The 69,926-nt window shown below is 32.0% G+C and overlaps 9 protein-coding genes across 12 annotated transcripts; 4 read left to right on the forward strand and 5 right to left on the reverse strand.

Annotated features, from left to right (window-relative positions):
• Positions 1-689: 689 nt before the first annotated feature.
• Positions 690-15,300, forward strand: LOC18097336 (lysine-specific demethylase JMJ26). Of its 3 annotated transcripts, none has more exons than XR_002981152.2 (13): positions 690-929; positions 1,503-2,630; positions 2,771-2,883; positions 2,988-3,087; positions 3,282-3,414; positions 3,514-3,568; positions 3,667-4,363; positions 4,575-4,904; positions 5,588-6,010; positions 6,094-6,166; positions 6,266-6,351; positions 8,858-8,923; positions 14,733-14,856. XR_002981152.2 is itself a non-coding variant. In XM_024598471.2 (13 exons), the coding sequence occupies exons 2-13, from the start codon at positions 1,512-1,514 to the stop codon at positions 15,027-15,029; spliced, it is 3,324 nt and encodes a 1,107-aa protein (XP_024454239.2). In that variant the 5' UTR covers positions 691-929; positions 1,425-1,511; the 3' UTR covers positions 15,030-15,300. The 3 variants fall into 3 exon arrangements, 2 of the variants coding, with proteins under 2 accessions (XP_024454239.2, XP_024454238.2); XM_024598471.2 differs by lacking the exon at positions 8,858-8,923 and adding an exon at positions 14,955-15,300 and having other exon boundaries at positions 691-929; positions 1,425-2,630; positions 14,733-14,852; XM_024598470.2 differs by lacking the exon at positions 8,858-8,923 and adding an exon at positions 14,955-15,300 and having other exon boundaries at positions 693-929; positions 14,733-14,852.
• On the reverse strand, positions 12,321-22,840 carry LOC18097340 (uncharacterized). Its single transcript, XM_024598482.2, has 4 exons — positions 22,393-22,840; positions 21,662-21,685; positions 17,261-20,913; positions 12,321-14,766 (listed from the first exon to the last, which is right to left on the reverse strand). The coding sequence occupies exons 1-3, from the start codon at positions 22,619-22,621 to the stop codon at positions 20,579-20,581; spliced, it is 588 nt and encodes a 195-aa protein (XP_024454250.1). The 5' UTR covers positions 22,622-22,840; the 3' UTR covers positions 12,321-14,766; positions 17,261-20,578.
• On the reverse strand, positions 18,832-19,685 carry LOC18097339 (peroxidase 29). Its single transcript, XM_052452259.1, has 3 exons — positions 19,473-19,685; positions 19,189-19,255; positions 18,832-19,118 (listed from the first exon to the last, which is right to left on the reverse strand). Exons 1-3 carry the CDS (start codon positions 19,683-19,685, stop codon positions 18,832-18,834), a joined length of 567 nt encoding a protein of 188 aa, XP_052308219.1.
• Positions 22,841-24,749: 1,909 nt separating the features above from the next.
• Positions 24,750-27,369, reverse strand: LOC18097341 (uncharacterized). The gene is made up of 7 exons (XM_006383814.3): positions 27,000-27,369; positions 26,818-26,884; positions 26,680-26,726; positions 26,454-26,541; positions 25,416-25,549; positions 25,207-25,305; positions 24,750-25,076 (listed from the first exon to the last, which is right to left on the reverse strand). The coding sequence occupies exons 1-7, from the start codon at positions 27,306-27,308 to the stop codon at positions 25,002-25,004; spliced, it is 819 nt and encodes a 272-aa protein (XP_006383876.1). The 5' UTR covers positions 27,309-27,369; the 3' UTR covers positions 24,750-25,001.
• Positions 27,370-29,591: 2,222 nt separating this feature from the next.
• Positions 29,592-30,791, reverse strand: LOC18097342 (cytochrome b561 and DOMON domain-containing protein At5g35735). The gene is made up of 3 exons (XM_006383815.3): positions 30,349-30,791; positions 29,965-30,219; positions 29,592-29,881 (listed from the first exon to the last, which is right to left on the reverse strand). The coding sequence occupies exons 1-3, from the start codon at positions 30,592-30,594 to the stop codon at positions 29,639-29,641; spliced, it is 744 nt and encodes a 247-aa protein (XP_006383877.1). The 5' UTR covers positions 30,595-30,791; the 3' UTR covers positions 29,592-29,638.
• Positions 30,792-36,793: 6,002 nt separating this feature from the next.
• LOC18097343 (stigma-specific STIG1-like protein 1) lies at positions 36,794-37,448 on the forward strand. Its single transcript, XM_006383816.3, has one exon. The coding sequence runs from the start codon at positions 36,824-36,826 to the stop codon at positions 37,259-37,261; it is 438 nt and encodes a 145-aa protein (XP_006383878.2). The 5' UTR covers positions 36,794-36,823; the 3' UTR covers positions 37,262-37,448.
• Positions 37,449-46,687: 9,239 nt separating this feature from the next.
• LOC18097346 (stigma-specific STIG1-like protein 1) lies at positions 46,688-54,203 on the forward strand. Of its 2 annotated transcripts, XM_052451991.1 has the most exons (3): positions 46,688-47,187; positions 50,386-50,458; positions 54,034-54,203. In XM_052451991.1, exons 1-3 carry the CDS (start codon positions 46,833-46,835, stop codon positions 54,062-54,064), a joined length of 459 nt encoding a protein of 152 aa, XP_052307951.1. In that variant the 5' UTR covers positions 46,688-46,832; the 3' UTR covers positions 54,065-54,203. The 2 variants fall into 2 exon arrangements, with proteins under 2 accessions (XP_052307951.1, XP_006383881.3); XM_006383819.3 differs by lacking the exon at positions 46,688-47,187 and having other exon boundaries at positions 49,938-50,458.
• Positions 54,204-55,183: 980 nt separating this feature from the next.
• On the forward strand, positions 55,184-56,889 carry LOC18097348 (probable pectate lyase 16). The gene is made up of 4 exons (XM_006383821.3): positions 55,184-55,902; positions 55,982-56,085; positions 56,171-56,309; positions 56,522-56,889. The coding sequence occupies exons 1-4, from the start codon at positions 55,186-55,188 to the stop codon at positions 56,738-56,740; spliced, it is 1,179 nt and encodes a 392-aa protein (XP_006383883.1). The 5' UTR covers positions 55,184-55,185; the 3' UTR covers positions 56,741-56,889.
• A 1,336-nt stretch (positions 56,890-58,225) lies between these two features.
• Positions 58,226-59,735, reverse strand: LOC18097349 (uncharacterized). The gene is made up of 3 exons (XM_006383822.3): positions 58,763-59,735; positions 58,637-58,681; positions 58,226-58,527 (listed from the first exon to the last, which is right to left on the reverse strand). Exons 1-3 carry the CDS (start codon positions 59,589-59,591, stop codon positions 58,400-58,402), a joined length of 1,002 nt encoding a protein of 333 aa, XP_006383884.1. The 5' UTR covers positions 59,592-59,735; the 3' UTR covers positions 58,226-58,399.
• Between the last annotated feature and the right edge of the window lie 10,191 nt (positions 59,736-69,926).

A 69,926-nucleotide genomic window follows, 5' to 3' on the forward strand; every position in this document is an offset into this window, starting at 1 on the left:
ATTTATTTTTGATATCAACATACGAAAACAATTCAAAAACATAAAAAATATTAATTTAAAATAAAAAAATACGGTGCCACCATAAAAAAATACTAAATATTTTTAAAACTATGATAAAATAAAAACACAATTTCAATAACATTACACCACACGAACCCTTAACCAAAAATTTGAATTACAAACAAAACATTTAACTGAAAAGAAAAATAAATAAATAATAGGTATATAGATTCAAATTTTAATTAAAAAAATAAGAAGAGTAGAAATACTTGAGTAGAAAATTTGTATAAATACAATCCCTCAAATTTTCATTACCTCCCCTTTGCATTAGTAGACTTACCTTATATAATAATAATAATTCAATTCAGAAAAGGAAAATCTGATGCACAATTACCCAAAACTATGAAAAGCCTCAAAAAGTCCATCTCCCCTTTTGATCTTTATTACCAAAATCGTATCCAACATGAACATAGAACACAAACAATTATAAGAATATTATATTTTTGTAGTTGATTTTGAAATATTTTGATATCATTACATTGAAAACATTAAAGAAACATATAAAAATGCTTCAATTTAATCAAATAATTCTTATTATTTATTTATTAGGTATTAGATGTCCTAAAAAGTGAAGTCAAGTCAAGAAAGAAAAAAAAATATGAAAAGGAAATAGACAAAAACAGTGTGCGTTTACAGAATTGAGAAAGAATCAATGGGTTTTTTTTTGTCGTTTTCTTTAAATAGTTAGAGAGAGAAGAGAGCAGCAGAGATTTGCTTCTCTTCTTGTCTTCATCTTTATCACCCCTATATATATATAAAAAATTAATCACATTGTTTTCCTCTCCCTCCTTCCAAACACTCTCGTTCTCTAACACATTCACCTAACAATATTAAAGTCATCATCTTTTTTATTTTTTACTTGTGATCAGGTTAGTTTCAAAATTCTATGTGTTTCTATGTTTTGTATGGCTGGTTTTCTGCTGATCAGAGGATTATGGATATGTAATTTTTTTATTGCATTAGATTAGAATTATGGGTTTTGATTGAATTTATGTTTGCTTATGCAATTGTGTGTTTCTATGATTTCAGTTTTACTAATATTTAATTTTTTTAATGTTTTTGTTTATGGGGTTTTGTTTTTTTATGATGTTTTAGCTGACTTGACTCCAAGTCAAGTCAATGCAACTGTTTTTTATTTCTGTCTGTTACTGTGAATTTGGCCCAGTTCTTTCTTTTTCTTTTTGTTCATAGTTAATTTTGTGTGTGTGATAAAAAACGATAGAAAAGTTTTAATTTTTGCAATATGGGGATTGTTTTCTTTTGATGGGGTTTTTGTTTAATGTGAAAAGAAGTGAGATTTTTAGATTTTGGCACTGGTGCTTGGTTAAAGGTTGATGGCTTTGTGTGTTTGATATTGTTAGCAGTGACAGACAATGGCTGCTGTGATTGCCAAGAGGTGCTAGGTTAAAGGTTGATGGTTTTTTGTGTTTGATGTTGTGCAGTGACAGACAATGGCTGCTATGATTGCTAAGTCTCGGATTAATAGGGGTGGTGGTAATAAAATTAGGAGATTTCAAGGAGCTGGTTTGAAGTTTTCATGCCGTGAAACAAGGGAAAGAGTTGAGAAAACCCTGGAAAATAGATTCAATGAGGTGGTAGCATCGAAGGCGAGAAGGAAGACTTCATGTAAGAAAGTGGAGGTAATTCAATTGTCATCAGACAGTGATGATGATGATGATGACTGGTCGCCCCGAAGGAGAAAGAAGGCTTTGAATAGGAAACTGATATTAGCCCCAGAAAGTGATCTTTCAGAGAGTGATCACCAGTGCTCGCCTTCGGAAAGAAGGAAAACTTTGTCTGAGCAGATTAAGGCACCCCCAGAAATTGAATTGTCAAAAACTGATGATGAGCAGTTTCTGGGAGCAAGAAGGAAAGCTTCATATGAGAAAATTAAGGCAGCCTCTGAAATTGAATCGTTGAAAAATGATGATCAGTGGTGTTCAGGAACAAGAAGGAAAGCTTCATCTAAGAAAATTAAGGCACCCTCAGAAACTGAATTGTTGAAAAGTGATGATCAACAGTGCATGGGAACAAGAAGGAAAGCTTCATCCAAGAAAATTATGTTAGCTCCAGATGTTGGATTTTCGGAGAGTGATGGTAAGTTGCCTCCAATGAGATTTGAAACCTCATCTAAGAAAATTAAGTCAGTTTCAGAAATTGAGTTGTTGAAGAGTGATGATGAGTGGTCACCGCGAGTGAGGAGAAAATCTTCATCTAAAAAAGTGAAGCCAGTTACGGTATCTGAGTTTTTGCAGAGTAATGTGGTCCCGAAGGGGCAGCAGAGCGGTTTAAACAAGCGTAGTAGAAGTAGTTCTGTAGGTGTAGATTTTGAGGGTGATTCAGAAGAGGATCTGTTAGAAGCAATTTGTGTTGTAAAAATGAGAGAGCGAAAACGAACTAGGAATTCAGGGAGGGATATAAATGAGAGAAGTCTGAAGGAGGCCAGAGAAAAAAATATAGGTTCTGTGAATTCTTCCTCATCTTCTTCTTCAGCATCAGCTTCTTCTAGCTCATCAGTTTCAAAACGTGATGGTTATTGCAATGGTGTGTCTGCAGTGAGAAATGTGAAGGTCTCGCATCGCATCCCTTTCAATTTGTTTTGGTGCTGCATTGAGTATACTCTGTAGCCATCTGTTGGAGAGAGTGGCCCCTGTTATACTGCATTTCATTTTTGTAGCTGAATGATGCTGATTTTTCTTGCTTCAAACAGGTCAAAGGACAAGATATCAAAAGATGTCACCAGTGCATGAAAAAAGAAAGAATAGTTGTTGTCCTTTGTAAGAAATGTAATAGAGTGTACTGCATACAGTGCATCAAGCAATGGTAAAGTTTCTAATGAGAAATCATATTTTCCAACGTGATTTGTTTTGTCTAGATGAACTTGGATATCCTTTTGTTTCTTATATTATCTCATTTGGTGTATATAGGTATCCTGAGATGACAGAAGGGCACTTTGCAAAACGATGCCCATTTTGTCGTAAAAAATGCAATTGTAATGTGTGTTTGCACTCAAGCGGGTTGATTAAGGTTGGTCCTGTGCTCATGTCCCTCTTTGCTTGTGATCTGTGAGGATATTTAAAGTTAAAAAGAAAAAAAAGAAGCGAAAGCTGCATAATGTTAAACACTTGACATATCAGCAGTTGGAGGATTTTTATTGCTGAAATTTACGTTGGATGTTTTTCACTCTTTCCTAAGTAGTTCATCATGTTTCTTGTCTCCAGACATCAAAAAGGGATATCACCAACAGTGAAAAGGTTCAGCATCTGCATTATTTGATCAAGTTGCTGCTTCCTTTTCTGGAACAAATCTGTGATGAACAAACTGAAGAAATGCAGATTGAGGCTGGCATTCGAGGTATCCTCTGTTTCTATGACAGAATTTGATGTGATCAAATGAGTTCTTCTGTTAAACTTCTTTTTGCTGATACCTTTTTGATGTGCTTGTGGCAACCAGGTTCCCCTTTTGATATAGCTGAGAACTTTTGCTACAGTGATGAGCGTGTATATTGGTATGCACCTTCTCTCCACTGAACAAGTAATTACCTTTTGATTTTAGTCACTCAATTAAAGTTCATTCACTGCTTTTCATTTGGGGATTGTGGAGCAGCAATCACTGCACCACTTCTATCATCGACTTTCATCGCAGCTGTCCAAATTGTTCTTATGAACTGTGCCTTAGTTGTTGTCGAGAAATTCGTAAGGGAAGCCTTTCAAGACGTGCTGAAAAGAAGTTTTGGTATGTGGATAGAGGCTCTGGTTATATGCATGGTGGAGATCCATTACCTTGTCATTCCCAAAATCCTTATGACCACATTGAGCCTCTAGTTCTATCATGGAATGCCAATGAAGATGGTAGCATTTCTTGCCCTCCAAATGAAATGGGTGGTTGTGGTGATTGTGCATTGGAGCTAAAGCATATCCTTCCGCCAAGACAGGTTGCGGAGTTGAAAAGGAAGGCAGCAGAATTATTGGAAATTTGTGGCACTGAACAGGCAAGTTTGATGTGCAAGTGCAATGAAACAGGGAAAGGACTGTTAAGAAGAGCAGCGTTTAGGGAAGGATCTGAGGACAATTACTTGTATTGTCCTGCCTCAAAGGATATTCTTGAGGATGAAAAACTTTTTCACTTCCAAAAGCACTGGGCTAAAGGTGAGCCAGTTATAGTTCGTGATGTTCTTGAGGAGACAACTCATTTGAGCTGGGAGCCGATGGTCATGTGGCGTGCACTATGTGAAAATGTGGATTCAGATATTAGTTCAAAGATGTCTGAAGTGAAGGCTATTGATTGTTTGGCATGTTGCGAGGTTTAGCTCCACTATCCTTCCCTGCACTTATTTTTCAACCAGGAACACTTGTCAAAGCCATTTGGATGACATAATGAGCAAAATCATCTGTTTTGCTTTATGAGTGATGGAAAAGAAATATGTTCCGCACATAGACTTTCTGAATTTCTTACTCTAAACTTGTTATATTTTACTTTTACTCACAGAATGCTGACTTTGTAAGAATATTCAGGTGGAGATTAATACCCGACAGTTTTTTAAAGGCTATATGGAAGGGAGAACATATCATAACTTTTGGCCTGAGATGCTTAAGCTGAAGGACTGGCCTCCATCAGATAAATTTGAAAACATTTTGCCACGCCATTGTGATGAGTTTATCAGAGCACTGCCATTTCAAGAATACAGTGGTCCAAATGCTGGAATCCTGAATGTTGCTGCGAAGTTTCCTGAAGAAAAGCTGAAACCAGACTTGGGTCCAAAAACTTATATTGCATATGGTACAAGAGAAGAGCTTGGAAGAGGGGACTCGGTGACCAAGCTTCACTGTGATATGTCAGATGCGGTACATTTTATTTTGTGTACAATTTATTTTGTGTAGTAAAAGATGGTTATTTGAATGATGAGCAATTCCGTGTGCCAAAAACTGTTATTTATCTAATCTCAAATTTCTGTTAAGTATATGCATCCTGATGTCCAAGAATAAATTTAAGTGGGCTCCTACAGTTCCAAGCAAATTTGTCCTCTTATCACATAAATCACAGGAATCGATAGGTTTGCCAGTTTAAATTATATTATATTCCTTTCAGTTTAAGATGAGATAGCAGAATTTGCCTTTTGGTTGTAGAATGTGCTGTTTACTTGGGAGCATCAGGTTCTTTATTAGGCAAAGAAAGCTGATGGTCCAAGTATTTGACTTTTGTGTGCATCAGCTAAAGTCATTCGTATCTTTATTGCAATATTGTGCTTTGAATTGCATTTCTGTGCTGATGTCTCAAATGTCTATTATCGAACAAAAATATTCCCTTTCAATTTTCATACCAACTTTCTATGAATTTGTGTTCCAAATTTGCATAATGGGCAGCAATTTAGAGTTTTACTGGAGCAAGCTTTGAGCTCTGAAGGTGCTTGGCATTCAATAGGCCAGAACTTGGAATGCAGTGATTGTTCATAATACATCATTTATACTTGTTGATTTCTTGTCATACTTTTTTTTTTAATTAAGGGAAAAATTGTTCTCTGATGCAGGTGAATATTTTGACACAAACTGCTGATGTACTATTAAGTGAAGCACAACGCTCTGCCATTGAGCAGTTGAAAATGAAGCACAGGGAACAGGATGAGAAGGAACATTTAGAAAAAGACAAGGTAGACAATCCTCACATTGAACTTGATCAGGGAAATGATAGTTTGAAAGAAGAGAATGATGTCTCAGAAATTAGAGGGCCACAGCCGCACCCCTCTGAAATTAATGAAAAACTAAAGAACTCTGAAGATGTGTTAAGAGGAGCTGCACTTTCTGGTTTACCCTCAGAAGGGGAGACAGCGGACACAGCAGGTGGTGGCGCTTTGTGGGACATTTTCAGGAGGGAGGATGTTCCCAAGTTAGAGGAATATCTTAGAAAGCACTTCAAAGAATTCAGGCACACTTTCTGTGCCCCCGTAGAACAGGTATATTCTATGGTTCTGTGTCTTTTTTTTTCTTCAGCCCTGTTCGTTGCCATTGGTACCGAAAATTAACTGGTTACAAGTAGGTCGATCATCCAATTCATGACCAATGTTTCTATTTAAATTTGGAGCATAAAAGGAAATTGAAGGAGGAATTCGGTGAGTAATTGTAAAACACTGGTTTTATTTGCTTTTGACGTTTTAGGTCCAATATATTCTGTATAGTTTGTTAATCACTTTGATTCGTTTACACGCCAGGAGTTGAAGCCTGGACATTTGAACAAAGAGTTGGAGAGGCTGTATTTATACCCGCTGGATGCCCACACCAAGTTAGGAATCTTCAGGTGCGTCCTTAGACTCCTTTTTCCTTCTTCTAATATGTAAAGGTTTTGTTATTAACTATAAACTAAAAAAGAAATGGTTTTGCTATAACTCTTCTTTAGAAGTACTATTCATTTGAGTGGTGTTTTGTTTTTTGTTTTTTTTTTTAATTTTTTTTTTAATTTTATATTTTAATATTAGATTTGTTTTTTTTATTGAGTTATTATACTCTTATAATATGGATCGTATAATATGGATCGTAGGTTTAACAAGTTAATTTGATTGACTCAAGTTTTTTTTTTAGTTTTTTTTTCAATTTCATTATTTAATATTAGGTTGATGGAGAATTTATTTTGTTTTGTTTATTTTCTATTATGTTATTTCAGCTTGATGACCTAAGAATAGTATTTAATGAGTTAATTTGAGTTGATACAGGTTGTTTTTTCTGTTTTCTTTAGTTGATTTCTTTTCAAATTCATTATTCAACATCGGGTCGGTTGAGAATTAAGCTTTTATAATCTATTTTGATTTGCTTTCTATGAAGATATTTTGTTCTTATGATCAAAGTCGTGGGTTTTGGTATATTTAACCCTAGTTAAATCAAGTCATTTTTTTATTCTCTTTCTAAAAGATTATCTCAGTCTCATAATCCAGGTTGAGTCTTTCAACATTTGATTTTATTTTTATTGGGGTATTCTTGTTTCATGACCCGGGTCACAAGTTTTGTTGGTTAATCTAATTGGCTCAGTTTTTTTTAAAATTGATTTTTTTTTCAGTTTCATCATTTAATATTGTGTTTGATTGAGAATTAAACTTCATGATTTGTTTTGGTTTACTTTTTATTAGGTTATTCCGGTCTCATGGCCTGGGTATAATGTTTAACGGATTAACTCGATTTGACTTGACTTATTTTTTATGTCATTTTTTAATTAAAATTGATATAAATTTCATGATTCAACATTGACTCCAACATAAGTAATTAAGAATTAAGTTCTACAATTTGTTTTGATTTATTTTTTATAAGGTGATCTAAGTCTCATGATCAAAGTTGTGGATTTGACAGGTTAAGCTTAGTTAAATTAGATCATTTTTTTTATTTTCATTCTATTAAGTTATTTCAATCTGATGACCCAAGTAATGAGTTTAACGAATTGACTTAGGTTATTTTTTATGTTTTTTTTCCAATCTCATCTTTTAATATTGGGCTAATTAGATATTGAAATTTGTAATTTATTTTGATTTGCTTTCCAAGAGGTTATCTCGGTTTTATGACCCGAGTCGCGGGTTTGACATGTTAACTCAAGGTTTTTAGGTCATTTTTAAGGGTTTTTTTTCTTCAAAATCATCTTTCAACATTAGGTTGATTGAGAATTAAAATTTATAATTTGTTTTAATTTGTTTTCTATGAAGTTATTATAGTCTCATAATTTAGGTCGCGGATTTGACATCTTAACCTGAGTTGACTAAAGTCAATTCAATATGTTGTTATCTTAATATTAAAAAAATGTGTCATTTTGAATTATTTTTTTTTTGTTAAACTATGTTTTTACGGGTTGTATGAGTTGTTTTTGGACTTGTCAAGTCAACCGGTTTATATTGGGTTAACCTTCACACGATTTAAATTTTTTTTCTGCTAGAAAAAAATATTAGCGACATCTAAATATGTTTTTTTGTTCAAGAAAAATTTGACATGACCGACATTGTAGTGCGGGTCAATGATCTAATTATAAACTAAAAAGAAGGGGGTTTTATTGTACCCCTCCTCACAAAAAGCTATTTATTTTTATAATGTTTTGGTTTCTTTTGTTTTTTCTTTGCTTTGATTTTATTTTTTATGTTTTAATATTAGATTTGTTTTTTATTGAGTTATCACACTTTCATGACATGGATTATGGGTTTAGCGGGTTAACTCGGTTGACTCAGGTTTTTTTTCTTTTTAATTAACTTTTCTTTTCCAATTCCATCGTTGATTAAGAATTAGACTTTATGATTTGTTTTGTTACTTTCTATTATGTTATTTCGACGTCATGCTATTTTTTAATTTTTTTTCTATGAGATTATCCCGATCTAATAACTCAAGTCATAGGTTTAACGGATTAACTCGGATCATTTTTATGTTATTTTTTTAATTGATTTTTTAATCTCATCATTTAATATTGAGCTGATTAAGGATTGAAATTTATAATTTGTTTCAATTTGTTTTTCATGGGGTTATCTCGATCTTATAACCCAGATTGTAGGTTTGACATGTTTTAGATTTTTTTGAATTGATTTTTGTTTTTTAATTTTATCCTTCAATATTAAGTTGATTGAGAATTAGGTAATATAATTTGTTTTAATTTTTTTTTTGAGTTATTATATGTTCTTATATTAATATTAAAAAATATATTATCTCATTTTTTTTTAAACTCATACAATAAATCAAAAGTTACATTAAATCAATTTTCACTTTTTTTTTCCTGGAGCGCCTGTAGCACGGAATAATCTTATATCATGCTAAACTAATTTGCCCTTTCTTTTTGTACAAAGTAAAAGTGTTTTCTCACATGAACCGCTGCTGGAGTGATGAGACAAAGTAATCATCGCCATTGAATTGTGAGCCCCTCTATTTTATGCCATGTTGTAATGTTTTTTTTTTAAAAAAAAAATTATATTAACATATTAAAACAATCAGTGAGCATTTATAAAAAATATTAATTTAATATTTTTTTAAATATATTTTTAAAACATATTCAAATATTATTTCAAACATGAAAATAAACTATGCCTTACCCTGTCTATTTTTCCTTCTCAACATGCTTTTTTTTTTTAAAAAAAAAAATCAGGTTGAGAAGAAAAAACTAACGGGGCTACGTAGCAAACACCATACTGCATTGCAAGAATCATCTACAACTATAGCCTGCCTTTCACAACTTCCCACCATAATAGTTACATAGCCTAATTTAGACACAAATTTATCTTCTAATTGTTTTGTAAAAAAGAAAGAAAAATCCTTCGCCAAAAGTTGAAAAAAGCTCACAAACAGTCTTTGACTTTTGTTAGATTTTTTAAAATGTCTTCATTCTTATTTTCTCTCTTTGAAGCCTAACCTCAACGTGTTTATTTAGTTTAGGAAAATGTTTTTCATAATGATGTTTTTATTTTCTTTCTATTTAGTTTAGAAAATAAATATTGAAATTGGTAATCTAATTTTCCTTTCCTAGTTTAAGAACTCCTAAAATAATCCAGTAATTATGGATTGAGATTTTTTTCCTATTTAAGGTGAACCTAATTATTTCCTATTTAGTTTTGGAAAATAATTTCCTTTATGACTTATTTTTTATCTATTTTGTTTAGGAAATCAAATATTGAAATTGATAATTTTCTTTTTCTTTTTTTAGTCTGGGAATCCTTAAAATAACTTGATAATTGTTGATTGAGATTCTTTTTCTTTTTAAGGTAGACTTAGAACTAGTATAAATAAGATTATTTAGCTTGTATTTCAGCAAAATATCACATTTTTATTTTTCAAATAAAATAATGAATTAGGGTTCTATGTGACAATCCTATTCGACTTCAATTCTCTCTTTCTAGCTTGTTGTCTTCTTGTTTGTGTTTCTGTCTACATTAGTTGATGTCAAAGTCTAATGATTCTTGGTGGTTTTGGTTGGAAGTCATAGAGGACGTTTATAAGAGCTCAATAATTCCTGGTGATTAATTGTTATATGTTGTTGAATAACCATGGCTGGAAGAGGTCGCAAAATAGGACTTGCTTGTTTATAAAGGGATGAGAGGTTTCCCTCGAGAAATAGACATCCAAGAGCTGGTGATAGAAGACTTATAGAGACGAATTGCAGAATTGAAAAGAGATGTCAAGGAACTGGTTATAAAAGATATGTATAGATAGATTGCAAAATTAACCTGTAAGTTTGCAAAGGTGAGAAGCTCGGGAGGTTGTGAGAAGAGTAATCGCATATTTATGGTTAATTTTGAGAACTCGTTTTAAAAGCATGAGCAGAGGAAATGAATATGATGTTCAAACTAAAAGGTTTTAATGATTCTAGTTCTTTTTTTAAAATCAACCATCAAATTTTGACGAGGATGACGTTGAAGTAGAAGAACTAGATGCAATTTTCTTGGTTTGTGATGACTATAGGAAGGAACCAAATTAGATGTGGTTCTAGAAGTGATTTTTTATGAATCACATTGTGAAGGTTATGGTTCCCATGTGCTTGAGGAGGATTTTGGAATTGATAAGGTTAAAGTTGATGTTCTTGTACTTCAGATAAAAATTGTGAAGAGGATTTTCAAATCTTCTCTTAACTCCAAGATTGGTTTTATTGTTATGGAGGTTGAGCATGTTGTTAATAAATATGATGTTTCTAATGGAAAGGCTGAGCCTGTAACTTGTTGGAAACTTTTGATTGGATATTCATGAGATTGATGCAAAGGTATTAGGAACACACAATGAAATGGATCACACATAAAAGAATGTTCATGGTGGATTATAGTTTCTGACTGGGGTATGAACTTAGGACGAGTTCCAACTCGAGGAGACTGATGATGAGCTTTTTTGGAAAAATAAATATTTTCCTTAATTTTATGGTTTTTTATTTTTTGTTATGTATTATTATGCTTTTTTTTTCTATTTGAAGGGAATAGTTTTTCTATTTTTTTCAATTCAGTTTTACTGGGATTTCTTAGTTGTTTCTATATAAAGGATTGTAATAGTCTTTTAGCAAGTGAAAACTTTTATAAATAAAAATGAAGTATTTTAGGAGTCTCCCCATGTTTATTGTGTTTTTTTAAAAGGTTTTGACTTGTAACAAACCTATTATTTTTTATTCCAACTCGTGTCAAAAAAGCTCTTGGTAGTTGGTATATGATTTTTTTCTCCACCACTCCAAACTCCACATTGTAATGATCCAATACTTATCTTTTTACACCAGTAAAAACATTTGCTTGTGTCAATCATACAAAAACAATAATTGTTCATGATAAAACAAGAGAAGCCAAAATCAATCAAATACAATGGAATTGACTGCGTTGAAAGAGTCTTGTTCAACCAAGAGGATTAAAGAAACAATTGACTAGCTGACTAAGCAACCGAGAGTTACGAGTGACCATGGAAAAGAGATCGATTACAAGAGTTTGAACGCGCATAAAGAACTAGAAAACTTAATTCTATTCGAAGTGAAAGTCTTTAATGGAATAACTAATTAGAAGTCACATATTAGCCTAAGATTCACTTGAATATCAATTAAAGAGGAGTTTAGTTTATATTAGGATTCAATAAAGCTTTCTTATTTGATATCAATATCTAATTTATCAATATCTGTATAAAATTAGAGTTATATTTTTTTAGATATGTTTCAAACTTTGTACAAGCTTTCCATTTATTCTCTTACACTTGTTTTCTACCGTATACTTGTTGGTGGACAACACAAATAACATTTGTAAGGTTCGAGGTTCGGTATCCTTACATTTTGTATGATTTTGCGGGCTTACTACGTGCTTTCCTCCAAGATTAAGTTTTTAATTATAGCTTCTCCTAGGTGAAATGAAGAAACATAATTCAAATAGCATAATTGATCCAAAAGTATTTGGACCTTGACTCGAGTGGGCCATACTCTCAACTTAACAAAGTTTGTATGGAAAAAATTATTATGAAGACTTGTTCTCCCAAATCATTGTCACACTTAGACAACTTGGCAAAATTTGTTGGAACCTATATATCTACGTGCGGGTCCACTAAAATTTTGTGTTTACTAACATTATCATTCCATGTTTATAAAATTAGTCTTAAGCATTTCACACAACCAATAGGTAAACCAAACCAAAAAAAAAAAATTAATTGTGGGGAACTTGGTTTTGTGTTGTTTAGTTCTTCAAGAAATGGAAGAAATAAATAACTAAGTTGTCAAGAAAACCATCAATTAGTAAAAATGAGAAATTTTAAACATATCAATTGGCAAATTCATAGATTTAATTCCTATTAGATGTGTCAGGGACCTTCCAATAAATCTATTGAGATTGGTTCTATTAATAAAATCTCATCATCCATACACTACAAATTGATGTGGTATATTCAAATCATAACATATCAACAATGATGTTATATGTATCATGGGAAAAAAAATTCATTAAATTCAAGGAAATATTAACTAAGAAAAAAAATGGTTGAAAACCAACATACTACAAAATACTGAGCTCAGCTATCTATGAACCGCTACACCTCTTTTTGGTGGTGATCACTTCGCACATGCATTTCAACAAAAAGCTTCATTGGACTTGACTCATTCAAGATACAAATGTTGTCAATTAAATATATTTATAAAAAACAACTAATAAAAAATGGATGTAATAAAAAAAATCTTATCATCCGCTTCGCATGCGAAATGAACAGAACAGAGTCGCTGGTGTGCGTGGTAATGAAATTGTGAACACGTCGATTTTGATTTTCCGCATTGGAATGTGATCGTCACGTGAAACACGTGGACATCACATGCTAAATATATTTGCTGGAGCTCAAAACATCATTCAACTCCTTAGCATCAATATCAATAAAACATTCTTGGTGATGCGAAAATTTAAATTTTCTTCTAAGCCATTAGACGAAACAACTCGATATAGATTAACTAACTCACCAAGTTGAAAGACATCATTTCCCACAGTTAATTTACTATGACAATTAATTATGTTATAACCAGCCTCACTTAACTCATGATATGACTTGATGGTGAACATTTGTGCAACAACCGATAATTTAGTGTGATTTGTGCAACTATCTCATAATAATTCGTCAAAATTTTTCAAAAGGTCAAAAAACCTGGTTGTATTTGCATTAAGTTCTTCATTTACTATTGAACATTAACCATTATGACCCTGATTCACTCTCATCGCATCTATAGCTATATTCCTATAAGGATTACTATTGTTATCTACAACTCTATACACATTGTTAGAACTAGAAGTTGACCCAACCATCATTTCTATCATTTCTATCATAGTATCATAAGGAACATATGATTCTCTGTGTGCATACCAACACGGGTATTTCTGCATGATTTTTTTTTATAGGAGATGCATCGTTACAACATCTGGATCAAGAAAATTTTTATTTTTATACCTTTTGTATGATCATCTAATACTCATTCCCCTAATATTTCTCGAATTAGATAGTGTGTAATCAATAAAACCTTGAACCCATTACAATAATAGATCATTCGCAACCCTTGGATGAATCTCTATACATTCATAAATGATCATCCATTATTTATATCAAATCTATATAAAATAATGATGACATATATTAATTAAATACATTAATTAAATAAATTTGCAAAAATATTGATTTAACTTAAACTTATTCAATCTATTTTAATACTACTTTTAATTCATTATCAATTATCTATATAAATTTAAATTTTTACACATTTACCAAAAATTTCAACTCGACAATAAAATTGACAAGATATAAAACGAACTTGTTAAATAAGCTATTATTTATTTTATCACAAAACATCTAAGTAAAAAATTCAACATAAGTTTTATCAATTTACAAAGAAATATAATTTTACAAAATTTAAAACAAACCCTAGCATATACAAATTACAAATCCATACAACAAATTTATACGAGAAAAAACTATAAAACAAGTAAATATTCAAACAAAATATATATATACTATAAAAATATGCAAAAAATAAAAATAAAATTGAGTTCAAATAAAAAAAGATAAATTTGCTTACTTAAAGTATAAAATCCTTAATAAAATTTGAATTAAAACACGAATGCTGACAAACTAAGTGTTGTGATAGCTAAATTTGTTGTGGAAGATTAAATTGTATTGAGATTAGAGGTGGTTTTTTTTGCAGAAATAAATACATAAAAAACAAGAAATAAAAGAGAAGGGTCAATCGCTAGGTCATAAATAAAATATTACCGACAAAATTATTTCATCAGTAACTCCATCAGTCATTCCGGCGGTAAAAATATCACATCACCATATAATTTGTCTTTTTTAAATCCTATTGTAATACCCTTTGTAATTTTCTCGGTATATATCAAGGAAATTTTTTCATTGGTATATTTACAAATGTACTTTACCTTCAGGTTAATTCTATTTGTAATGCCATATATAAAAATTACTTGTCATTGTACTGTTTGACTTTTTTTTTTCATTATTTATTCTCTCACTGCAATTCTGTACATACTAAGGGAATTTTTCTGTCGATGTTTACCGATAAATACAAAAATGAGAAATTATATCACTAAAGGTCATCGTAATATACCAATTAAAAAATTTCACTGGTATTTCTATTTATATTTATTAATTTTCTGGTAGTGGACCACAAGAAATTGCTGAATATCTTTTATTGTATTGTTGAACAATGTCTGAATTGCTTATGTTTTATCCATGCAGTCTTGTACTAAAGTTGCTGTAGATTTCGTCTCTCCTGAAAATATAAAGGAATGCCTCCGGTTAACTGAAGAGTTCCGACAACTTCCGATGAACCACAGAGCTAGAGAAGATAAACTTGAGGTAACTTCTTTCCTGTAACATATTTTGCATGGATTACATTTTCATAACTTAGCTTCCATGAGTAACGTGGTTTTCTTCTTCCCTTTTATCAATGTGTAACAGATAAAGAAAATGATAATTTATGCAATTGATAAAGCCATTATTGACTTGCAAGAGCTAATAGAATCCCGGCGATGAGCTTTTCTACCTGTTTCGAACAGGCAGGTTTACGACACAGATACAGCAGCCATCTCCAACAGGCAAGCAAACAACACATACATTCGCGTCTTGGCAACACTTTTTTTTAATTTTTCTTTTCAGATTTCCATAGAAACATTGCCAAGATTCTGCTGGCATGGCTGCAACTTTAGGTTATATCATATATACTCAAGGCAGCATTTTGCTCAGAGTTGCCATTTAACTTGAAGGTTTAATTAGTGATCCATAATTTGAACATATTTGAAAATAATGAGATATGATGTTGTTCATCTCTGAAATGAAAAAGGTGGAGAAAAGAAATAATAATGCAATGGAAAAGAACTATTATTTCCTCTTTTTATCTTCATCAAAAGTTTAATTAGGGCAAAGATTTCAGAAATAGATTTTTTTTTGTGTTTCTTGAATTAAATATGTTTATATTTTTTTATATGAATTTTTTTTTTATTTCAACATTTCAAATTTATTTGTGAGGTGCTAGCTAAACAATATTTTCAAGTGTTGAAAGTAGTGTTATTAAACCCGGACCGGCCCGACAGGTCGACCCGGGACCCGGGGGCTGGACCGGTTCGGGTTTGTCAAAAGACCGGTCAGTGCAACGACCCGGTCAACCCGTGACCTGGGTGAGACCCGGCCAAGACCCGGTGGTTTTTTTTTTCAAATGTGGGATTTGAAACCTATTAGTATATATACTCTATATTCCGAAGAAAAAAATTATGTTTTTTCAATGTGGGATAAAAAACTTTTTGATTTAAATACTTCAACTTAAAAGGATAATATAGTATCTTTTTAATGTGGGATTTGAAACCTATTAATATATATACTCAATATTCACAAGAAAAAAACTATGTCTTTTTAATGTGGGATTTGAAACCTATTAATATATATACTCAATATTCACAAGAAAAAAACTATGTTTTTTCAATATGAGATTTGAAACTCATTAGTATATATACTCTATGTTTCCAAGAAAAAAATTATTTTTTTTCAATGTGGGATTGAAAACTCATTAGTATATATAATTTATGTTCACAGTAACCAAACAACCATTTTATAATACAATCAACTAGTTCAAAATTCAAATTTAAAAAACAAAAAAACCCACTTTCAACACTAAACTTGAGGTTCAAATATTAGGAAGATAATTTCAGGCATGTTTGGAATTGTGGTTGTGGCGACGATTTAAAGTGTTATTTTGCTTAGAAATGCATTAAAATAAAATTTTTTATTTTTTAAAAATTATTTTTGACATCAACACATCAAAACATAAAAAAATTTTATTTTAAGCAAAAAATAAAACAATTTTAAAATTTTTAGAAACGCAAAATATACCTTCATCCAAACTTGATGAATATCATTCTAAATAGATAGAAATTATTTTAACCCGATCAAGTTCGAGTAAAACTAAAAGGCAAAAGATTTAGCATTGAGTAAGGTACAAATATTGTTATACACAACCTGAAATAAATAAATAATCTTAAAGTTTGAAAAAATTATCTTTTATATATATATATATCAAGTTAATTATCTACTAGATAATTGTAAATTATAATATTCGTAATGGATATCCAATAAATATCAGGTTTAAATTCATACATAGATTGTAATACATGAATATTCATTATTATCCAAGACCCGTTAACTATAACGCTCCAAGGTAGCAAGATTCATTGTAAAGTTCGTCTAACCAGCTCAAAACCTAACGATATGGGTATGAGAGAGAGAGAGAGGAGAGGGGATCGGTGAAATAAACTTGTCTATGAAAATGCTGACCATCTATACTTGAACATAAAGACCCTACAAAGCTTAAGAATCTCATTTTCATGCTATGGACGGATCTATCTAGCAATCCTTGTGACTTAATCATAGAGTGTAAATCCTCGTCTTTAATTTTGAGATGTTTGGATGGTGCTTGGGGTTTGATGGTTAGAGGGTATAATTCTTTTATTGCTAGAGATTTGAATTTTATCTTGGTTGGTGTGCTTGGATTCGATCATGATTTTTCACCTAACCAAAGCTAGAATATTTTTAAAAAAAATAAAATAATTTTAGTCAAAATTACATCCAAAAGATTTCTTTTTCAAATGGAAACCCAAAACCTAAATTATTAAGAATACATCAATGCTTACAAAATAAGAGAACAAATTCAACTATGAAGGATAATAATTTAATATTTAAGAAATTTGATTTTCTCATTCAAACAATGAACTCACCTTATATTAGCAATCCCAATCTTTGTCAACATTTGCAAACTCAATGAAACTAATTCTTCAACATTGAGAAAGAGCTTCACCAACAATCTCCAGCTTCCTCCATCTTTGAGAGTAGTTGTGGTTGAGAAGTCTTTATTTATACTCCAATAATGGATCCACTAGGGTTTCCTTATCTTTTCTAAATGGCAAAACTACCCTTATCAAAACCTCATTACTTTCTTTTTCCCTCTTTCTTAGATGGACATAAAGGTAATCTAATATAAACTCAGCCGTAATGCAAGCTAACCGACTCATGGGAGGATTTTGCGGAAAAACACTTATTACAATCAAAAATTTTGATATCAGTATAATTATAAAAAAATTAAAATAATTAATTTAAAATTAAAATAAAATTTAAATTTTTTTAAAAGTATGGTAGGATGATAATGTCAAGTAAAACCTTCATCTTTCCCATCCTTTTTCATCTTAGTATCTCACTAGACTTATAATGTTTAAGTGTTGAAATGAGATTTAAAAAAAAAACAACATAAAAAAACCGATTATGACAAACTTGTAACTGTGATAATTAGGATCGAGTCAACTCGAAATATCTCATCAAAATAGAGGTCTAGATCAAGAGATTTAAATAACCCGATAAGAAAATAAAAAAAATTATAAAGCTTTTCATTTAAAACAAATCATGACCTGAGTCATTAGAGACGAAGCATCCTATTTATAAAAACTATGAAGTCTAATTCTTAATCAATCAAATGTTAAATGATAAAATTAAGAAAAAGAATTTTAATTATACAAAAGAATTTAAAAAATATAGCAATTAAAAGAATAAATAAAAAATTAAAATACAAAATAAATTTTATATTTAATTAAAAAGTGAAATTGAAAAAAAAATTCAAATAAGGATATTTTGATTGAATTTTTTCTTTTTGTTTACATTATGAGGAAGGAGATGCAGGATGATAGAATTTCAATGGGAATTATGGATATGATAGATGATGGGAATGGAAGTGTGGAGGATGGAAAAATAAAAGATAGGTTGTGTTCAACTCTTTAGAGACAGATAACACCATTGGAGAGAGGAATAACAAGGTTTAAACTCACAAATCTCAATGATACAGTCACACCATAAAGAGATTAGAGTTTAGGATAAGTTCACCAATCAATGGAATCCACCAAAGAGATTGGCGGACGGATCACCCATTCACCCTCAGTTCACTTTGTTGCAGTATCTCCTGGCCTGTCCTTTCCCTTCTGTAAGAACATTAGTTGCAAAGTACTTTCTTCATGCCACCATGCCCTAAATGGCCAGTATTTCTTGTCGTCTATTTTTTATGGTGTTCTGCTGTTTTTGGTAGTTACTTCCATGCTATCTGTAGCTGCATTAATGACAGTAGCAACCTTAAGGTTGCAATAAGTTCCTTGTACTGGCATGCTTAATTAAGGGTTAAGTGATTTTTAATCTCAGAAATGCAAGATGCATTAATTATGAACTGGCATTGATAATCTTTAATGTCATAAAGGTCTGAAGTTGTTTCTCAATATAAACAGCAGTACTGGATTGTGTTAATAACTCATTAACCCAAGATGGCCACTGATACCTCCAAATCCATCCCTTTAGACATGAAAATATGAAGCAATTCATCAACTGTTACTGCTGGTGAAGGAAGAAGATCATCAGACTGTTTGTTGTTACTAGTGGTAGAGTCTTTCCTTCCTAAAGGGATCTGAATTCGGGGTCCTCCGGAGAAGTCTACTGATTCCTTAGCTGCTAATACGATAATATCTGCACAAGATACCTGTCCTGGACACTCAGCTTCCAGTACAGATTTTATATACCCTATTGCTTCTTGCTTTCTGATACCTACGTTTTTTGAAGAAAACAATTCAGAATTGCCTGAATCCAGCAAGATCGACGCGTCACATATGCATACAGAAAGTGAGAGGATTCTCATGCAAGAACAATAAACCTAACTTAATAACACTACTGTCTACTGGTGCCTTGTACAAGCAATATCAACCAATCATTTTCAGCTTATAAGCGAATCCATATAATACATAGGTTCAGAAGAAGAAAGAAGATACAGTAGCAAGGATTATACGAGCCATGACTTGAGTTCAAAATGCAGGACACCATAGAAAGAAACCATATGTTACAATGACATTACCATATTTTTTCTAAGCAGAGAACAAACAAGGAAATATAATTTTTTTTAACCTGAACTTGGCAGTCATGGAACATGAGCCTAAGAAAAGCAGCTGGTGCTGTAACATCCACCAAGAAAATGCCTAGCATTTCTTGCCTAACTATAGTTTCCACATTTAGACACGAAGATCTGTAGTAATCATATGTAAGCTGGGATTGGCCAACACCAACTCTGATCGCTAACACTACCACCACTAACATAAAAATCAGAGAAACATTTCCCATCTTCTCAACTCTGTTTCCCTCCCCAATAATCTAATGAAGTAGTGGTGTGAGATGTGAACTTATATAGTTGCAGGGAAGACTAAATAGTAGTGGTATCTAGCCAAATTGGCCTTGTTTTGACAAGTGAAATATGAACTAGGCAAGCCAGCCATGCCATTGCTTAATTTGGGCCCTTGCCTAGCTTCAGACAAACTTATCTTTCCGTTCATAAATAACCGTGTTGCACCATACGATCTTTCTTCCTTTCTTGTTTGCAGTCCTATCTGCAACTTTTCTCATCATTGACTTTTTTCAGCTAATTAGTTAGCTGGTTGTGTCCTTGTTAATGCACACTAGAAAGAGCAAGAGGACCTGATACTGGCCAGACTGATAAATGGCCTAATTAAAACCATCTCTCCTTTTTTTGGGTACTGGGGAGAGGCTCGAACGTGAGACTTTTTACAAGAATGGAGATATGAGTAAAAGTTGAGCTACAATTTCTTGAAAAATGCTTCCATTGTGAAGTCCTAGTCAATTGAATCAAAAGTCCTGACATCCACTTATTTGCCTGCTCACTTAATGAAGGTCTACAAATTAGTTGTCTGGTGGAAGATCAATGGAGAATGCAGGTGTCTTATATCCACGAATTGCTGTCACATTTATACTAGCATCTGCCATAACCGAAGTCAACAAAATTGCTTTAAATGCTAGAGTACGATGCAGCTGGTAGTTGTTATATTGCCACACAGGAGAGCCAAAGGTAACCTAAGCACAAGACGTTTAACAGATTGCAGAGGAAAGAATTGGATAGCATAATTGAGTAAGTTAAAAAATGAATTAACTAGGATCAAAACTCAGATTCGAAATGGTTGTGCTTCAACGTGCTACATTGGATTTCCTCAGAATTACCTAATCTATTCGAAGTTTTGATTAACCTGAGACCTCATGAGGCCTTCTCTCCATCCTCTCTCGCGAGCCCTAAACTCCCATGTTGCACTAAGTTTCCTTTGTTCTTGTAATACTTCTTCAGCTCTTTCTCTTGCCGCTTCGCAGGTATCCATTCCAAAATTGCATTTCTCTGCTTCTTTCTGGTACTGAGATGTCATTCTCTTAGCCTCCAACAGCGCCACGTCTGCACGCTGCTGTTTTTTCTGAGCTTCTTCTTCATTTAACCTCAGTTCCTCTGACAACATATCTGTAAAACTTTTCTCTATCTCATGGCTCACTTCAGGATCATGCTTCATACAATCTAAAAGATTAGAAACACAATAACAGTAAATGTCAAAGGTCAAGAAATGGTATAACCCACTATAGATAATAGCATCCATAGAAATAGTGAAAAAAGCAGAATCACATCAATTTTCTTTCCTTGCATCCCGAAAACGTTAGTACTAGCATTTTTCAGAATTACCAAGTATTATCGTGTACACTAGACATGTCGACATTGACATCCTAACAGGTCTTAGATGTCTGAAGCTGACGAAACACCATTCTTCTGTAGAAAAGCAAGGCTCTTCCTTTTTCTTCCTTGCAAGATTTAATGTTGTTCTATTCTATAGGGACTAGGGAGCAGGCAGCCATGAGAGTAGATAACCAATGTTATGACTTGAAAGCATCCTGGATAAAGCTATTCATGTGTACAAGTACCAAATATCAGCCAATGAGCTATAACTCTTGGCTGGAATTAGTGTCCCCCCCCCCCCCCCCCCCCCACGAGATCTCGAGTTTGAACCTCTCCTTTGTAACGAAAGAAGAAAAAAAGGTACCATTTATCAGTTTTAGTTTGTTCCTTAACAGCCTTTTCATTTTCTTCTGATACTTTACAGGTAATAACCTTAAATCTAGACTGCTAAAGCATCCCTAAATACACATCATTCGTCAAAATACAAACAGAATTTAAATTTCAGCAATACCGTGAAAATTGATTTTCATAAAATTCTGGCTCATTATATCTTAGAAATCCCTTTCCACATGGCCTATGGGGAAGATAAACTAACCTGTAAAGGAGCTGTTGCTCAATCCTGAAACGAAAAAGACAAGAAAATCATCATGAAAAGCAACAGTAGAGTTGGTAGTTAGCCAGTACTGGCATCACTTAATACAACAATATGCACAACATCAAGAACAAATCCTCCAGGATCATCAGAGCAAACTAGAAAAAATACGTCAAACAAGCAGGTCATGGTCATCATCTAAAAGAAAATTAAACTTTTTCCTTGACAAGGAACTGGGATTTTAACAGGGATATGTAAGAAATTCCAAACATACTCCAGATTCATGTTTTGAAATTGTTTCAGCATTTTCACAGCTATAACAACTGAGCAACCTCCAAGTAATTGAATTGTACCATCAGATCAGACAAACTTAATCCACTAAAGCCATCTACAACCCCTAGTAATCAACATTTCAACATATAGTAGAAAACTAAAACCTTATTCTTCTCCCAATTGAAAAAAAAAAACTACAAAAATCAGTGATCCACAATAAACACACATAAATTAGCAAATTTTATGCCTAGAATCACACAATCAATCAACTTTTAGTAGTAAATTCAATGCTCCATCAATGCATTTTGGACACTTTTATCACCCCTTGAAAATCCAACCACAAAAACATAAGAAAATCTTGCACACTTACAAGGTTCATCAATTAAAAACCAAAACAAACTCAAACCAAAAAGGCAATACAATCAAACAACATACACATCCATGCATGTATATTTACATACCTTCAGGGAGGGTAAGGAGGGGTTGAGAAGAGCAATCACAGGAGCAAGGATGGCAACGAAGGGTAGAAGAACGAATCTTGGCCGTTAAAAATTCAGAAAGATGCCAATACAAAGGTCGGCCAACAATGTAGCCAACGAGGAAAAATCCTATGATAACCATCACCACCTTTATGGCTGCCTTTAGCTTAGGGCCTCTGCGCCTGTTGTTGTAGTAGTATTCATTCATCATTCGTTCTTTCTTACTCGGGCCAAAAAAAAAGTGTAATAGATTTGGATTTGAGGCAGTGAAAAGATATGCTAAGCTATGTAATGTTTATCATCTGGTAACTGCTTTCTGTTCTATGATGATGATGATCAAGTGTTTATTTTTATTTTTTCTTAATTATCTGAATTTTGGAATATATTTCCTTTAATTTCTCTCACTGAAATGGTAAAATTCTCCTGGAAATACGGTATTGGCGCCAAGCAAGGAACTTTAGACGTGGTGTCCTTTCTGATCGGTGGTGTTTATCACTTTTGTAGTTTTTGAGGGATTTAAAAAATGAGAAGTTAACAAGCTGTTTGGTAGAATGGTGAGTTGCAAATGAAAGTTAAACTTCTTTCCGTCCACTGTTTTCAAATCCGAACCATCCAACCGGGGGCTGGCATAAAACTCGATCCGGTCATCGACCCGGTCCAATAATCAAGTTACGAGTTAGATAAATTAACCCGAGTCAACAAAAAAAAATAATTTATAATATAAGTATCATGCCCCCTTTCACTTTTTGGACCAAAGCGTAACATTACATTACCACTTTAATAATAATAATAGTAGTAATAGTAATAGTAATTAATTCATTAAAAATCAGGCGCAAACATCTCTAGCATCTTAAAGACGATGAAATTTGTTCCATCAACCATTACGCAGAATCATGAATAACACTGTAATGGGTAATCGAAGATAGCAATTCATAAGTGATTCTTCCTTCGTGCTCGACAACAACCCCAACTGGAAGAACAAAATAATTAACCATGTATAGACGCAATGAACGAGCTGTACAGTAGAATATCGTCAGTCGCGGATCAAAGGATACCACCGCTTCGTTTCTCAATCAATGGGTCCGTGAAGGACAACCCATCAGCAAATTTCGGTTCCGTGAACTCATCACGGGGCTCCGGTCTCACAAACAATATGCTCTTGCTCTTGAGTTGTATGTGTATATTTGTGTGTGTACTGAAATGAGTTTTTGAGAAACAACAATGATCAAGACGTCTTCAGCTCCTCAGCGATTGAAATTGGTCTTTTGTTAATTAGGTTTTGCTCTATGAGTCTGTGTCCTCAATTTTGCACCGTTGTTCTTCATCGTTTTGGCCTTTTAAGAGGTCAAAACGATGTCGTTTAACATCTATTAATATATATAAAAAATGAGGTTGGGTCTCAGCCGGGTTTGACCGGGTGGCTCGGGTCGACCGGGTTTCACCAGACCATCTCTCAATCGAGTTTTTATCTACACCCAGACCGGTCCTAGACCCGGGTTTTAAAACTATGATTTAAAGTCAGATTAATTTTCAATAAAAATAGGACAAGGATTAATATGGTATAACTACATCTCGGGTACTCATGACCTAGATAGCTAAGAAAAATCCAAATTAAAACCCTTTAATTTTTTATTTTTTAAAATTATTTTAAAAATAATACCATCTTTATTTTTTATAAAATTTAAGAAAATTATATTAACCGATTAATCACTTTATCCATGACTCAAGATTTGCTTTGGACAGACCCCAAGTTGGGATTAAAAATCATAATTTTATCCCTATCATAATTTTAAAAATATTTGATTAACCAAAAAACACCTACAAGTCCACTAAAAACTTTATCAAAAATTTGATTACGAAAAAAACAATAATTTATATCTCTTTCTTAAATATACATTTTCGAACACTGCGAAGGTTACAAGTAGAGTTTTTGTTAAAAGTGAAAAACCTAGAGTTATTGTTCATGCCAGTTATGGTTCTACCAAGAAGTTCTGGTTAGTTATACACATGCTGGGAGAAAACTGGTTAGAATAATTTCATGAAGCTGGCTGGTTTTGAAGGCTCTCCAACCCAGCTTAAAGTTTTCATCAACTACTTTCTTTTAGCATAATTTTCAACAGGTAAACTTCCCTTCAGAATAGTGGTGATCATCAATAGGCACAACATTTATTCAATGAAGCACAACTTTGTGTTAACAAGGTTTCTGGCATTTTGTCATCAGCTATAGAATATCTTCAGCAATGATACTACTGAGTTCTAAAATTCATTCGGTAATGAACAAACTCAACCTGGTAAATCCATTCCACAAACAAAATGCATGTAAAGAATAATGGTCGAACTTTGAACTTTGAACTTTGCGAGTACTGTTTGTATAGCCATTTTGCAAGTTGATCAACATACTGAACAAGCAACTGATGAGTATCATTCAGCTGTTCAATCTACATAAAGCAGCGTGATTCACACTTATAGGACATTAAAACAGATTTGTCTAAGCTTTCTTGTAATCAATGCATCAAAGGTCAACGATAGATGCCATTAATTTGCCGCGTGAATATGATTGAACAAACAAGGAAGCAAATGGCACCCTGTGTTCATTTCTTTTTCGGATACTCCCTAGGCCCAAATATGGTAGAACCAATTCTCACATTCGTACTCCCCATTTCAATCTGCAAAACAAGTTTTAGCTATTAGTTGGATAATCTTTAGACAGGATGTGTTATAATGAATCAAGGGGTGCAATTTCCACATCATTGATGATAAAAACAAAAATTATTGCTACAAGCCAGTATCACTCACAGCTTGCTCAAAGTCATTAGACATTCCCATTGAGAGCTCGCATTGCTCTTCTGGTATACCAAGGGCCTTGCAAACCTCGCTTCTGCAGTTTGCCAATGCCTGATAATACAACAAGGTTTGATATCAGAAAATCTAAAGCACACACAATGCTGTGAAAAAGTAAGTGGAAAAAAGTAGGGAACCTAAAAGTGAACAAAATATGCTACCACCTTGAAGTTTTCTGGGGTTGAGGTATAGTCAAGCATTCCTATTGTCATTAGGCCACAAAACTGAAGGTTTGTGCAACTCTGAATAACATGTTTTGCAAGTTCCACACAACCTGAGGGCTCAACACCAGATTTTGCTGCAACAATACAACATATATAAAACAACAGCCAAAAATAGTAGATCATTATCAACTGCTCTTACGAGATCCTTAAACTAGTAGAATTCTACAACAAAACAGGAAATGGCAGTTGAAAGAAATTCAAGCCAAATAAGAGCAAATTGTTGTAAATCATACAATCAAAAATTGCCCCAAGAACAAACTGGCTCCCAACCATGACTGGAACGACAAGGAGACTGTTCAGCAGGTAACAGTTTTTTAGCAGAACCAGATTCCAGAGGAGGTATCCGGCTGCATGCTAAAAAAGCTACAGAGGATATTTAAGGTGAAAAATTTTCATATACTAGACAACCTGTTTTAAAAGAGACTCCTAAATAATAATAGATGCATAGCTCAGAGGCAGTAGCATGAGAAGCAGCATCAGAACCTGAAAGCCACTCAAAAGTAGAACAGAAAGCAGCATCAGAACCTAAATGCCACTCAACCTACAATGTTAAGGTTTAAACACCAAGTGCAAATAACTCCTGGCTACTTTCTCGACATCGGAACAAAGTTATGAACTTTTCTTTTAAATGCAAAATCCTAGGTCATTTCATATAGAAGCCATGCTCTAAACCAAACAAAATGAAACTACGACTTTTTTCACGAGTCCACAATGAAGACAAAATTAAGGTAAAATTATGCACTTATAGAAGCTAAAGAAAAGCCATTGAATTATGAACACATTACTCAAACCTCCAAGAGGAGCAAGCATACGTTAGTCAATATCATGTTATCTAAACACAAAATATAGAACAGAACTAATTAAGACATGTAATGGTGCTGCCTTGGAACTAATGTCAAATAAAATTACTTAGTTATCCCAAGTCAGCAATATTAATTAAGGCCATCAGCAATAAACCTACATATTTAATTCACTCACATTCTTCACCACTGGTATTCACTTGGACTAAGACCTTCAGGGGCTTCCTTCCCAAGTTCCCAACTGCTCGATCAAGATGATTGGCAATCTGCAAATTACATAAATTAAGCTTTCATAAATTCATAACCGAACATATAAACTAACAAGCTTGAATAGTTAGAAAGGCCCTCAAGCAGAGCTTCATAAATCAATAAATGCAAGTGTTCATAAAAAAAAAAGTCATTACCTTTTCATCATCCACACTCTCTACCATATCAAGGTTTGGTACACTAGCTGCACAACACACAACCACCCATAAGAAAACACAAGAAAACACCACAAACCCAGAATTTCAAAACCAACAAAGACAACAAATGAACCATACCCAGTAAAGGTTTCACTTTATTACTCTGCAAATTCCCAATGAAATGCCACTCTATATCCTCTGGCAACTGCATTATTTAATCACCAGATTCAACCAAGAAAATTTCACATCTTTAATCAATCATCATTACCATAATCATTATTTAACAAAAATTAATACAAAAAGATTCAAACTTTAAGAACCTGGGGTGCCTTTTCTATGAATTCTTGAGCATAGTTTTCACCAAAACAACGGTGACCCACATCGTATACTTGTTTGATTAGAGAGACTGGTTTGGTCTTACTAACAGCCACCACTCTGATCTGCTGGGATCCACGACCTGCCTTCTCTGCTGCTTGAGAGACACGCTGAAGCACTGATCGGAGCGCCGCCGCTGCGACTTTGTCCATAGCGACAGGTATTGCTGACATATCAGAGACTTGCTCTTGTTCTTGTATTGTGGTACAGTTCTTATCTGTGGTGCTGGGTTCTTCTTCTTCTTGTCTGTTCATTTTTTTTGTGGTCTCTCTCTCTCTAAAATCCTTTGATTTTTGGTTGGTTATTGCTAGCTAGATTGTTGGTATGAAACGTTGCGTTTTAGAATATTCCTTACAATATTTTATTCATTTCCCTTGTTACAACTTGTAAATTAACACGTTACTGAAATTTCTTTAGTTTAAACCAATGATATTGTAGAAAATGCCCTTTGTAATATTTTTTTTTTTACAAACAATTTTCATCTAAAATTTTCTTCAATGAACTAAGATTTTAGTTCAAATGATTATATATATATAAAACCCGTGACATTTTAATAATTATTTTTCGAGTCCATTTAAAAAAATATAAGAAAAATATTTGGTTGGCATAAGTTTTTTTGATATTTATTTTTTTAAAAATAAATATAAAAAACAACTATTAAAAATTAACTAGTTACTCTATAAAGATAAAGATGATAAATTTTTTCAAAAGAAAAAACTTGACTTCCGAACTTCAAGGTTAATATGAATAGTGAATGTCTTTTTCTTTTAATTTTAGGAACAATCCAGGCCATTCCCGGCAAAAAGAAAAATAATTGTTGAGTTTCACTTTTTATATAAACATTTGCCCCTTTTTTATAAATTCACCTCCCATTTGTTTTCATTTCTTTTTTTTTTCAATTTTTTTTTTAATTTCATAATTAAAATTTTTTTAATAATAATCCGGGTTGCTTTTGAACTAGTTAAATTAATTGTGTCACGTTAAAACAAATCTCATATAATTTTATTTTAAATTCTAATTATGAAAGAAGTCACATCAAGAGGTTTTTTCAATTAATTTTATCATTGAAATTTTTATACTGGTCGATCGAGTTGCCTTCGGATCAACCAATCAATTAAGTCACATGAGGATAACTCTCATGTAGTTTAGTTTTAATTTGAATCGTTACAAGTTTGAATATCATGTTTTTCAATCACGGCATATACAAACTATGTTAACAACATGTACAAACTGTTATTTTATCAAAACTTTTTTAAAACGTGTTATTTTTATAAACAATGCTAATTCTAAAAAAAAATCTTTAATTTTGATATTCAAGTTCAGGGATGGCTTATGACCATTCATGAATGATCTGAAATGTTTATTTAAGGCCCCGTTTGTTTGCTGGAAAGTAGTTTTCTTTTGGAAAGTGAATTCCGGGAAAATATTTTTCGATGTTTGGTAGTGTAATGGAAAATAAGTTAGAAAACACTTTCCAATGTTTGGTTATGTCATGAAAAATGAGCTGAAATATAACTTATTAATGTTTTATTTTTCTCAAGTTTATTAAAATAATGAGGAACAAATCTTACAAATTAAAAAGTTGAATGAGAATGAAATTGAAAAATATATAATTTCATAAATTATCTCAAATAAAATAAATAATAATCAAAATAATAGAGATCAAATCTAAAAAATTAAAAAAAAAATGAAAGATGAAAAAATTAAAATAATAATAATTAACATTTCATAAATTATTTCAAATAAAATAAGTAACAATCAAAAGAATGAGGACCAAATTTGATAGATAAAAAATTTCAATAAAAAAATAATAAGAAAAAAGCAAATAACAATTATAAAAATAAGGACCAAAATTAATATAAAAATTAAATTTTAAGAGATGAAATTGAAAAATAAATATTCAAAACAAATTATATATAGTAATCAAAAGTTTGAGGATCAAATTTGATATAATCAGCAAATAATGACATTTCTAAATTTTTCATAATTTCTGGAAAGTGTTTTCCGCCTAAATTTTCCAGGAAAACACTTTCCTGAAAATCAAGCCAAATTTTCCTTTGACTGGAAAGTGTTTTCCGTTGACCAACTTTTCTAATGGCAAACAAACACATGAAAGTTTGAAAAGTGGTTTCCCGGAAACCACTTTCCGGAAAACAAACACAGCCAAAAGGGAAAACACTTTTCTAGAAACCAAACCAAACCAAATTTTTCTTTGACCGGAAAGTGTTTTCTGTTGACCGGAAAGTGTTTCCGTTGACCAACTTTTCTAATGGCAAACAAACACATGAAAGTTTGAAAAGTGATTTTTAAAAACTACTTTTCGAGAAACAAACATGGTCCTAGTAGAAGACATGTTAAATGTAAATTATAGAAGATACTCCAAACAGGTAAATGAGAGATAATTAACAGGGTGAAATGATATATATTCCTGGGTCCTGGCTAGACCGGTTATATATATATATATATATATATATATATATATATATATATATATATATGAGATTGTTCTAGTTGAAATTTTCCCAGTAATGAACAGATTCAGTAAAATTCATGTGGAAATATTAGGATTGATGTCCAACGCCATCTACCGGTGAATTCTAGGCATGACAAATCGAAGAATCTCCAACACTAGAGCACTAAATGATAAAACTGAAAGTATTCCTACATAAATCCATTTCCATTTCTCAGCATGGTCTTTATGATCAATCCCTTGAAATATGTTTGCTACAATCATGGAAATCAATAGATATCCTAGGATTTTATGGTATATCTTCCACCACCTCCTGCATTCATTCTCTCTCTTCGGTTGCAAGTAGAGAGCAAGCATCTGCATCACAAAAACAATGGCGTCGGAGATCAATAAAGCAAGATTGATCAAAATAAGTAGAGGGACCGCAAGTCTAGGCTCACCTGTGCAGTTGCAAATGTGAAAATAACGATGCCAAGAATCCTGTGTGCTCTCAAGCTGTATTGCTTTGAGGAATTCCCAAGCCACATCCCAAAGCTCCATCCTACTGCACCAATAATATATCCCAAAGTTTGACACAGAACGTGAAATTTGTACCATTCATCACATTTCAATGGAAATTTCCTGAAGGATCTTGCAACAATCGCCCCCACTGGCAAGAGTGTTCCCCATCCTATGATGTTTAGAACCCCATGAGTCTGTTTCATGTAGATCACATTAGTAATAGCAAGACGAGTTCATCAAGGAAAAATGAAAAGAAAAGTAAAAGTTAAAGCACATGGAACTCTTTATTTTTCTGCAAATTCTGTTGATGTAACTTTCCTTACATTCCTAAGATGGCGTCTGTGATGCAAAGCAATTTGACCACTCCATGATCTTAGGTTCGTCGTCTCTGCATTCTCAGTACCTCGAAGAGAAGTATGATCATCCCTTTGTGGTTTGATGTTTTCCACACTGGAGCTGACTTGCCACTCATTAGTTCTTCTCACTGTTGTCACAAGAGAACCCTCGCTGCATGAAGAGCTTTGGACACACAGGATTAAACAGAGGATTACAAGACAATGAGAGCTCATGATCTCTCACTGCCTTGACAATGAAATTGAAGGATTTCATTGTGCTGCAACATATAAAACTGTATAAAAAGTTCATGTCGCCATAGACTGGTTGCAGAATTGATGTAATGACATCAATCATTCCTTGATGTACTTCCTGTGACTTGTCAGAATATGTGCTTTTCTTAGCAACATAAAGAATCTTGTCTACCTTGAGCCAGTGGTGCACAGGACAAGATAGATATTATTCTGATTTGTATCAGTCCTTTTGCAATCATTGCGATTTGCTTTTCTTTCTATTACTGTAGATTAATTATGTTTGGAATATAAAGTTTGAAGGAGAATTGAAAATCTAAATCTAAATATTTTAGTTTTAATATATTTTTTGAAGTAAAAATTTTACATCTCGAAAACTTGTACAAGTTTATATTATCATGTATTTAATTTTTATCAAATAAATAAAGATGGTAAGATTCAAACTCAAGATTATTTGGTCATTAAAACTTTGATATTATATCAAAAAATCAATTCAACTTAATAAAAGATCACATGATATAATTTATATTATTTTCTAATACTATTATGATTAATTAATTGATTAAAACTAATTATAGAAATTGAAAGAAAAGTTAGGAAGAGGGCTCGAGAGAAATCCTAGATGTCAGGGATAAAGGGATAATCTTTCATATAAGTGAAAGAGAACAATCTCTTTATTCATTTATCAAATTATAAAAGTCTACTTAAAAATAAATTAAAAAATCTATTTATACTAATCATAAGTCTAAATCTCAATCCTTAAAATAATTATTATTATATAGTTATAGAATCCAAGATTATGATGCAAATAGTTTTAATTAGTCAATTGCAAATCTGACACAATAATATCGTGTGCATTGTTTAGCATAGTTATTTATGGATCAATGAAAAGAAGTATGGATTATGCAGAATGGCTGGTTTTGACGAAAAAGCTCATAAGTTTCAATCTAAAAATTAGATCGTGCTTAAATTTAGTTAAGAGGTATCACTACTCGACGCCGTGACGACGTTTAAAAAAGAAAAGAGCAAAAACGGATATTTGACATCTTATTTTTAGAGGGAAAATATTTTATTTGAGGAGTTACCACCTAATATTGTGGTTACTAAGAACCATAACCGGTCAACAAAAATTCTATGATATGAGACTAGTTACGCTAAAAGAAAGATATTGTCACTCCTAAAACGATCTTCTTGACATAGACTGCATTGCATATTTTGTCTTGACTTGTTAATGGTTTGTTGTGTTGTGCTATCATGGTCTGCCTATAATATTCATGACTTTGACTTTATTAAATATTCAACTAAAAATACTTCCAACTCTGACATTAATAAGCAGTCTAATATTTCTGACCTTAGCATCAATGAATATTGGGCTAAAAGTTATTTCTAATTGTAGTGCTGATATTCCTAACTCTAGTGTTAATGAATATTAAAAGTTTTTCTAATTCTGACATTGATGAATATAAATAATTCTAACTCAAACATCAATGAATATTAAGATGATATTCATAATTTTGGTATTAGTGGATATCAAACCAAGTTGATATTATCACCTCTGACGTTGATGAATAAAAAAAATTATTTGAATTGAAATTTTTTATTTCTCTTAAAAATTCAAGGCGGTGACTCGTAATGAGTCCATTTACCTTAAACATGGATAACAAATATTTTTTATTTACAAAGAAAAGGTTGATGATTTTATTATTTTAAAAATTTAGGTGTGTCAGTTCAATGAGTCTTTTAATTTTAGGCAAGTCCTCATTAGCTTAATAAACTTCTTATTAAGTTCAAATATACTTGCAAAATATTATATATATATATATATATTTTTCATAAAAATGCTTAAACAAAATATTTTAATAAATGTTAAAATATGAAAAAGTATTTTTTTGACTTTGATCTTTTTGTGAAAAGGCTAATATAAACCCGAATAGATACAAAAACATTTTTAGCATTTTTTTTACTTAGACATGAAAAAAAAAACTTTGATGAAAAACTCTAATTAATTAATCTCTTTTTAAATAAAAGGAAAACTGAAAAATATCATGTAAATGATTACCAAACATTATACACGAGTCATAATTCTAAGCAAGCAAAAATTAAAAAGGACTGACACAATACATCTTAGTTTGTAATTAAAGACCTATTTTATTGTATTTCTTTTATCTCTAGCTTGTAATTAAAAGTAAGAAGTAAATGACTGTAAAGAAGAGGTCCAAACATGATATTAAATCCCATAAACTCATTAGCTCAAATATTACACTTGGAATATGTTTGATATTGTGGTAGTAATTGGTTTTAAAAATATTTTTTATTTAAAAATATATAAAAATAAATTTTTTTATAATTTAATATTAGCACATTAAAATAATCTAAAATATATAAAAAAATAATTTAAAACAAAAAAAATCAAATCTCTTTAAAAGCTCTTTCTAACCACCAAAACAAAGCAACTTTATATAAACAAACAAAGTCAGCCCATTCGTAAACACAAACCCAACCCAGCCTCCATTTCAGCCCAACTCGCTGACAAAAAATATAGCCCATAAACTCTTGTATTATAACATCAGCCCATCAAACAAAAGTAAGAAAACCCAAATCCACAAACCCCTAAAAAATTAAATCACAGGATGATGAAAAGATCGCAACCAAAAATTCAAGCCGGATTACAGGACCTTCAGTGTCCAATACCCAGTACGCATATCGATGATAATGCTAAGAGAGTAATATAAATTTATATTTTGAAGATGTTTTTTTAATATGATATTAGAGTTTTGATAATTAAGTGGTCACGAGTTCGAATCTTACCATCTCTATTTATTTGATAAAAATTAAATACAAGATAATATAAATCTGTGCAAGTTTCAAGTGTAAAGTATTTTAATTTGAAGAAATATGTTAGAGAATAATATAAATTTATATTTTAAAACCTCACCTAACAATTTAAACAATTCTTCGACCTTGACAACCAAACACAGAAGTATAAACTTCATGCAATAAGAAACCGATAAGCATCCTCTCTTTTTTATGTTTTTTAAGTTAGTGTCATAGCTAAAAGATATTAAACGACAAACAAAACAATTGAAGGGTGGGAAAGCATCCTCTCATTTGAATCTTTTCACCTCATGTTGTCATAACTCAAATTATTAAGCTTACTGTCATAAGAGCATTCAATTTATATAGATTTCAACCACACTGAACCACAGCTTTCTGATGCAGAGATTGGTAATCATGTGGTAAAAATCTAGATGAAAATATGTTGCTACCATGGGAACTTAATCCAAAGCTTTTGAAGCGCGCCAAATAAAAGCCAACCGTTATTGACTTAAAGGAAATTAAGCATGATCTCATTCAGCAAAGAAAATTTATCCAGCATGTTCACATGAGAGGAAAAGAAAGATTTCCTAGCATAGCAGTAAACTTAAGCAAAAGGTACGAGGGAGAAAAAGGCTAAAAAGATCATACCTATCACAGTAGCAGTAACTTGGAGGTTTGATAATTCTGTCTCCAACAGTTTGACAGCAGGGATTAGTTCTGAAACAATGGCAGAGCAGGGGAGAAAACGTGAGAGGCTTGCAGTCTTGGAGTTAGGAGGATTTGTTTAGCAGTGTCACCTCTTCAAAAGTCTTCTTGGGTTCTTGAAGATGGCTTAGAAATAGAAGTTGGCAATAATGGTAAAAAAAAAAAACTTGAAACTCCCAGGTCATCCTTTTATAGGGTAACATTTGGATTCTATCCAAGAAACCCGTCCTCTCTCCCTCATCCTTGATCTTCCTATCTTTTAAGATGGAATGAGACCTTGTTGACGGAGATCCCAACCGCTAAAAAATGCTCCATATTTGGTGAAAAGAAAAAACCCAGAGTCCTGTGATTTCTGTACTATTGAAGACAAGTTTTTTTCATGTCAAGAGAGCATTGCAGGGGCGAAGAAAACTGAACAAACCGGTGGGATTTGAAGAAGGTAATATGGGCTATGATTATGATTTGGGGAAGATTTGGTGCGTTTTGGTGGGAAGGTTCAAGGCCAGTGGCTTCATGGACAGCTTCTTTTGTTCAAAAGCATAGTTATTAAACTTGGACCGGCCTGGTAGGTCGACCCGGGACTTGATGGTTGGACCAGTCCGAGTTTATCAAAAGACCGGCCAGTGTAATAATTCGGCCAAACCCAGTCGACCCATGACCCGGGTGAGACCCGGTGTTTTTTTTTTTCAAATGTGATTTTTCTCTTGCACCCTTCTTTTTTCATATTTGTTTAGTTGGTTATTAACACTTTTTAAAGTTCGCTATATAAATATTAGAAAAGTGTTTAATTTTTTCAATGTGAGATTTGAAACCCTCTAGTATATATACTCTATGTTCACAAGAAAAAAATTATGTTTTTTCAATGTGGGGTTTGAAATCTTTTAGTAAATATTCCAAGAAAAAAGTTATTTTTTCAATATGGGATTTGAAGCCCTTTCGTATATATACTCTATTTTTACAAGAAAAAAATTATGTTTTTTCAATGTGGGATAAAATATTTTTTTGTTTAAATACTTCAACTTAAAAGGATAACATAATATCCTTTTAATGTGGGATTTAAGTCCTTTAGTACATATACTCTATGTTCACAAGAAAAAAAGTTATGTTTTTTTAATATGGGATTTGAAACCCATTAGTATATATATTTCTATGTTTCTAAGAAAAAGTTATTTTTTCAATGTGGGATTTGAAGTCATTTTGTATATATACTCTATGTTCACAAGAAAAAAGTTATGTTTTTTCAATATGGGATAAAAAACTTTTTGGTTTAAATACTTCAACTTAAAATGATAACATAATATCTTTTCAATGTGGGATTTGAAGCCCTTTAGTATATATACTTTATATTCACAAGAAAAAAGTTATGTTTTTTTAATGTGGGATAAATTGTTTTTTAAAATATTATTTTAAATTTTATTATTTACAACATGTATAGCCTATATTCACATGAAATTTTTTTTAATTTTTTTATATGAAATATTAAAACTTTAAATATATTTTTTAAAATTTTTCCGGGTTGACTCGAGTTAACCTAGGTTGACCCATGAAACCCGAGACCCGGCCCCTTGACCGGGTCAACCCCCGAGTCGGGTTTGATAACTGTGTTCAAATATAGAGAAAAAAAATAAATAGTATTTTAATGACATGTCGTTCAAGATCTTGGTTTAAAACCGTATGACAAGTCGTTTAACAAAAAAAAATTAAGTTAAATTAAAATCATTTTTTAACTTTCAATTAATTCTAAAATTATCCTTATTTTTTGTATTCTTTTAAATATTACTCCTAGAATTTTGCAATTGAACTCATATTCCTTGCAAAATAATCATTGTTTTTAGATTTTTTCAATTTAGTTTTCAATTAACTTTTCAAACTTCTAATTTTTTTTAAATTCACCCTTAATTAAGTCAATTAAGACCTTTCAAAGTTCAATTAGGTCATTGAATTTATTCAATTTTTGCAATTTTGCTTCCATATTCAACTTTCTTCTTAATTAAGCTTTCATTTTTCAAAATTGGATCGTCAAACACTGCAATCTTGTCCATGCTAGTCCTTAAATTTTTAATGTGTAGTATTGACCAAATTTTCAATAAATTTTTCAATATCTATTCAACAAGATCATAAATTGTCTATTCACCTAACGTTTTAAATAGATGTGTATGCATGATTGATTTGAAGTATTATTTTTTTCTCTTTTATTTTGAAAGAAAAATATTTTTTATATGAAAAATAATTTTTTTTTAAGAAAACCTAAAATTGAGTTACTGCAAGAAATCCCAAAACCTCAACTTTAAAGGAGAGTCGGCTTTCTGTAATTAATCAATTAAGTTCTGAAAAGTCCTCAAATTAGTCCTATAAAATGGGCTAGTTTTATTGTTTTTGGATTTATCAAATACTAGAAACAATGGCGTAAAATTAAAACTATTTGCTTGGAGTAATTTTGCTATCTATTTGACCTTTTTTTTCCCTACGGTGGCCAACTTTTCTTTAAATTTAATCAACTCAATTCTTCTTTAATGATATTTAGTCATTTCTAAGCATTGTAATGAATCAAGTCGACACAGAGAAAGCAAAACTTGTAAATTCAATTTCCTAAGGTCAACTCTCTTACAAAAACTTCTCTATAAAAGCCTATATATCTCCTATCAAAATAATTCCCATCCAACCAATCCTTGTTTCATACTAGCTAGTAACCATGAAGTTGCTAAAGCTCTTCATTGCTCTCTCAACAATAGCTAGTACCGTTACAGCTTTGCATTTAGACAGTTACAATGAAAATTCAAACAGGCAAAGTGAACTCTCGTTGTCCGAAATCCAAGAAGTGACTTCCTTACGAGGGGTTGGTCGCGTCCTGGCTCAACAAAACCTGATAGCCAATCTGACATGCAACAAATTCCCTCGAATTTGTCGAGTGAAGACAAGTCCAGGACCAGATTGCTGCAACAAGAAATGTGTTAACGTGAAGAAGGACCGATTGAACTGCGGGATGTGTGGGCACAAGTGCAAGTACACTGAAATATGCTGCAAGGGTCAGTGTGTGAACGCGTCTTTCGATAAAAGAAATTGCGGTGGATGCAACAAGAAGTGCAAGAAGGGCGAATTTTGTGTTTATGGGATGTGTAGCTATGCATGATTGCTTCACAAACTGTATAATTTTCTGTTGTATACATCTTCTTGTTTCTGCAAAATTGAGTCTCTTGCTTGCTCTAAAGAGCATTGGGGTGCATGTGTTGGCTCATTAATGTATGTCACATCACCACATTATGAGAGTATAGTTGTAATCTTACCACCGAGTATAAATGAGCAAAAAGTTTACAGTAGCATAACCTTGCAATCACAATTAAGGTATACATATGTGAACGTGAACATAAATATATAGCTAGCATATTATAATTATGATTGTCGAACAATCATCTAAATTTAAAAAATTTAATTGATAAGTGTGATTTTAAAATATAATTTATATTATTTTTTATTATATTATTCAGAATATAAACTTTTTGAATTTAAATTTGCATATATTTACATATATATTAAAGAGGCTCTCCTATCATATTTAAAAATGATTTTAATCTAAAATTTTTAAATAAATTCTGTCGAATACCAATGAAATCAATAAATATTAATGAGAGCAATTAGAGTTTAAGTTTCTAAATGCCAAGCATAAAGATGAATATTACCACGATAGCAAATTGAAATTAAACATTGTTTGATATTGTGGTAATAATTATTTTTCAAAGTGTTTTTATTTAGAAATGAATTGAAATAATATTTTTTTAATTTATTTTTGACATTAACATATCAAAACGATCAAAAAACATAAAAGATAATTAATTTAAAGCAAAAACAATTAAAATATTTTAGAAGCATGGCTAAGCTGCAAAAAAAAAAAATAACACCTTAAAATCTTTTCATCTATATATAGTTATAGAAAAGAAAAGAAAAATACAATGATCTTCCTTTTTTTTTTTTAGTTTTATTGTGAGTCTCAACAGGCCTTTAACTACCCTTCCTTGTTGAAAATTAAACTTGATTTTTGATTTTTCTAAAGAACAGAGAAACCGGTTCATAGGTCGAGAATCGGTCGACCAATTGGATTAAATAAATCGGTTGACCAGTTGAAAAACCATCAATCAATTCAATTGGCAGAATATAATTCATGTTTAAATTAATATTTTTTTGTATTAATTTATTTCTGATTATCTAGGATTTTAAGCTTATAAAAAATTTGTAATTCGACATTATTAGTACAAAAAAGAGAGAGTAACTAAGAAAGTTTAGAGAGAAACACTTAATTAAAAATATAGTTTCCTTTTAATATTTTTTTTTGTTCTTGAGTTTATGACTTTGTATTATTTTTTTAATCTTATATCACATCCAGCTTTCTTCCAACACTTGTAAGATTTGAACATGAGATCCATCGATGGAAATCACAAATTTTGACCATTAGACTATCCCTTCGAGGACATGATATTCCTACTTTGTTCTATAATTTTATGTGGGAAACAGTTGTAAAGTTCAAATAAAGAAAGAGAAAAGTGATACTTAATCAATCTAGCTGCTCAATGGTTTAGCATATGATCAGGCATTTGCTTCAACTCTAAGCAAAACCGCAAGCATCGGTCAAACTAAGCATGTGCATAGGGAAGGTACACAGTATCAAGTAGTTTCTTGTTGATGCAAGTTCATAAGAAAGGAAGTAATGGCTGCATATAGTTTAGTTGCCTACAAAAGTCAGGCTTCATTTACATTTGTCACGGATTATTGGCAACTATCAGAGGAGAAGTTGACGGAGGACTAAAGAGAAGAGAATACAATATCGTTCGCATATCTGCAGCACATGCTTTGGACCTGCTTGTCACCTATGAATGTTCTTGGTCATTGCATATTGCAAGGTAGCCGAACTGTGGAGAAATAAATATCTATGATTTGGAAATAATGAAAAGTCAAAACTTGAATCAAAATCCCAACCCTTATCTTCTGTAAAGGAAATTGTGAGATGCCTTCACGCAATTGCCAAGGTAATTGAAGGAAAGAACGTGCTTCCCTCTCTTTTGACAACTCATTTGCAACAGTAATTCTCATTGTTTTGCTAGGCGTTCACCGTGTAACCAATTGATTACAGGGGCAGCTGACTGTAAGTTTGTATTTTAGCCCGATGTTCTTAAAAGTGTTTTATAATTAAAAATTTATTAAAATATTTATTTAAATTTTTTTATATTAATATATTAAAATTATTCAAAAATATTTTAAAAAAATATTAATTTAATTTTTTAAAAATAAAAAACAATTTTAAAAGAAGATAATTAAGACGCAAAACGTATAAACAATCACCATGCATAAAAATCACTTAAACATGATGCATTTTTAAGCTTTTTTTTTAACCTTCTCTAACTTTTCTTTGAACATTTTTTTTTCAAATAGATAAGATATAATGAGTAATTACATAATCAAAAAGTTAATTTTAGTAATTATTGTTTAACAAGGTACAAAAAATCATATGACAACGAAGAGACTCAAATATTAGCCTGACAAAAGACATTTTACATGTACTCTTACAGCCTTGGTTGGGGCCATATGAGCCCAACACATATCTGAGGTATCCATGTTCAGGAAGTTTCACGTGCACCTATAGATTGATCAACATGTTTTCTATCCTCCATGTTTTAGGTTCTTCTCCTCTTCCCAATTTCCTATTTTTCCTATTTTAGGCACGAAAAAAATAAGTACTTGGCCACTGAAGAAAAGGACCTCCGGATCCACCATTATGGAAAAAAAATTGGAAATTTTTTCCCTAATAGCTTGCTATAAATACCTTCACAGTATCCTTCCTCCCTTCACCGAAAGCTAGCATCATTATTTATAATTACCTTACAAACTCTCAAAAGGTCCCTAGTCATGAAGTCATCAACAACTTTGTTTACCTTGCTAGTGCTTATAGCCTTAGCCAACATTCAATCAGCAACACCAATGGTTAAACAATCCCATGTTAGCATAGAAAAACATAGCACCAATGACCTTCCCTTGCAAAGAGATGAGGAACAACCACATCTCCTTAGAAGTGGTCGTTTCCTAGCTAGTAAAGTGACCATGAAATGTGACAAGTACCCCCCAATTTGTCGTGCCAAAGGAAGTGCTGGGCCTGACTGCTGCAGAAAACAGTGTGTTAATGTGATGTCCGACAAGCTTAATTGTGGCAAGTGTGGCAAAAAATGCAAGTATTCAGAGATGTGTTGTCAAGGGAAGTGTGTTAACCCTTCTGTTGATGAGAAACACTGTGGCAAGTGTAACCAAAAGTGCAAAAAGGGAAGCTCTTGTTTGTATGGATTGTGTAGCTATGCTAATTAATTAGATTTGCATGAGAAATGGAATTCATGGACCTTTAGCAACATCAGATGGGTTAGTCATGTCATGCATGGTCAATAGGATTGTGCTGTGTGTTACCAATAAAGGCAAGCAATCGATTTCGGGTGGGCTAGCTTTTGCCTGGATTTTATGTTGTTGATTTTCAAGTTTATGTAATCATTACTTCTATGAATTTTAATCCAAAATTATGTTTTATACTTCTCTCCTGTGCTCTCCATCAGTCTAGAATTTCTAACCATCGAATATCGATCCGAATTAAGATACCATGTACAAGATTAAGGGCTGTTAACTTGCTTTTTAACTAGATAGTAAAAAAATAATAAAGTTTTTAATTCTTCAAATTAATAAATTGGAAAGCAAAATAGACCTCGAAGCTTGAATTTGTAATTACATTTAAGATCCAAACATCAATCTCAAGTTCCTCAATACCATGCATCACACACAAATCCATGTCAGAAAAACTCAAAATGAATCAAACATTAATAAAACAAAGAGAATTCTCCAAAATTGTCATAACAATTAATTCTTTCTTTAAAATAGATCCTTTTTTGACATTTAAATTCAATCACCCAATTTACTGCCAAGTTTTTTTTTCCATCTAGATCTATACAGAGTGAGGACTTTATAGTCCCGTATGTCAACATGAAAGCTCCTAGTATGCTGCTTCCAATTTTTGTTTTTGATGGTACGAGAGTGTGTTTTCATTTATGTTTGGGTATGTTTTAAAAGTGTATTTGTTTTGAAAAAAATATTTAATTGATATTTTTTAATGTTTTTTTTGATGATTTTAATGTGATGATATCAAAATAAAAAAATTAATTTAATATATTTTTAAGCGAAAATCACTTTTAAAAAACATCTTTCACCACAATACCAAAAACACACCAAGAATATTTGTGTCCGACATTGAGCACTCGGATATGGATATTTGGACACTTCAGTTATGTGAAAATAAATAAAATTTTTTAAACAATAGCCAGGTAAAACATAGGTATACATGTCGACACGAATCTGTGTCAGATATAGGATCTAAAATTTTAAAAAGTCTGAGCAACATAGAGCTAGGGGCGTTGTGTAGCCATTGATGAGGCCACCATCATCTAAGCATGATTAGTTGACCCAAATCTTCTACTTAGATTGGTTGTACTATTAAAAATACTTTATAGTATCCATCCTATTGAGCACCAATCATCTAAGATAAAACACTTATGGAATCATAATCAAACACCCAAGAAAGCATGCCATATAGATTATAAGAGAGGCTATTAGTCTTGTTTGATTTGGTTGTTAAGAGGTTGTCAGTCTTATTTCATAGGGCTTCTGTCTCTGGTTATTTTCAGGGTATAGAATATGCGAACAAGGAATATATTAATCATCAATAATATAGAGATAATACTTTGGTGTTTGTGCAAAATAACCACAACTCATTAATGAATGCGAAGAGGATCTTATGGTAGTTTGAATTGGCATCAGGTCCGTGAACTAATTTCCATAAAAGCTATCTTGTAGGGATCAATCTTGATGAAGACTACACAACCAGAATGGCAAATGTAATTTATTATTAATGGGACACTACCATTTATATACTTAGGTCTTTCATTGGGCGCATATCCAAAAAGATTATCAACATGGAAAGTAGTGATTACTAAGATCTATAATAGATTGGGAATGTGGAAATAAAGGCAACTAAGCATGGTAGGGCGAGTTTTGTCTTCTTAAAATTGTTCTTTAATCTCTTCCATTGTATTACATGTCTATCTTTTTCATGCCTAAGGGTGTAGCTGGTATGGTTACCATAATTCAATGAATGTTTTTATGGGTTGGTGTATCTACTGATAAGAGGATTTGTAAGGTAGCTTGGCATATAGTTGCTAGAGAAACAAACAGAGGTGGATTGGGTATAGGCTCTTTAATAGGAAAGAATAAGGACATGCTTTTTAAATAACTTTGTAGGTTAGGAGAACATACTGATGGGGGCTGACAACAACTAATCACCAACATATATCAACCTTTTTTTATCAATGAATTTCCATTGTTTAAAGCACTTTTATCACCAAAATCTACTGCTATTTATTCCATTATCAATAGCGATAATGCAGTATCATCTTTGTTGAAGTAAAACTGATGTTTCAAATAGCTTAAGTGTTTGAAACATACTTAGACGCAAACCCAATGATGTTGAGTTTAACAGCTTTCCAAACCCATGTCTATTTGGGTTCAGCACATAGCTGAACCTAAGAATGTTAGGTATGTTAACTTGTTAGATTTATGTTTACTTGGACTTAGTGCTAAGCTGAACCTAGAAATATTGGGCTTGAAAGCAAGCTAGACCTATATCATCTGGGCTTGACATTCTAAGTATCCTAGGTATGTTAGGTTTATTACCTTGCCTTTAACCCTTTTAGATATGATCTTAATTAAAATTTAAAAATAACATGTTTGGTTTTTTAATGGAAGAACCATCAACCAATTCGTGGTTACTTCGAGTTAATTGAAACCTAAACATTGTTAGCATTTGTCCATCTTCTAAGTAAATCAGATCATATATATGTGAAAAGGGCTCATTAGTAAACTTAATCTAGCAGGCTACTACGTGCAAGATTAAAGAGAATATATAGTCCTAATTTGGTGAAAAATTGTTGAATATCAAGCTGTTTCTAGCCAGCTGAAGAGACCACAGAGTTGAGTAGAAAATTAGGTACTAAAGTTTGCGATGCAATTGACCCTGCTAAAAAAAAAATTCCATTGATAAGGAAATCATCAACCAAGCCTAAAATCACCCAAACAAAACCACATTATAACAGCATAATCTTGTGTTTCATTGCAAAACGAACATCAAACATTGTAGTCAAAGATACAAATACTCTTGTAGTCACTTTAAGTTACTATATAAAAAAAAAACCCATAATATTGTTGAAACTGGACTCAAAATGAGCATTCATTTCTATTATATCCATATCATACTTATTACTTATGAGATAAGTTTTTTAGATATTTATTATATGAGATACTCATGTCTTATATCCTATCCAATGAGTTTTAGTATTCATTATATTCTAAGAATTATTTATTATTCAACATAAAATAATACACACACACACACAATTAAAAAAATAATATGATTAGCAAGTAGATAAAACTAAAATCTATTTCTAATAAAAATTAGCAATATAATCAACTTTTTTTTTATTTTTTAGTTTCAATGATGTTTTAGTCAATTATTTTTTAAAATTCACCTCTTAATATTTTAATTTGAAAATGAAGAAGTCTTGCAACACTAAGGAGTGTATATATAGTCGGTTATGGAGAAACTTGAGGGTATTTGGAAGGAATGTGAATATGTGACATTAAGTTTGATGAGAAATTTTAATTAGTTAAAAAGCTAGCATTTATGGCTACAAATCTCCGAATTTGGAACAGACAAGAGTTTGACAATCAGGACTCAAAACTACTGTTGCATCAGCATGAAATTCAAACCAGTGAGAATATAACGGAGGATAGGCATCTTAGAAATGATGAATGTTCTGAGCTGCAAATATTATGATCTAAGCAGTGAGACGTAAGTAAGTGTATGAGATCAATTTGGCGTAAAAAATCATGACAGACCTCGTGTAAGCTTGGGGATAAGAACACAAAATTCTTGCACATGACAACTAGTACTCGAAGAGGCATAAACTTTATCAATCAAATCAAATATAATGATAAACTACATACCTCTTCGATAGACATTAAGGAGGCGGTAACTTTTTACTTTTCAAGTTTGTTCACTAATGACACTACTAGAAGAGCTACAGTGGGACCACTTGGGTTCACCAAACTCTCTACACAACGGGTTCACGTTCACCTTCTACAAGACAATATAACATATGATAGGGCCTGACATTTTTGATATGGTACATGAATCTTTAGGCTTAGAAAATTACCAAAAAGGGTTAATGTCTCTCATGTAGTTTTGGTCCCGAAAACAAAATTGCCTATTAAATTTTCAAAGTATAGGTCAATAAGTTCAATGTATGGCTTGTACAAAACTGTTGGAAAATTGTTATCCAACAGATTGAGACAGGTTATGTCTAGCATTATTAGTGCTAACCAGACAACTTTCATCTTTGGTAGGCAAATCTTAGATGGCTTCATCATAGCAAATACTTCATCCACCTATTTCAGAAACATGGCAATACATAAATTCTCTCATCAGCACAGACTTTGCAATTAGAGAGGCTTTGAAGAATAATTGTTGGTATCGGGTTGGCAATGACAGACACATCCACTTCTAGACAAATAATGGTTATCTTATGGGATGTTAAAAGATCTTTATCCACGCCTATTTTCCTTGTCCACAACACCTTTATCATGCTTGCTAGATATGGGGGAGTACGTCTCAGCTTAGTGGCAGTGGAGGCCATACTGGAAAAGATGCATACGACCATTAAAAGAGGAGCAGTTACAGAGTATGACTCAACTGCTAGTAGGTATAACTTTGCATAAAAACAGAGCTGATACAAGAATGTGGGGAGGAGAAGCAACTAGTGTTTATACTATCTAGTCCGGAAGTGATTTAATTGATAGCATCTATTATCCAGGAAACTTCCCTTACTCTTCCCTCTTGTGGAAAGGATTTTCGACACCGAAGATCAAAATGTTCATATGACTGTTACTGCATGGCAGAGTGTGTACTAAAGCCTTCCTAGCACATCATCATTTGATACATCCCAGCCAAGAAATATATCCCTTTTGTGAACATGAAACAAAACGTGATAATCATCTTTTCCTTCATTGCTACCACAGTGAAGTTTGTGGTAACAATTTCAGAATTGGTTTGGCACCTCTAGGTGCATGCCGAATAGAATAGATCAAATCATCAACCAATGGTTGGACATGGCAAAAGACAAGTTCCAGTAAAGTGCCTTAATGATGTTATTGTATGGCATTTTATGGGGGTATTTGGACTACAAGAAACAAGCTGATATTTGAAGATAAAATACCATATTGGAATGCACAGTTTTAGCCCATTCTCCCCCTTCTTACACTTTAGTTAAAGGTTTGGAATAATAATTTTACATACACAGGGAATGATTTAATTAGAGGCCTTGACGGTATTTTATTATGGACTAATAAGTGACGTGTTCTTGGTTTAGAAGCTTATCAGTACTTTTTTTTTATACATCCTTTAATGTTTTGAATTCTAGTTTACCACTCCTCTCTTTTATTTCCCTCTCACTCACATATTTTTTCAAGTTTCAAACAGTGGTAGATCATCCATGCGTGCTTAATTTCTCGTGTGTGGATCTAATGCAACCCAAAATATTGAGATATTCAATTAAGGTTTTTACATTTCAGGTGCTTGTTGATCCCTAGTTTTTGACGAAAACAATCGAACCACTTGGTCATACTGGTGAGCTAGAAACTTAAGATACAAATTAAAATAATGTTCTCTAACAATCCTGATGAAGGTCAACGAGAGACTATGTGGAAGTGCTCCCGTAACGGTTTTTCAAGTTCGTCAAACGCGCAGGGTTCCTTGTACGATTTGCTTGAGAAAAATGAAACAAGAAAGGTCAGCTAAAGATGCTTGCTGAAAAAGGACTCTAATAATCTGTGTTGACATATAATTATGGTAGCAAAAAGTTACAATTATCCTTGCCTTTTCCTATTTTATATCATGCATATGCATGTACTTGACAAGAATGAAATCAATTACTAATTATTTTAAGTTTTTAACACTCCGACCAGCTCGGTGAATTGACATGCGCGTTGATCCGAAACCTAAAACAGCTTAGATTGAAGAAGAAGAAAATTTATCTAATTGACATGATAATTTAATTGATCCAACCAAACTCAAGCTTCATCGAAACACAATCATTAATTTACTAACTTTTTTTTTAATTATTTTTTTAATCAACTTAATTGAATTCATACGGTTAAACCTGATCTCTCCTGTAATCAAGGGCTTGCCCAGTCAATCATCTGATGGAGTTTTAAAACTATGCCAATAGGTGACTCACCTACCTAATTCAAGACCTAATTTAAAATATATTATTCTTTCAAAGCCTAACTTGGTTTACTACTTGATTTTTTGATATAACTTGGAAAAAAAAGTTGAATAAGACCACTCCACTACTAGCACACAACATGAGAAACCATGCAATTTCCTTTCAAATTCGACTCGTTTTCATACGATGAGGAACCCTTTATAAATACCTCATCAAAGCCTTCATTCTTCTCCATTAAATCATCCATATCTTAACCCCTCTCAATCTCTCCTCCATCAATACTTCAATATCTTCTTGAGGTATACACATTTTACTTGCCTAGCTCGATTAATTTCTAATACACACAACATGAAGTATCTTAAGATATTCTTTTTGCTAGCTATGCTCATGTCTTTAGCCATTATTCTTTCTGCTACAACGCCTGAGGAAGAATCATTCCTTGACTTTGATAACGAAGATGAGGAAAATTCTGATCTTCCACAGCTTGAGAACCAAGAAACAACTTCATCTTTACGAGGGGCAAACCGCTTTCTGGCCCAGACCCGGGCTGTCATGACATGTGACAAGTACCCTAGAGCTTGTCGTGCTAAGGGCAGCCCCGGACCAGATTGTTGCAAGAAGAAGTGTGTGAATGTGATGACAGACAAGCTCAACTGTGGCATGTGTGGTAAGAAGTGCAAGTATCCGGAGATTTGCTGCAAAGGTCAGTGTGTGAACCCGATGTCTAACAAGAAAAACTGTGGGGGCTGCAGCAACAAGTGCAAGAAAGGGAGTACATGTCAGTATGGAATGTGCAGCTATGCATAGAAATCCATGGCTCCATGCATGCTCGTATATATCTACTTGATCTGGGACCAAACAAGTAGAGATTTGCAGCTTAAATTGAATTTGATTGTAGTAGAAACAGCTACATCTATACATATGTAGTTAGTAGCATAGTAGTTTGGGCAAGGAAAAAAGGCGAACCATCTTCCGTTAATAATCGGCTTCGCTAGCTGGGGTTTTATTTATTCTTTCAATTCAATGCCATATTGTAAGAAGGGATATATATATATATATCCTTAATTCTTGATTTGTTTCAAGTTAATTTTTCTATATAAGGTTTATAGTTAGTATTTTTCGTTTTTTCATTTTTCTACTATTTATTATATTTATTTTGGATTAATATCTTGGATTCTCGGATTAATTATTTAACGATATTCAAATATTGAGTTTAAACGGATAATTCAAGTCAATTCATAGGTTGAATTAACATTTACACACACACACACATATATATATATATGATATTTGAAGAAATCCTTACAAATGAATTTTCCTAAAAATATATGTCTATGTGCTTGTATTATATATTAATGATTTAAGATTTAATAAAAGAAAGGCGATGTAGCACAACAACAAGATAAATGAAATATTAATGGAAACGACGTTGCTACTATAATTAATGTTTTCATTCCCTTCTCTATTTTCTTCTTGTTTTCAAATAAAGAAAAAAAAAAACAATTTGTCTGTCTTCATTTTTTACTTTTATCTCAAATCTTCTTCCCTCATTTGTTCATTTTTAATTGCTTGCACTTTTTTAAGTTCATCACCCTCTAAATTAAAAAATAATATAAATTATATTATATAATTTATAATTTACAATTTGTCTGTAACGGTATTTCAAGTTTGTCAAACAATTGCTTGAGAAAAATGGAACAAGAAACGTGGGCTAAAGATGTGTTGCCGAAAAGGAGTCAAATAATTTGTGTTGACACATCATAGCGGCCGGCAAGTTCTAATAAGCAATTATTTAATAAAAATAATTATTAGCAATCATAGTATACCTTGTAAAAATGGAACAAGAAACATGAGATAAAATTCATTATTTTTTTGTTTGTGATGGCTGTTGTTATTCATTTTTGCTTCCCCATATAAACAAAAAAAAATATATAAAAATAAAAAATGTTGGAAGAAAATAAAAATATATATATCATTTAAAAGAATATACTAGAACGCTTAGAAAATTATCAAAATTTGGTTAAAGAAGATCAAAATATATAAGATTGAAAAATCTAACAGTATATTTTTTACTGATGAAAGCTCTAATTGGATGTTTAAGGACTCAATTGGAATTTTTCAAGGTTTAATTGAATTTATTGAGAGCTTAATTGCAAGACAAAATGATTTTTGAAGTCAATTTAGGCTTTAATTGGAAGAAATTATAATCTAGGGGTTGAATTGTAATTTTTAAGAGTTAATTTGGTCAAATCAGAAGGCTTAATTGCTTAAATATTAAAGTTTGATAGACAATTAGAGACTTAATTTAAGAAATTCAAAGTCAATGGCCAAATTGAAAAATATGAGCAAATGTAGGGGCTGAAATGGACCAAATCAGGGGTCAAATTGAAGAAATTAGAAGTTTGTTGGTTAATTAAGGGTCAAAATGCACAAATTCAGAACCAAAGACAAATGAAAATAGTGGTCAATTTTGGGACTAACAATTGAGTTTGAGAAGGGTGAAATTGCATGGAATTAAGAGTTTTGAAGTCAATTAAGGATGCAATTAAAAGCAATTAGAAGAACAAGGACTAAAATAAAATTTGTCTAATTTCTAAAAATTTAACCCAAACAACATATCATTCAGCATCTGTTTCATCTTTTTCCTTGACAGTTTATTAATTATTTTGGTCCAGATAAGGGGATGAAGCTTTGTGTATGTTGACAGTAAAAAGGAGAGCTAGGATGAAGAAAGGTTAAAGATGGGCTCTTCACAGGCGAAGGTGGCAGCGCTAAGTTGTAAAGATGGGGTCTAGAGTTTTTTTAATTTAGTGTCTTTTGAGATAGCGTGTGGTGGAAATAAATAATTCATTGTGTGCTTTATAGAACTAACTTGGAGGTAAATCAAAGAAATATGGACTCTTGAATTGAGAATATTGATTATGGACCATTTGATTAAAAATTGGGTTGTTTAACAGATAATTTTTAATTTTCAAATTGGTCCTTACCCTTTCATAATTATAATTATATCACTAAAAAAATTAATGTTTTATTTATTTATTTTTGAAACACGAAAATGATTATGAAATGACTGTAAATTAGCCAAACCATGTCTCAAAAATTTTGATTTTGATTTTGATTTTTTATTTTTAAAAGAAATTTTTGAGTTAAAAAATGTGGCATGACAAATGATAGCAAATAGATAGTATGAAGAGAAGACTTAATTGCCTACCGTCGTCTGATTTCTCTTCCAATTTATACCTAATTTAACATATAATATTCTTTAAAAACCTAACTTGGTTTACCTTGGGAGAGTTTGACGAAAACAATTCTCCTGAGGCCGTTGAATAAGACCACTCCACTAATAGCACACAATTTGAGACGCCATACAATTTTCTATAATCAAAGAGCCTCCTGTAATTTCTTCTCTATAAATACCTTCCAGTTCTCCTTTCTTCTCCATCCGAAGCATACTATATCTTCACCACTCTCCTTGATCAATATTTTTCATCGCTTTCAACTACATTTTACTTGCGCGGTCACTATAACACACACAACATGAAGCTTCTTGATATATTTTTTGTCCTAGCAATTATCATGGCTTTAGCCGTTTCTCTTACTGCTACACCATCTGAGGAAGATCAATCGTCTCTTGACTTCAGTGAAAATGAAGATGAGGAAAACTTTGATCTTCCTTGGCTTGAGAGCCAAGAAACAACTTCATCTCTGCGAGGGGCAAACCGGTTTCTAGCTCAGAAAATTCGGGCTGTCATGACGTGTGACAAGTACCCGAGAGCTTGTCGTGCTAAGGGCAGTCCCGGGCCGGATTGCTGCAAGAAGAAGTGTGTGAATGTGATGACAGACAGGCTCAACTGTGGAATGTGTGGTAAGAAGTGCAAGTATCCTGAGATTTGCTGCAAAGGGCAGTGTGTGAACCCGATGTCTAACAAGAAAAACTGTGGGGGCTGCAGCAACAAGTGCAAGAAAGGGAGTAAATGTCAGTATGGAATGTGCAGCTATGCATAGAAACGCAGGGTGCTATGCTTATATATCCATATCTGATAATGGACCCAAACAAGATTGAACAAGTAGATATTTGTAGCTTAAATTCATTTGCGTCGATGGAGCTTCGTATATCTTTTTTGGGGTTTATTTATTCTTTCGATTCAACACCATAATGTAAGAAGGGATATGTCCTTCACTATTGATTCATTTCAAGATATATAGTTTTTCCTAATCATGAAGTGTATTTGCTGCCATATATGTTTTCTTAATTTTGTGTGTTTCCATTATTTTTGTTCTGGAATTTCTAAGTGTGAGTAATATAACAGCAGAAAGGGGAATTAATGATAATAATTTTTATGTTTTTTTTTTTAAAAAAATCCATTTTCCAGCACGAGAAAAGAAGCCCATGATCAGTTTTTTTTATAAAAAAAAAGTAGTCGAGGAAATTAAATTTTTTTCACCAAGGAATGTGAGATCTAAGTGATGTTTATTTTACTTAACATATATTTCAAACCTTAAAAAAGATCTTCTATATATATATATTAGGAAAAGTGACCTCTAATCTTGCTAATATTTATATTCTTTACCACTGGAGAGGAAAGAAAGAATGAGAGAGGTTGTATGTTTGTGAAGGGACAAGTATATAAAAGATAAAAATATATTTGATTGTACGGATAAAAATAAAAATAAAAAATAAATCTATTTTTAAAATAAATTAAGAGTAAATTTATTGTCTTCTTCTCTTGTGTTTCGAGATAATAAAATAAAAATTATTTAAAAGTATCTATAACTTTGTATATTTCCTTTGTTAGAAAGGTGAGAGGGAACATAATAAAATGAAAAGGGGATGGAAAAAAAATCTCTCTTTAGATCCAAAAAGAAAATAATCTAATTTGGAGAGAAAAATTAATTTAAATAATTTGGTTTTCAAATTTATAAATTATTCATTTTGAATTTAAATCTAACATCTAAAACTAAACTAAAGGAATATTGTTGAATAAATATATTCTCATTTTTAAAATAAGGAAAAACATCTTTTCTTTATTTTCATAATCTTTTCAATTTTAATGCCTAAAAACATTTATATCTTCCTTTATTCTCTTTCTATATATGTTCTTTGTTTTTAATTTCTATCTTTAAGGTAGTGTTTGATTACTACAAGAACTAAAATGACATAAGCTTATGAGAAAGTAGAGCGCCATCTGCTTCCTGAAAAGAATTGTTTGAATCCTCAAACAAAAAAGTAACACACTAGAATCCACGAGTTTAGATAATAAAATTCTCAGAAGAATTTTGTTTATTGATTCAAAAGTACCCTACAATGAAAGAAAAAGCACATTTTATATAAGCTGCAAAATTAACCTAATTCGGTTAGGACTATAACTATTTAGGAAAGAAATAACTGAAATAAGGAAAAATACTAAAATTCCCAAAAGTAAATAAATTTATTATATTAAGGTATAAATCAAAAGTTCTAAATTTAGGAAATAATCTGGCAAAAGGGTCATTCTAATAGCAACTGCAGCTCCTGATTTTGTTTCTGAAACTTTCTCTGCAATTTGTTCTACATCATAAAATGATATGTCCCATTATCCTTTTTTATTTTATGAAATGGTAGTGATTCACTTTAAAACTATTATAAAAACAAATTCATTTTATATTTATATATATCTTTGTTTCTTCAATCAAATATTTTCTTATTTTTTCTATATCTATCTCTTTTATTATTATCATTAGACACTAAGCAAATACAGTATAAATAACATTTTTAAAGTTTAAAATAATTAAACATGGTTTAATTATCCATAGTTGGTTCCAATTCAACCCAAAATTCCGAATTCCGAATTAAATTTAAGTCATTTTAGATTTTTTATTAAAAAAATTAAATTTGCGGTTCTATTTTTATAAGCTGGTTTCATATAAGATAGATAAAAAATTATAATTTCTTGATTATTTTTTCTTGAGGGTTATTTATTTTATAAATTAACATGCTTAAAATTGAGTTGGATTCAATCCAAAAGAATGGAACCAAATTGCCACATGGTTGGGCTAGAAGCTTAAGATATGAAGAGAATGTAGTCTAACAATCTTGGACAAGGTCGAAAGAAAGACTATGAGAAAGTGCCCCCATAACGGTTTTTCAAGTTTGTCAAAGACGCGACGGGGTTCCTTGTACGGTTTTGAGTTGTAAGAAATACTAAACAATTAGCTGTAACCCACCATCTCTCTCCACAGTGCCCCTCCCCTCCCTAAGAGTTGAATTTTTTTATTTTTTTTGAAAGGAGGTGATGAGATGAGCTACAAATTAAAAACCTTAATGAAATCCAAATCCCATATGTATAATTGTTAAAATAAAAAAGTTTATTGGTCTTGGATTCGATTTTTTTTCATCATTTATTTATCTCCCTTTAAAATAGATATAAAAAATAACTACTCATACTTATTTATCCAAATAAACACCGCAAAATGTTCTTTTAATTTCTATAATTTTTCGAATAAATTAACAAATCAGCCAGGAGTTCTTGTGGTATTAAATCCATGTGTTCATAACGATAAACAAGATAGATCTTGCTAGTTGCTACCTATCGTCATCGTCATTGTGGTAATAATTATATATCCTTAATTGCTTTTTTCCATCAATTTTACATCATGCATGACTTGTCATTTGTCAGGAAGTAAGGAACAACATTATATATAATATAGTGTTTGCTTGCAAATATATTTCGGCTACGTGAAAGAAATTGATAACTATAGATGTATATGAAGAGGAGACCTGCCTACCTAATCCAAGTCGTATAATTTCTCATCCAATTTAGACCTAACTTAACATCTAATATTCTTTAAAAGCCTAACTTGGCTTACCTTGAGTTTGACAAGAACTAGGCCGACGTTGAATAAGACCACTCCACTAACAGCATACCATATGATGAGAAACCATGCAATTGCCTATAACCAAAGAGGAGCCTAGCTCCTTGATCAGTTTCTTCTCTATAAATACCTCTGCAATTCTCCATTCTTCTACATCCAAACCATTTATATCTACACCATTCTTCTTAATCAACAGCTCTTCACCATATATTTCAAGCTATCTTTTACTGCGTACACATTATATAACACACACACACACCATGAAGTTTCTTAAGATATTCTTTTTACTAGCAATGGTACTCGGGTGTTTAGCCATTACTCTTTCTGCTACACCGTCTGAGGAAGATCAATCGTCTCTTGACTTCATTAATAATGATGACGAGGGAAATTCTGATCTTCCCTGGCCAGAGAACGAAGAAACAACTTCATCTTTACGAGGGGCAAACCGCTTTCTGGCCCAGACCCGGGCTGTCATGACATGTGACAAGTACCCTAGGGTTTGTCGTGTCATTGGCAGCCCCGGACCAGATTGCTGCAAGAAGAAGTGTGTGAATGTGATAACAGACAGACTCAACTGTGGCATGTGTGGTAACAAGTGCAAGTATCCTGAGATTTGCTGCAAGGGGCAGTGTGTGAACCCGATGTCTAACAAGAAAAACTGTGGGGGCTGCAGCAACAAGTGCAAGAAAGGGAGTACATGTCAGTATGGAATGTGCAGCTATGCATAGAAATTGTTCCATGAGATTTGTTTATTATTTGTAAATGTAAGAGGGATACGTACCCTTAATTCTTAATTTATTTCATGTTGATCATATTCACTTGCTTGTGTAAGCAAGTTTAGTTTAATTAATGATTCCTTTTTCGGTATTTTCCTTTAATAAATGAATTAAGATTTGAGTTATAGTTATAAAATAATATTTAAGAAAGAGATTTTCTTGTTGTAGAGTCCAAAACTCAGTGAAGCTTTTAATTTATTAAAATTAAAGATTTCTCCAGCTAGTAAGTATGACTATGGCATGAAAATTTACTATTATTAAGTGGTTAATGTTTTTATATCAAAGGGATCTTCCTTGACTCTTTCGGAGAAACCTTAAATTAGCTTTAATCATATTACCTAATTGAGATCAAAAACAAAATATTTATCAATTGGGTCTCACATGTTTCTGATATTTTCAATTAGATTGTACATAATACCAATTTTTATATATTAGTTTTTCACGAATACATTTTGAAAATCTCATCATTTATAGCATAAATATACATATTAGACGAAATAATATTAATAATTAAGCATTTAGAAAAGGACTCGATTAAGAATTATTTAAAACATTTTAGACCCAATTAAATTTTTTTAGTATTTTATTTTGATATATTAATTTTAATTTTTTAAAAAACTATTTTAATATATTTTGAAATAAAAATATTTAGACTTTACTATTAGGATACATGTTTCTAGCTAACAAATCTATATATTGTATTAAGAACCTTATGTATGTAACAGCCGTAAAGGAGAAAGAGATGCAAGGTAAAAAGGGCCACGTCAAGAAGTAGCAAATCTATATAATATAAATATTTCTCCAAGAACATTCTTCTCATGTGATGTGACTCGAATCAAGGAATATATTGATGAAGATCCTTGATAAATTGTATATCATGATCTCCCCATAATATATCTACATTGAAGGCTTTGGATTGGCTAGGCAATGACTTTGATCTCTTGAAACGTCCACGTTTTGTCTAGCCATCAAAATCCTAACAAACAACCTAACCAAATCGTGTTAACCACCTTCTTGTATCTTCTTTATATAATCCCCTTGTTTTATCCATTTGTAGCACCCAACCACAAACGATGGCCTCGCTAGCTCACGTCCTGTTGCTTTCATGTCTTGCTACATTCTGTGCTTCAACCTTGCAGGGTGATTCACTTAACTACAAGCCTAAAGCCTTATCAAGCTATCTTCCAAGAAATTATAAGAAAGTCCTGAATACCATAGACTCATGTTGGCGGACGGAGTCCGATTGGGCTACCAATCGTCGTGCTTTGGCCGATTGTGCTGTGGGATTTGGCCAGGCTGCAATCGGAGGGAAATGTGGGAAAACATACGTTGTCACTACTCCGGATGATGATCCGACAAATCCGAAACCAGGCACGCTTCGGTATGGTGCTATCCGGACTGAGCCTCTTTGGATCATTTTTGCCAGAGACATGGTTATTACACTCGAAAATGAGCTTATGATAAATAGTTACAAGACTATAGATGGGAGAGGTGCTAACGTCGAGATTACAGGCGGGCCGTGCCTAAAAATTGAATATGTTAGCCATGTTATCATACATGGGATTAGCATTCATGACTGTAAGCCAGGTAAAAGGGGGCTTGTTAGGAGTAGTCCGACGCACGTTGGTGAACGCCGAGGTGCTGACGGAGATGCCATTGCCATTTCTGCATCGTCTAATATTTGGATTGACCATTGCTATCTCGCTCGCTGCATGGATGGCCTAATTGATGTGATTCATGCTACCACTGCTGTCACTATCTCTAACAACTATTTCACCGAGCATGATAAGGTAAGAAGAAAACGTTTCCCCTCATTAGCCCTAGCTTAAAATTTCCGATCACGATCACTAACCAATTTGGTACTAACAGGTGATGCTGCTAGGACACAACGATAAATACACTGAGGATCAAGTTATGAAAGTAACAGTCGTCTTCAATCATTTTGGCCCTAAACTCAATCAAAGAATGCCAAGGTGAGTTGATTTATATATTATTAAAATCCCATGACATTTATCGCTTCAAATCTAATGCAAAAATTGTGTTCAAAATTAAACGCAGAGTAAGGTTTGGTTATGCCCACGTTGCCAACAACAGATATGATAAATGGCAAATGTATGCCATTGGCGGCAGTGCTGGTTCAACCATATTCAGTGAAGGGAACTACTTCATTGCTCCTGACATTTCCTATGCCAAAGAGGTGTGCATATTTTTTTCTAATAAGAGAAATTATTACATGGACTTGCTTCATTGTTTTTGTTCAATGCACCAACCAATTACAGACTGTAAGGTTCATTAATGCTTCGACAAGCTAAAGCTATTTTAATCCAACGTACTAGATTCATGTAAAACTTTTGTTGTCTTTTATTAGCAAGTAGCACTTACTACGAAAAAAATGTATTATGCCTGTAGGTTACCAAGAGAGAGGTTTATGGTGGTTGGAAGAATTGGAAGTGGAGGTCCTCCAAGGATGTATTTATGAACGATGCTTATTTTGTCCAATCTGGATATGGAAGGTGTGCACCACGTTATTCCAAAGCTCAGTCCTTCACAGTTTCTCCAGGAGCTATGGCTCCTGCTTTGACATCTGATGCAGGCCCTTTAAGCTGTGTTGTTGGTGAAGCATGTTGACACAAGGGACAAGCCATTTTCTAGGCCAGTATAGCCTACTTGTTCTTTACAATAAATATTTCTTTAGATTTCTTTTATTGTAATGAGCATTTGCCGTTGTTTTTTAATGGGTTAATTGTAATAGAAATTTGAATCCTTTTTTCTTTAAACAGATAGTAATTTGTATCATGGTCATCCTACCATCTATAATTAGAGAAATGAAAGTTTCTATATTGGAGTCCAAACGGATTGGAGGGCAAAATCGAATGTTAAAATTAGAACCTAGATATATAATTAAAGATCCATATAATAAGATAGAGATCATTGTTTATAAACTTATTATACCTTATTGCCGCAATAAGAGATCAGATCATATGTAGCGACAAATTATCAGAGATCAGACAAAAATTCTTGCCATATCTAATGCACACTTGGAATGATTTAGTAGATTTTCCGAGCTTTATTTATAATTTCAGAGTAGACTTGCTATGTCAGTGAGTTTTTTTTTTCTTTGGGATAAACAAGTCAACCAGCTTGAGCTCGTGCAACCACGTTTTGTCTAGCACCAAATTCTTACCAAAATTCATAACCTAAAATACAAATCAACTTCTTTAGCCTCTAGATTGTGTGACCCTCCTTCTCTTGTTCTATAAAATTTTCTTCTTTTATCCATTTTCTTGAATCATCAATCACTCTAGCCATGGCCTCGCTATGAAAGTAACCATGGCTTAATTTCAACCGTTTTAGCTCGACTTATTAAGAGGATGCCAAAGGTAGGAGAAACAATACATTTAGAGAAATAGAAAAACGAGGCATTGTTTTGTGATAGTTATAACTGGATATCAATCTTAATTTTATTTTATCTGTCAAATCTAAGATAAATTTTGGGGCATCATGTTGCAGGGAATAGATATGACGAATGGAAAATGTATGCAACTTGTGGAAGTGCAAATCCAACCATTCTTTAGTGAAAGGAACTACTTTAAATCTCCTCGAGATGATTCCAAGCAGGTATAACTAATTAATTATTCTTAATAATATCCCATGACCATCATGCAGAGAGCTAGATATTCTTAATTATACCCTGTATATGTACAAAGAACTTGTCTTTAATTCATACGGAAAATGTTTCTTACATGACAGGTTACAAAGACATGGCTTCTTGGAAAGCATGTATAATAAATTTAGCACTTGATGGAATTGTATAGGGACCATGCATGTCTGCCAACACAGATTTTTAAGAGGCAGTGTAAAGCAAGATGAAATCCACCAAAACTTGATGCTCCAGTTAAAGCAAGTTTGTGATCATTATTCATTATAATGGTCATCATAATTTCTTCACTTTTGTTTGGTTCATAGTCTTTTTTATTTTTAATTACTTTTATTCAATGTGTGAGCAGAATCAACCTAAAATCATGTTGCTTGAAACAGTGTGATCAAGTGACAATGCCAATTAAGCTCTAGCTCTGACCAAAAAGGGGGGGAAAGTAGGAAAGTTGACAGAAATTGTGAACCCAAAAGCAAAAAATATCTTATATTACTGTATAAACAGTTCAGGATAAACTTGGAAACGAAGAGAACAGATTCATGAAATGGCTTGTTAACGTGCTAAAGGCAACTCAAAAAATAGGAAAAGAAGAAAAGAGAAAGTGATGGGCATTCACTTTTGTTGATTTGTTTTTAAAAGAGCCTATTCTCATTGCTTTGAACCCCACATGTTACTGGTGCTGTGGCTCTCACTTTCTTCCAATACCATAGACCAGCACCAATACCTATGGCCCCAGCTGCTGAAACTCCAGTTACAGTCCCTGCAAATCACAATAAGAAACATCAAAATAAATAAGCCTGATCTTTCAATTCAATATCCCAAACATTCCCAGAAAATTTTACAACTATATATCAATCTTAATACTCCACCTGCAATGACTCCTGCCTTGCTATGGCTAGTAGTACTGCTGTGATCTGCAGACAGATATAAACAACTGTTGGTTTGTGACATTTTCTTTTAAGAATGTAGATGAAAAGGCTTGAATACTAACATACCATTGCAATAAGTTGTGACATTTGATCTCTGATTGCATAGACATAAGAAACTCTGTGATTGGGTGTCAAATCCACACGATCCACCTCCTTTCTTCATGTCTTGACATTGAAGGCAATCTGTAGTCACTGGAATATCAAAATCAACTCTAATACCATACTCAGGTACTTGATCATCAGGAGCATTTACACCAGTCCTCCAATAAATACTAGCATAACTAGCACAATACTTCAACATCAGCCTCAACGATTCAGTCGCTTTCGGTAAGTAAGAGCAGCAAGAACTACCACCCAATGCAGTAGCACATCCTGGCAAGTGCCTGCAAAGATAACTAGCACTATCACATGTTGAGTCGCACCGATCAGGAAACCTCTCACAGAAGATAGGCTTTGGCTGAACAATCACCCTCTCTTCGCTACAATTGAAGAAGAGATAGTCATTTTGAGAGGAGAGTGTTAAATGTGTGCTTGTGTCAAGGCTAAATGGCCTAGTTGCACGAAAGTGATGACCATCTTGACAACTCCACATGAATGGATCAGTGACTATCATGTGAGGATCTGAGTAGCTTATGCTACGAACTTGGTATCTCCCGGAAGGCGTTCGAAGCTCAAGAAAGCCCGAATCGGAGCACACAAGTATGTGCCTGTAATATGGACTGCCACAGCCATCATCAATGCCAAAAGGGTAGCTTATCGGAATAGTTCCACATGAGGTTCTGCAATGGCCTGCAGCTTGAGCTTTTGTGAGGAAGAAGTATGGAAAACTGAATATAATGAATAGGAGACAAAAAGAATGATGAAAACAAGAACATGAAGAAGGGTTATAAGCCATTAGAAATGTGATGGAAGTTTTGAGTGTTCGATGGTTAATATCGAGTTTGTATGGTTTAAAGATAGCGATGAAATGAATAAAGGGAAGTCTAAATGAGAGTCGCAAGAATATATCTCGGAAGTGTTCTTTTTCTTTTTCTTTTTACTTTTGTTTGCTTTTTACTTTGTTTTCACTTGTTCTTTGCTTTAGGGTCTTAGAAGAGAATCTAGAGACAAGAGAATGATCGATGGAAGAGCATCTGTCCTTCTGTTCCTTGATTTGTTTATTTTCTCTGGCAATGATTTTTGTCAAGAATCAAGGTGCATGAAAGTGACAGCACCATGGGCAATGGGAAACTACGAGGCTAACCAACAGGGCTCATGAAACTCTGGATTCTTTCATCTTTGGTCCAGAGGCTGTGGTCTGTGGACTTTGAACTATGTGAAAGCATGAAATTACCTTCAAGCCCAATGTAAAGACATTCAGTGGAGGTCCATCGCTGGGGACCAACACTTCTCACATAAGGAAAGAGTTTAAGCTCGTAGAGTAATTGTGGCAAAAGTAACTATAATCATAATGCTTCAACTCAGCCTGATTTAGTTGATTAAACCAGGAATCTAGAGACCTAAACTTTGGATTAGCATGTGTTAAAAATTTCATTGTTAAAATTATAAAATCCTGTTTGTTTTTTTTTTTTGGTACGGTCTAACACGGATTTGAAAATGTTTGATTAATTAATACTATTATAATTTGTAATTTTTTTACATCGATCCTACCAAAAGTTACTAGAATATCGATCAAACACCCACCAAGCCAACAATTACTAGCCCAACTTGATATCTAGATGAACTTGAAAGAGCTAAGACAAATCCAATTAGGTTAATTACTAAACATCCTTTTTACTTAAAAAAAAATACATACAGAAGAGGAAAAGGCAAATGAAATAATGAAAAAGAAATGTTTGATTCTAAATTTATGCATATAATCACTTTTATTTGTTGCATTGAATATTACTTTTTTTAAGAAATTATAAATAAAGAAAATAAAGATTGATGCAATCGAGTTTCTTAAGTAAAGTTGGATCATTCTTGAAGTGATTCCAGCTATAATAACTTCAAAGTTAATGTAGCGAACAACCATGCAAAAAACACATATATTTCAAGTTAATTTTTAATACCTTATTAATTGTCCAATATAGTTTTCTTAATGTATTCTATTAAGTATCTCTAGAAAATGTAAAATTGAAATTATAATAAAGTTTCTTAATTAATTACAATCAAGTCATTACAAAATTTAATCTTTTTAATACTATTTTCTTCAAATTAAAAAAAATCATTAAAGTATATATATATATAACAACATTAAATATTCTTACATGACTCAAATATAAAAATTAATCTCTTAACAAAAAAATTCAACCGCTTGACCATTATTGTTTTATGGTTTCCTGTTATTAAAATATCATATAACATTTATTTAGTCTGGTTTTTTCTTTAATTGTAGTGACCCACCTGTTCAATCGTTTGACTTGGTGGTTGAACCAGTATCTTCTAACCCGCTTTCTTTTAGTTAGCTATAAATTATATTTATTAATTAAACAACATCGTTTAAAAAACATCTACTTGGAGGAAAGTACACAGGCTGCAACAAAATAAACACATCAAATTTTAAAAAAAATAAATACAATGACATGGTTTTCTAACTTGGGTAGTGTTTGGGTATGTTGAACAATGATAGACTGGACAAGAAAAGTTTTTAAAAAATTATTTGGTGCATCTTTGAATAGTACAAAAATTAATTTTTGTATTGTTAAAGGTTATTTTAGTGGAGAAAATTTTGTTTCATTAAAAGGAGTAGGAAAAACTTGTCAAATTCTTTGCATATGGGTTAATTTAATTGATTCAGGTTAACATAAAAATAAAAATAATTATTATCAAAGTTTTAAAACTTGACTAGAAGTCGACATGGGCAATAAATGGGTCACGGGTCAAGTTAACTATTGACCCAGGTCAATATTAAGATAAAACGGTTATTATCATAGTTTTAAAACTCGACTCGGAAGTTGACTCGGGTCACGGGTTGAGTTGACTATTGACTCAGGTTATGGGTTGGGTTGACCATTAACCCGGGTCAACATGAAGATAAAAATGGTCATTATTGTAGTTTTAAAATCCGACTCAATGGTCATCCTAGGACCAGGACCAAGTTACGAGCTAGGTTGACCATTGACCCGGGTCAACATAAGGATAAAAATAGTTATTATCATAATTTTAAAACCCAACTTGGGGGTCGACCTGGGCCACGGTTCAGGTTGACCATTGATCCGGGTCAATTTAATAATAAAAATAATTATTATTATAGTTTAAAAACTCAACTTGAGGTCGACACGAGACCAAGTATGGTCACAAATCAAGTTTATCATTAACTCAGGTCTAAAAACCAATTTGAAAGTTAATCAAAGAGAAAGCCCAAGTTAAAGCTCAAGTTACGGGCCGAGAAGGCCAATCCAAATTGACGCAAATTAAAAATAAAAATTGAAGTGATCAATTTTTTTTTAATATTTTTTTTTGCCTTTCCTTTCCTTCATGCTCTGCGTCGGGTCATTACCTACCATTTTGCGTAACAACCAGGCGGTAAGGAAATTCTAATCCAACTTGAGCGGTGATGCAAGCAGCAGTCAGCAGCCTCGTTGTCTGCGGCCTCATCAATTAATGCAGCAAATTGAAAAGGCCTTCAGTCACGTAAACTAAGCTAAAAGAGTCAGGTCCACAAGCTCATTCAAATGGTCAAAAAACACTAATAAATATGGCTGCCACATTGTTTTTTTAATCACTTCAAAAGACCGGAGCGGGCTTGAAGATGCATGTGTGTGGCTGATAATTATGTGGGTCACGAGTAGGTTGGCATGGGGTCATGGCTCAATATATATGTTACTGTTGACATGATCTCGAGCTGCTCGGCCTGGCCACGACTGCTACTTTCTTAACGTGTGTTTGTTACACGTTGAAAAAATTGCCTGCATACTTTGGGTTAAAAATCAAAGAACGTGAAGGAGGTCCTGAGTTTCAGACCAAATTCCATGAAAATATAGTACCATGAATCTGCTAGCTAGGTAGCTTTATAGGGAAATTTCTTATTTCAAAGTCCACCGAAATTGCCTGGTTGTCTATGAAAATAGAGTCTCATATGGACAAAAATTCTTCCATTTTGACAGTCCAATACGTACCCTTTAATGCCATGCATCTTATGGGTGTTTATTGATATAATTCAGTAGAGTTTGTGCTGATAATTATATCTAATATAATTTTTTATATTTTATAAATTATAAATGAAATTCACTCAATTTTTTTTGGATTAGAGCGGGGTGGATATATCTAGTTTAGCTAAATTTTTTATAGATATCTACATGTTAAACTTATATTGCTAAATATTCATAAATTGGTTTAATTAGAAATAGGAATTGAGCTCAATAATTTGGATTTAACACATCAACAAATCAATTGACTAAAATGGACAAGATGAATTTAGTTGTAACAAACAATGGGTTGTATTGGCAATATGGGTTGAGTTGGGTTGACTAGGTTTCAAAAATTTTGACCCCACTCTATTAGAGAATAATATAAATCATATATTGGGACCTCACCTAACAGTTTAAGTTATTGGATTGAATTGATTCTTTAACATGGTATCACAGCTTTGATAACCAAGCGGTTACAAATTCGAATCTCACCATCCTTATTTATTTGATAAAAATTAAATACAAGATAATATAAGTCTGTGCAAATTTCAAGCCCAAAGAGCTTTCACTTGAAGGAATGTGTTAGAGAATAATATAAATCATATTTTAAGATTTCACTTAACAGTTTAAGTTATTAAGTTAAGTTGATTTTTTAACACATCCAATTCGTGATATACATATATTAGAATTTTTTAACCGGTTATTATTTATAATATTCACGTTATATAACTTTAAGATATTGAGTTTGATTAATAATACAAATATTAGATATTGACTTCTTCTTTTTTAACCCCACCTAGTACGTCTAAGTTACAACTCATTTGTTGATTTTAGATGGCCAATAATTAAGATATCACTTCCTTTTAGCTGTTGTTGAATGAAAGGATTTTCAACTTATCAAAGAACAAGTCAGCATCGTGTAGTACTTTTGCCTTTTCTCTAAAGAAGGAGCGTTGTTGGGACCTTGGAGCCTCAGAATTCCATACTCAATCAAATCATGAGATCATTGGAAACTTGCCTTTAAATTACCTTTAAGTTATAATTATATATTTACCTTTAAATTTAAACTTCTTATTTGCCACGTAGATCTTTATGTATTCATAAAATATATGCCTCTTTCATTAAAAAAAAGTTATTAATTAATAATTGGCGAGTAATTTCAACTCTCTCCCCCTTTTACCATATACTTGTACAAATTTCATAAAATAAATAATAAAAAACAATATAAATTTTTTTTATATGAGAATTTACCGATATTTCAGTAAAATCTCCCTTATATAGAGAGATTTCAAGTTATCGACTAAACCTGTTAAACTTCAATAAACAATCAATTCACATTCCACTTATTATACAATTTTTTTGGACTCATCACATCACAACTTCTCTCATAACATTAGTCATATTTTATATCACGCATTTAACTACTACATGAATTAAACTAAGATTCATCCACAAAATAATCAAAATATGACAACATATAATTTAAACTAAATATCATTTAACTACTATGTTCAAAATTAATATAAACATTATCAAGGAAAAATTCTACATTAAGTAATCATGGATTTAACTAATATTTAAGTCTAACATCTCATAAAAATTCCAGGCATAATAATAATTACATTAAAATAATTCACATATATGTTATTATCTCCAAAATTACACAAAATATGCAACATTTGTTATGTTATAAAATACAAACATCGGGGCTCCATAATCTAATAATCTTGACGAAGTTGCGAAGACCCTGAAGTCATTTTAAACCACAATTTATTAATTTAACATAATGTTTTTTTTTTCAATATAATTTATTGAATTTACTGAGTAACTAAAATATGCACTTCCATTAAGAATTAAGTTAATAAATAACTTAATTTCTCTTCTTATTAATTACATTAATCCGTCAAACATTCAAAAGATTTACTTCTTAACCCAGACCCGGGTAATTAACCCTCATTCAAGGTATCCAGATTTACAGCCCAGAACATGACACTAATCCTTAAACCAAAGAATTAATTATTCAGCCCAGAACATGAAACTAATTATCTAGCCTAGAATAGAGCACTAATCCTTAAACTAGGGAACTAATTATTAAGTCCATAACAAGACACTAGTTCTTAAACCAAGAACTAGTCATCTAGCCTAGAATAGGGCATTAGTTTTTAAATCAAGAACTAATCATCCAACCTAGAAAATGACAACAATTTTATATCGGATATTAATATAATAGAATAGTAAGGAATCTACTTTGATATTTGTAATAATTTTAAATAGAGCCAAATTAATAAGATGTCGAGCACTTACTTAACATCTAAACTCTATGTGTGAGATCTTGTCTTGGTACACCCTCTGTAATCTCTCCTACAATTTTAACAATTCAATGTTAAATGTCTTATATCCTTGTATTAACTTCATTTTACACAACAAGTCAATACATAAATAATTATTACTATAATACCATTCATTTACCTTTGGTCTACAACACCAAAAAGATAAGGATATGTTTTCTACTTAAAATTCTCAAAACTTAGTTACCAATTAATCATCCCATGATCAATTCATGGTAAGTTTTACACTTCCCAAACATCAATTTATTCAAACAACCCACCCCTCCTAATTTCTTCAACCCACCTCAGTATGTTTTCCTCCTAATTAACCACAATTTCCTCATCTAATCAACAATCAACCTTTAACCACATCATTACAAGTATTAAAGAAGTAGAATTCACTCTGTCTCAAAAACATTGAATTCCTAATACATTGAAATTCACATATATTAAGTAGAAATATGATTAATCATCTAAGTTACTATCCACATGTTTGGTTATCATAATTTCAACACAATTTACAAAAATAACACAAATTCATCAAATCTCTCTTTTTTACCCTCTATGGTCAGCCCTTAAGCTTCATTACCCATCTAATTTTTTTGATGTAATGTAACAAATTTTTTACCTTTTCGCATCATTTAATCATCCATAACAATAATTAACAACTAATTTCAATTTCCCCCAAATTTCATCTCAGAAACCCTAATTCAATTATTGCGAATTTTGTATCAAATCATTAAACACTTGTTTAAATTGATACGAAAGGGTTTCAAACACCTTACCCGGTTGCTAAATGTATTTCAAAAGTTGATTTGTCAATATCTTTCCCAAGCTTCTCTCTTTTTCTCTTCTCCTTTCACTTTCTCACTCTAACTTAGCTTTTCTTTTCCTTGATCTCTCTAAATTTCTAGGGTAATTGTATTTTTCTTTCTCAAAACACTCTTCTTTTACTCCTAGCCATCATTTTCTAGTCATTCAAGATGAAAGAAAAGAAGAGGTAATGAATTTGCCCTTTTTCCTCTTATTGTAGACCATTGGGTTATAACAGAGACAGTAGCAAAAACAGTTTGGTCATTTTGAAAATGGTTCAACTGTTGTATCTAAATCGGTCCAGCCGTTTCTTAAAATAACTAAACCATTGTTGCTACTGAAAAAATATGCATTTTCGGCCAAGACCTCTTCATCTCTTATCTTCTTATCTCTTTTTCTTATTTCATTGCATTACACCTTAATTTTTATTATATTATTATTTTCAATTTATCCCATGGTTTATAGGATTCATCAAGTGGCTATTGTACTCTTGAACTTGGACTAGTGAAAGAATATAATACTCAAGACCGATTTAATGCTTGAGGTGTGGATGTAAGCTTGTCAAACCACGTTAAAAATCGAGTTTGCAATTTCTTTTCCTTACCTATTTATTTTAAGCACTTTAATTATATTGTTGGTTGTTATGTTTATCGTGGTTAATTGAATTAAATTGTATTATTTGTTAGTATTAGTGAAACACCTAATTCACCCTTCCTTAGGTGTTATTGTTGTCTTAATCCTAGAACAATAGATAACTATATAGAAAACAAATTAAAATAAATTATGAAGATCAATTTCTAATCAATCTAATGTCAAATGATGAAATTAAAAAATAAATTAATTAAAAAGGACAAAAAAACTGTTTGGGTTAACCTACCTAACTAGCTACCAAAGTTATGAGAACAAGATAACTCCATGGAAAGAAAATAAAAATAAATAAATAAAAAAAGTCTAATTTCCAACTAACTCAATTTTGAAGGATGAAATAAAAAAATTTAAAAAAAAAACAACCCATGTCAACTAAGGTTAACTTATTAAACCTACAACTTGGGTCATGAGATTAATATAACTTCATAAAAAGCAAATAAAAATATTACAGATGTTGTTACCTAATTTTTTGGGTCCCCACGCAAAAGAAAAAATGAGGGAAAAGAGAAAATACAAAAAAATAAAAAAATATTGGAAGAAAACCAAAAAAATATATTAGTGAGAAGAGGAAACCAGAATGCCCAGAAAATAGCCAAAGATTGGTTGAGGAGGATAAAAAATACAAAAAATAAAATTTGACAGTATATTTTCGACTGATAAAGACCCTATTGGCAAAGAAAATTTAATTTGAGGAAGAGAAATTCAAAATTAGATGTTCAAGGACTCAATTAAATTTTTTTGAAGGTTTAATTGAATTTATCAGTTTAATTGTAAGAAACATTGATTTTTAAGTCAATTTAGGCTTTAATTAGAAGAAATTAAAGTTTAGGGGTTGAATTGCAATTTGTAAGAGTTAATTTGATCAAATCAGGGGCTTAATTGCATAAATATTAAAGTTTGATGGGCAATTAGGGACTTGATTAAATAAATCAAAACTAAGGACTAAACTAGAAAATGTGCGTGAATGTAGGGACTAAAATTGACTGAATTAAGAGCCAAATTGAAGAAATACAAAGTTTGTTGGTCAATTAAGGGTCAAAGTACACAAATTCAGAACCAATAATCAAAATGAATCAATATAAAAATAAAAGAAACTATCTTTTAATTTAATATCAAAAATATATTTTACGTATAAGTTCTTAATTTTAGATACTAAAAAAAGACAAAATTTTTTTTTTTTTAGTATCTAAGACTATGCACTTATAAGTAAGACATATTTCTGATATTAAATTAAAAGATAGTTTTCTTATTTTTATATTGATATTAGAATAGTTACGTTTTTAACCTGATAATATAAAGATCTCCTTACTAAGGATAACTTTTCTTCGATCATAGACAGACCAACAATCAGAAAACACAACAATACTTTAGTGTATATCATACAAATAAACAATGCAGCTTACTTCACGTATGGCATATTAAGGATGCTAATACATTTCCTTTACACAACTAGTCCCCTTACTCGAACTCCTAGACTAGTTAGGGTTTCTAGTGATAAAAATACTAGGTGGTGACTCTCATTTCTTTTTTTTACTAAGAAAGGACATGGATTCACCCAAAAAATTCTTGATTTAGGAGGATAATCGTTGGGACACCGCACACGTGCGACAACAAAGCTTCGTTTCTAACAGATCTAGTGTTAAGGTTGAAATTAAGAAAAAAAAACTAAATTCATGATATTATGATAACTCCATATAAAAAAAATAACAAAGCTCAATTTCCAAACAACCTCATATTGAAGGATGAAATTGAAAAACAAAACTAAATAAAAAGAAAATTAAGTTGTTGGAGGGTGAAATTGAGATAAAAACAATTAAAAAGAGATAAAAAAAATAAACCGAGGCAACCCAGAACCTGCAAAACCCACGACCCGGCTCATTAGATTAGGATAACCTCATAGAAAAAAATTCAAGAAAAAATTATGAAGCCTAATAAAAAATATTTTCAATTAAAAAAGGACCCAAAAAATTAATAGAGTTAACTCGGGTCAACTTACCTAAATCACAAATTGAGTCATGATATTTGGATAACTCTATAGAAAGAAAATAATAATAAAAATTATGAAGCCCAATTTCTAATTAACTAAATATTGTAGGATGAAATAAAATAAAATCAATTACAAAAGGTAGCAAAAAAAAAAAAACTCGGGTCAACCCAGGTTAACCTATTAAACTTGCGTCTTGGGTCATGAGATCGGGATAAATTCATAGAAAGTATTCAAAAAACTACAAAACCTCATTTTCAATAGATCTAATGTTGAAATAATAATAAAAAAACATAAATCCATGAGATTAGTATATAACCCAACAGAAAAAAAATTATTAAGTATAATCAAAACAACCTAATATTGAAGGATAAAATTAATAAAAAAACTATAAAAAAAAGATTGTGATGGTGAAGGGTGAAATTGAAAAAAAAAAAGGCAAAAAAAAAAAAAAAACACAAAACACAATTCCAAAGAATATTGTTGTATGGGTGTGACTAGAGTAATTTAACCACATCATTTAGTGTTTTGTTAATGAAAAAAAATTAGAATCACTTCTAATAGATCTAATGTTAAAAATTAAAATAGAAAAAAAAATCTAAATCCATGAGATTGGTATATAACTCAGCAAAATAAAAATAAAAATTATGAAGTTAATCTAAGACCTAAACTTGGATTAGATTTCAAAATAAATTAGATAGGAATTAACTTGATCGACCTGGAAAGTTAACTCGTGACTTGATCAAGCCGATCAAAATCAAATTTTATATATGTATGTGTGTGTGATGACATTATAGATGAAATCAAGTTCGGCTTAATAACTTTGCTATTACATCCACATTACAGAGTGAGGGATCAACATGCAAAATCTAGGAGCTTACTACAACAAATTGTTGGGCACCCATGTAAATGACACCCATCATTTACAAAAGATTGATTGTTGCAGCTAATAATAATACTATGTTCGATGTCAGAATTTTTTGGGATATATATATATATATATATATATATATATATATATATATATATATATATATATATATCTGGATTTATTTCACAATAATATATAGGAATTATTTCTTTTTCCTCACAGCAACTATGCGATTACAGCTGCTTCTAATTTGGCAAAACAAACCGTGAATTTTTTTTTCTTCGAAAAACCAAAAAACTAATCACAAGGAACACATCCTTTTCTACAATTCCGCATCAAATATGAAGAAAAAATGTCCACTTCCAATGATCTAGTCAAATTAAGATAATTAATGAAATCGATTGCTCTCTTAAAGTATATATATCCGTATTGTTTCGAACTATTTGTCCTTTCTTCTCATACTATATATACCATG

Source organism: Populus trichocarpa, chromosome 4 (genome assembly GCF_000002775.5).
Source record: "Populus trichocarpa isolate Nisqually-1 chromosome 4, P.trichocarpa_v4.1, whole genome shotgun sequence".
Taxonomy (NCBI): Eukaryota; Viridiplantae; Streptophyta; class Magnoliopsida; order Malpighiales; family Salicaceae; genus Populus; species Populus trichocarpa.

Excerpts from the sequence above, each read along its gene's own strand:
- LOC18097336 (XM_024598471.2), top strand. The coding sequence starts at position 1,512 with ATGGCTGCTATGATTGCTAAGTCTCGGATTAATAGGGGTGGTGGTAAT. Across the intron at positions 3,088-3,281 it reads ACTCAAGCGGGTTGATTAAG|ACATCAAAAAGGGATATCAC; the intron begins GTTGGTCCTGTG and ends TCTTGTCTCCAG. Across the intron at positions 4,364-4,574 it reads ATTGTTTGGCATGTTGCGAG|GTGGAGATTAATACCCGACA; the intron begins GTTTAGCTCCAC and ends AAGAATATTCAG.
- LOC18097343 (XM_006383816.3), top strand. The coding sequence starts at position 36,824 with ATGAAGTTGCTAAAGCTCTTCATTGCTCTCTCAACAATAGCTAGTACC.
- LOC18097341 (XM_006383814.3), bottom strand. The coding sequence starts at position 27,308 with ATGAACAGACAAGAAGAAGAAGAACCCAGCACCACAGATAAGAACTGT. Across the intron at positions 26,885-26,999 it reads TCATAGAAAAGGCACCCCAG|TTGCCAGAGGATATAGAGTG; the intron begins GTTCTTAAAGTT and ends TAAATAATGCAG. Across the intron at positions 26,727-26,817 it reads TAAAGTGAAACCTTTACTGG|CTAGTGTACCAAACCTTGAT; the intron begins GTATGGTTCATT and ends TGTGTTGTGCAG.
- LOC18097339 (XM_052452259.1), bottom strand. The coding sequence starts at position 19,685 with ATGGGAAATGTTTCTCTGATTTTTATGTTAGTGGTGGTAGTGTTAGCG. Across the intron at positions 19,256-19,472 it reads TCCATGACTGCCAAGTTCAG|GCACCAGTAGACAGTAGTGT; the intron begins GTTAAAAAAAAT and ends TGCTTGTACAAG. Across the intron at positions 19,119-19,188 it reads TGAGAATCCTCTCACTTTCT|GTATCAGAAAGCAAGAAGCA; the intron begins GTATGCATATGT and ends CAAAAAACGTAG.
- LOC18097349 (XM_006383822.3), bottom strand. The coding sequence starts at position 59,591 with ATGGCTTATAACCCTTCTTCATGTTCTTGTTTTCATCATTCTTTTTGT. Across the intron at positions 58,682-58,762 it reads TGTCACAACTTATTGCAATG|ATCACAGCAGTACTACTAGC; the intron begins GTATGTTAGTAT and ends ATCTGTCTGCAG. Across the intron at positions 58,528-58,636 it reads CAAGGCAGGAGTCATTGCAG|GGACTGTAACTGGAGTTTCA; the intron begins GTGGAGTATTAA and ends TGTGATTTGCAG.
- LOC18097346 (XM_006383819.3), top strand. The coding sequence starts at position 50,022 with ATGAAGCTTCTTGATATATTTTTTGTCCTAGCAATTATCATGGCTTTA. Across the intron at positions 50,459-54,033 it reads AAGTGCAAGAAAGGGAGTAA|ATGTCAGTATGGAATGTGCA; the intron begins ATGTCAGTATGG and ends GAAAGGGAGTAC.
- LOC18097342 (XM_006383815.3), bottom strand. The coding sequence starts at position 30,594 with ATGAGCTCTCATTGTCTTGTAATCCTCTGTTTAATCCTGTGTGTCCAA. Across the intron at positions 30,220-30,348 it reads ACAGACGCCATCTTAGGAAT|ACTCATGGGGTTCTAAACAT; the intron begins GTAAGGAAAGTT and ends TACATGAAACAG. Across the intron at positions 29,882-29,964 it reads TCACATTTGCAACTGCACAG|ATGCTTGCTCTCTACTTGCA; the intron begins GTGAGCCTAGAC and ends TTTGTGATGCAG.
- LOC18097348 (XM_006383821.3), top strand. The coding sequence starts at position 55,186 with ATGGCCTCGCTAGCTCACGTCCTGTTGCTTTCATGTCTTGCTACATTC. Across the intron at positions 56,086-56,170 it reads CTCAATCAAAGAATGCCAAG|AGTAAGGTTTGGTTATGCCC; the intron begins GTGAGTTGATTT and ends AATTAAACGCAG. Across the intron at positions 56,310-56,521 it reads ACATTTCCTATGCCAAAGAG|GTTACCAAGAGAGAGGTTTA; the intron begins GTGTGCATATTT and ends TTATGCCTGTAG.
- LOC18097340 (XM_024598482.2), bottom strand. The coding sequence starts at position 22,621 with ATGATGAATGAATACTACTACAACAACAGGCGCAGAGGCCCTAAGCTA. Across the intron at positions 21,686-22,392 it reads CCTCCTTACCCTCCCTGAAG|GATTGAGCAACAGCTCCTTT; the intron begins GTATGTAAATAT and ends TTTTCGTTTCAG. Across the intron at positions 20,914-21,661 it reads GAGCAACAGCTCCTTTACAG|ATTGTATGAAGCATGATCCT; the intron begins GTTAGTTTATCT and ends CTAATCTTTTAG.